This window comes from Camellia sinensis, chromosome 4, assembly GCF_055761805.1.
Source record: "Camellia sinensis isolate YWXY chromosome 4, ASM5576180v1, whole genome shotgun sequence".
Taxonomy (NCBI): Eukaryota; Viridiplantae; Streptophyta; class Magnoliopsida; order Ericales; family Theaceae; genus Camellia; species Camellia sinensis.
Genome location: NC_138964.1, coordinates 180,999,720 through 181,060,218, shown reverse-complemented (window position 1 = coordinate 181,060,218; position 60,499 = coordinate 180,999,720). Strand labels below are relative to the sequence as shown.

The window sequence follows — 60,499 nt, the reverse complement described above, 5'->3', positions numbered from 1 at the left end:
CTCCCACCCAAACCAAAGAGAGTAAAAAAGGCTCAGCCTAAGGCCAAGGCTACAGATGCCGAGGCTGAGGATACTGTGCCTATTTCAAAGCTGGCAGAAAGCAGGAAATCAGCCTCTGTCTCCACCAAGAGGTCTGCTGAGGGTCAACCCTCAGGGTCTACACAAACAAAGAGGCCAAGGTCATCGTCTGCGACGACCTCGGCTTCGAAGAAGCCCGACGTCCCCTGGGCCCCTGATCTATCCCTGGAGGACAGGCCCATTATGGCTAGTGAGAGTGCTGACGACATTAATGTTGCTGTCGCTCTTAGCACTGCTCTCCTTCTACCGAATGACTTGGAGCGAAATGCCAAGCTTAGTGAGTATGAAAATTATGCTCTTATGCTCCAACACTCTGCTCAAGTAAGTATTTCTGTTTGTATTTGTGTTTTTTCCTTCTGTTTCGTTCTGAGAAAATTTTCTGACACTTCTGTTTTCATTCAGGCTATCCAACATGCCCATTCATTTTCAATGCAATCCTTTGAAAATCGTCAAAGATTGGTTGATATGAAGAGGGAAACATCTTCAATGAAGAGAGAGATAAGGGCCCTTGAAGCAAAAATGAAAAAACTGGAGGATCAGGCCGAGGCTGCAACGAAAGTCCAAACTTTAGCTCTTGAGAAGGCCGAGGCTGCTGAGGCCGTTAAAAAAGTAGCTGAAGCCGAGAAAAGAGAGGCTGAGGCTAGGAAGGTTCAAGCGGAGAAAGAACTCCAGCAGGCTCTGGCCACCAAAGAGGCCGAAGTCAAAGAAGCCGATGAAAAGGCCTATGCTCAAGGCATGGCCGACGTCGCAGAAGACTACAAACTTCAAGTCAGGCAGGCATGCAACAGGGAATTTTCCCTTGGTTGGATGTCCTTGATAAAGAAGCTTGATCTTCCTGCTGACTCGCCATTACGTCAGGCCGACGCTATTCCTTTACCATTTCCTCCACCTCCTCCTGAAGGTGAATCAGAGTCTGAGGCCGATGCCGTAGACGAAGATGAAGAAAAAGATGAGGGTGAGGCCTTGGTGAGAAAACCCAAGGATGCTGCTGAGGCCAAGTCCCCTCTTCCAGCTGAGCAAGTCTTGGACTTAACTCAAGATGAAGTGGGTGATGAGGCTGAGGAAGTGTCCAAGGAGTCTGTTCAAGGGTATCTATCATCTGACCTCCTTCTGACTGAAAGAAGTCTTGACACAACTTTGGCAGAGATAGATGCCGAAATACAAGCGGAGAAAGTGGCTGAGGAGATTCCACCTGAATCGTCCGAGGTCCCAGTTCCTGCTGTTGCTGATGCTCAAGAGTCTTGATTTTCCTTTCGTTCTTTTCTGGATTTTGTACTTTGTTCTTTCTTTTAATTCTTGGACAATGTATATTCCTTCTTGTGGCCGATGTTCCTTTTCCAATATGTAATTGCAACTGTTCTTGCTATGGATATTTCAATCTTATGATGTTCTGTTGATTGCTTCTGCATAGTTCTATACTTGGAAATTTTTGCATGCTTTCTCATTTTGCTTTCTTTGTGCAATCTTCTCGTGGTTACATACCTCGGGAATAACTGTAAAACTTTTACTTCGGCAAGATACTGACCTGCAAACCTTGCATAATTTTTGACAAGTATAAAACATATACTACTCAATGTATACTTTTGCCATCTTCTTTTCAAGTTTTCAATAAGTATTTAAACAGTGATTTCATTCTAACCTACTTGTAAATTGCTACAAATTTCAACAAGTGTTAACATATACTGTAAACTTTTCTAAGTATTAAATAATGATCTACTTGTAAATTGCTACAAATTTCAACAAGTGTTTAAACAATATACTTAACCTTTGCTTCAACCCGTAAATTTCTATATACCTGAGCGGGCGATCGTACGTCGGCTTAACATAAACTTGTAAATTGCTACAAATTTCAACAAGTGTTAAGCATCTTCTCTAGGGTTTAACCCACATATTGCTATTAGGATTTTAAGCAATAACCTTGGCCTATCTTCGACTTGTAAATTGCTACAAATTTCAACAAGTGAAGATAAGGAATAACATCGGCTTAACTTCAACTTGTAAATTGCTACAAATTTCAACAAGTGAAGATAAGGAATCAGCTTAATTCCAACTTGTAAATTGCTACAAATTTCAACAAGTGAATTAAGGAATAACATCGGCTTAACTTCAACTTGTAAATTGCTACAAATTTCAACAAGTGAAGATAAGGAATCAGCTTAATTCCAACTTGTAAATTGCTACAAATTTCAACAAGTGAATTAAGGAATAACATCGGCTTAACTTCAACTTGTAAATTGCTACAAATTTCAACAAGTGAAGATAAGGGATCAGCTTAATTCCAACTTGTAAATTGCTACAAATTTCAACAAGTGAATTACGGAATAATCTCGGCCTAGCTTTGCCTGAGTTTGATATGTCTTCAATAAACATCCACGTATAACTTTATCAATCATACATGTTGAAAGAATTCTGAAAAGACTTTATTGATGATATCGGCCAAACAATGATGTTTATCTAATGATAGAAGAATTTCAAATTACAAGTATTCCAAGGTCTGGGCAATGCTTTGCCCTCATTGTCCTCAAGCCGATATGCTCCATTGCCTAATACTGAAGTAATTCTGTAGGGTCCTTCCCAGTTTGGGCCAAGCTTGCCCTCCCTGGGATCCTTCTTGTTCCCGACGACTTTTCTTAGGACTAGGTCGCCAACTTGAAAATCTCTTGGATTGACTCTCTTGTTGTAAGCTCTGGCAAGCTGTTGCTGGTATACTGCGAGCTGAATTGCAGCCTTCTCTCTTCGTTCTTCTAGTAAATCCAGGTCTCGAGCTAAGAGTATGTCATTGGTGCCATTTTCTACTCCCTGGGTTTTGATCCCTGGGATGCCGATCTCCAATGGGATGACTGCTTCTGTGCCATAGGCCATGGCAAAGGGGGATTCTCCTGTTGATCTTCTCGGCGTAGTCCGATATGCCCAAAGTACGTTGGGCAGCTCGTCCACCCACTTTCCTTTTGCTGCCTGGAGCCTCTTCTTTATTCCATCCAGGATTACTTTGTTGGACGCCTCTGCTTGCCCATTGCTTTGAGGAAAACTTGGAGTTGAGAAATAGTTCTTGATCTTGAATTTTGCACAAAAGTTTTTGATAAGTTTGCTGTCGAACTGTGTTCCGTTGTCGGCAACTATTGCTCTTGGAATCCCAAATCTGGTGATTATGTTTCTCCAAATAAAATTCTTGACATCCACATCTCGGATTTTGGCAAGAGGTTCTGCCTCTATCCATTTTGTGAAGTAGTCTGTTGCTACCAGTAAATATTTTCTTTGCCCAGTTGCTTGGGGAAGTTGTCCAACCAGATCCATGCCCCATTGGGCAAACGGCCAAGGGCTGGATACTAGGTTTAGGTCGGCAGCTGGCTGATGTATCAAAGGTGCAAACCTTTGACATTGCTCACACTTCTTTACATAGGCTTCGGCATCCTTTTGCATGTAGGGCCACCAATACCCTTGGGTAATGGCCCTATGGGCTAACGATCTGCCCCCAGCATGGCTTCCACAAATTCCTTCATGAATCTCATAAAGAAAATCTTCAACCTGCAAAGGGTGTACGCACCTTAAAAGTGGTCCAGTGAAGGACCTCCTGTAGAGATGGCCTTCCGCTGTTAGACTGAATCTGGCCGATTTCAGCCTAATTTTATGTGCTTCTTTATGGTCTTCTGGTAGCTTCCCCTCTTTTAGGAATGCAATGATTGCATCCATCCAGCTTGGTCCAAGGCCCACGCACATTGTTTCTTGTTCGGTGCTCTGTTTATCTATACTCGGGGCCGACATGTAGTCGATCATAATTGTCCTTGTTTTTCCAGTTTGAATTGAGCTGGCCAGGTTGGCTAACGCGTCGGCGTGGGTGTTGTCATCTCGGCTAACTTGGAGTAATCTGCAGTTCTGGAATAGGGCTGCCAGTCGGATGACTTCCTTTGCATATGCCGACATTCTTTCGTCTCTGGCTGTAAATTCTCCTGTTGACTGGTTAACAATTAATTGTGAATCACAAAAAATAATTACCTCGTCTGCCTCTGCTGCTGCTGCTAGCTTTAGTCCTGCAATTAATGCTTCATATTCTGCTTCATTATTGGAGGCTTTGAACCCCAGACGGATGGACTGTTCTATAATTTCCCCATCTGGAGATATCAGCAGTACTCCTGCTCCTGCCCCCTGGCGGTTTGAACTTCCATCGACGAATAGTCTGAATGAATCGCCGATGTAGATGCTGCACGGTCTGAGTTTTTCTTTCTCTTGTTTTTTTGTCTTTGACTGGGATTCTTTTTGCTTGTTGGGGTGATGCTCATCTTGGCTCGACGGAGCCCGAGGTGTGATGGCTTCAGGTGTGAGTTCTGCGACGAAGTTGGCCAAAACTTGGCCCTTTATTGCTGTTCTTGGTCTAAATTCCAGGTCAAACTGGCCCAGTGTCACTGCCCATTTTGCTATCCTTCCTGTTAAGTCTCCTTGATGTAATAAGGACTTCAGTGGGTGCTCTGTTAGAACCACAATCTTGTGTGCCTGAAAGTAATGGCTTAATTTCTTTGAAGCCATTACCAGGGCTAGCATTAATTTTTCCAGTGGTAGGTATCTTGTTTCTGCATTTGCCAAAGTCTTACTTACATAATAGACAGCCTTTTGTTCCCCTTTTTCCTCTCGGATTAGCACTGCACTGACTGCGTGTTCAGAGACTGCTAAGTACAAAAACAATTCCTCCCCTGGGACTGGGTTAGAAAGGACCGGGGTTGTGGTCAGGTACTTTTTTAGGTCGGCTAAGGCAGCTTCACATTCTTCTGTCCATAGGAAGTCTGTGGCTTTTTTCACCAGGTTAAAGAAGGGTCTGCACTTGTCTGAGCTTCTGCTGATGAATCGGTTTAGGGCTGCGGCCCTTCCAGTGAGCATTTGGACTTGCTTTGCCGATGTTGGACTCTGTAGCTCCAGGATGGCCTTGATTTGGTCTGGGCTGGCCTCAATGCCCTTTCTTGTTACCAGATAGCCTAGAAATTTACCTGACCCAACTCCGAAGGCACACTTTGCGGCGTTGAGTCGGAGCCGATATCTTTTGAGTATGTCAAAGACCTCTTTTAGGTCGGCAAGATGACCTTTTGATTCTTTGGTCTTTACGACCATGTCATCGATGTAAACTTCTACTGTTTTGCCGATCAGATGTTTAAACATCTTTGTTACTAACCTCTGATAGGTTGCTCCTGCGTTTTTCAGCCCAAAAGGCATTACCTTGTAACAGTACAGGCCTTTCGGGGTGATGAACGCGGTTTTCTCCTCATCTGGAGGGTACATAGCAATCTGGTGGTACCCTCTGTATGCGTCTAAAAAACTCATCCTTTCGTGTCCCGAAGTGGCGTCTACCAGTTGGTCGATTTTGGGCAGAGGGAAGCTGTCCTTGGGGCAAGCTTTGTTGAGGCTGGTAAAATCTACACAAACCCTTCACTTGCCATTCTTCTTTTTTACTACTACTGTGTTGGACAGCCACGTTGGGTACTGAACTTCTCGGATGGCCCTGGCTTCAAGGAGTCTGTCTACCTCTTCCTCCACTGCTTCGACGTGCAATAACGTCGGCCTTCTGGCTCGTTGAATCACTGGTTTTGCCGATCTGTCGACATTCAAACTGTGGCAAGTGACCTCGGGGTCAATGCCAGGCATTTCATAGGGTGTCCAGGCGAACGCCTCTATGTTTGCCCTTAAAAAATCTTCCAGTTCTTTTTCTTCTTCTTTAGCTAAGCCAGAGCCGAGAAGAAAAAATCGTTCTTCGTCGCCCTCCTGGACGAGGATTTTCTTTAGCGCTTCTTCGCTTTTCTCGGTTGGTTCTTTCCCGACGTCTTCCAGGACTTCTATGTCCTCATCTTCAACTTCTGCTTTCTTTGGCTCCCGTATACTACAGGTGGACTTTATTGCTGCCATGGAGCAATTTTTGGCTTGTAGTTGATCCCCTCTGACTTCTTCAATCCCATGCTCTGTTGGGAACCGGAGTAGTTGATGCAACGTCGAGGGAACTGCCCCCATTGCATGCAACCACGGTCTTCCCAGGATGATGTTGTATGGTGAGGGTGTGTCAATTACCAGGAATTCTGTCCTGATCTTCTTAGTGCCGGCTTGTACCTCCAAGCTTGTTGCACTTAGTGGCCATGTCGGCGTTCCATTAAAGCCGACCATCGGGCCGCTGGATTGTTCTAGGTCATCGGGGTGAAGGCCTAGCTCTTTGTAACATCTGACGTACATGATATCACAGGAGCTGCCTTGGTCTATTAGGATGCGTTTTACTTGGCACTCCCCAACCTGGAGGGATACTACTAAGGCATCATTATGCGGATGTTGGACCAGTTCTAGGTCGGCTTCAGTAAAGGCTATCATTGGCCCTTGGCATTCTTCTGGCCGATGTCTCTTGTCCCCAACTTGGTAGATATGCTGTAAATGTCTTACCCTCTGGGTTTCTCCTCTGACTTCGTTTTCATTGACCCTTGAGTGGATCACATTGACCACCCTCGGTTCTCCTGCTTGTGGTAGCTGTGCTGGGGGAGGGGGTGCTGCTGGTGCTTGAGGCAACCTTGCCTGCTCTTCCCTTGTTCTGGCCTCATCGACCAGGTCCCTCAGAAGGCCTTGTCTTACTAGGTCCTCCAAGTGTGCTTTTAAGGCTCTGCAGCCTTGAGTTGGATGCCCTTCTTCATTGTGGTAGGCACAACGTCTGCCGACGTTCCTTCCCATGAATTCCCCCGGTGCTCTTGCCGGAGCCCTGAAATAAGGCTGATTTCGAATTCGATCTAAGATTTTATGGATCGGGATCCGGAATACCGTTGTTACCGCCTGTTTATTTCTTAATTCTATTTCTTGTTTGGTCGGCCCACTGTTGACTCGGGCTCGCTTTGGCGAGCCGTTTCCCTTTTCTTGCTTCACCTCTTTGTTTCCCGACGTATCTTCCTCGGCCCTGGCGTATTTCTCAATTCTTGCCATGAGTTCTTCCATGCTTTTTGGCAATGTTTTTGCCAAAGACTTCCGTAGTGGGCAGTCATCTTTCAGGCCGTTCTTGAAAGACACGACTGCTACTTCCTGGTTACATTCAGGTATTCGGTTGAACACCTCGTAGTACCTCTTCGCATAGGCCCTAAGGCCTTCTTCCTTGGTGATTCTTAGAGCCATCAAAGCATCAACCCTCAGGGGTTGCAGCTTGTTGGTCACGAACCTGGCCACAAACATCTCGGCCAAGCCTTCCCATGTCTTTATGCTTCCTTTTGGTAACTTATGGAACCAATCAGACGCAATTTCCCCAAAGGATGAGGGGAATACTTTGCAGAGCAGCGGCTCGTTTCCGCTATATAGTGCCATTGAATTTAGGTATAGCCCAACATGAAAGTTTGGATCTGACTTACCATCATAGATTTGGAACCTCGGCATACTGAATCTTTTGGGCGGTTCGAATCTGTCCAGTTCCACCGAGAAGGCTGTCTTCGGTTTTACTGGGGAGTTTACCTCGGCTTCCGCATTCTGCTGCCTCCTTTTGAGGTAGTCCCTTAGGTCTTCTTTGCTCCTCCCTGGAGCTCGGCTGTCTTTGGATTTTAATCTTTTTGGCACACTGCTTTCGGCCTTGAGGTGGGTCCGTTTGGGTCTTTCTTCATGGGTTGTGTCAAAGTGGAGTATTTGCCCCTGAACATGTCGATGTTCTTTGGGGTCTGGATTCTTCATGTGTTGCGTCCTTCGGGACTCTTCTTGCCTCGGCTTTTCTCGCCCGACTTCCCTGGAAGGCCGGTGAGAGTGCCTTCCGCTCCTGGTATGCTGAGGGACCTCGGGGATTGTTTTTCTTCTGCCCTTTTGGGTGTTGGTCGCTGGTATCGGCGTATCTTGCAGCGGGTATGGTGGCTGCATTACATTGTTTTGCATCATGAAGTTGACGACTGACTGAAGGTCTGCCAATTTGTTCGCCAATTCTTTTACTTCCTCATCCCTCCGTAGGCACCTGTCCCTCCATACCTGGAGGTTATCTTCATTGTAGTACCTTCCTTGGTTTGTTCTTTTTGACGTGTCGCCTTCCAGGTTTACGTCGTTTTCTCTGTGGCCCTGGCCACGGGCTTCTGAATTGTGGTTGTCTCCTTCAATGTCGAGGTCAATTGGTCTGCCACTCCCAGTGGGAGCGTCATCCCCAATATTTTCCTGCTGTCCGTTACTGGCCATCTATTCTTCCTTCGTTCCCACAGACGGCGCCAAATTGTGTGGGTAAAAATCTGACCACACTGCCCGTTTAGTGATCAGTAGCAAAGCACCGGCAGAATAGATGGCTTTAGCAACCTGTAACAGAAAGAAAAAGCTCCGGCGGTGGTTCTTCCACCCGGGGGCACTCCGACGATCAAGTCAGTATGTTTCTCAAAGATAATCAAGTACTTGAACTGAATACTCAAAACATAAATTGCATACCTTAGACCCACGGGGGTGCCTCTCTTTTATAATATACTCAATCCAAGTCCCATTAGAAGTATGACTTCTATGAACTCCAATCTTAGTGCTTACTCTGGACTCTTTAGGAGATAGAGATAAACTCCCTAAGAGCTTTATCCTTATCTTAATTAAGTCCCCTCTTTACTTCAGGACTCTTGTCCCTTATCTTTGGATTCCGACATCTTCGGAGATGACCTCGGCTTCTCCGAGATTACCTCGGCTTAACTACCAGGGCACGTGGCACCTCGGCTGACACGTCGGCGTCACCATGCCACGTGTTGGTATTCAGAAAATATGTTCCCACAATATTGTTATTTTGTAAATAAAACTATTTTTATATGAATGTTTTATTATAAAATGAAATTGGAAAGCACATCGTTTTATACAAAAATAACGATTTTTTTAAAGAAAAAATTAGTGAAATATTCCTCTTTAATTTTATGTAGAGATTCAAGATTTTTTTATTTTTTTATATTTTTTATAAGATCCCTCAACATTTTCACTAAGAAAATTCGACTCAAAAAATTTGGTCCAACTTACAAAAATTTTGGCCCCGACTTAGAGAAATTTCAATTTTTACAGATAAATTTTTCTGATTTCACAGAAAAATTTTAAAATTTCTCTGAATTGAATTTTCTTCGTAAAAATGTTAAGAGATCTTAATTACTATAAAAATATTGTGAAATTTCTCTGAATTGAATTTTTTTCGTAAAAATGTTAAGAGATCTTAATTACTATGAAAATATTATGTATTCTTTATATTATAAAATTTTAATATCAGATATTTTAAAAATGTTCTCTATTTTTTTATTTATATATTATTAATGATTTAAAAATAAAAATAAAGTTAGATCACTTGCCCACGCAGCAGGCTGCTTTTAAGCAAGATTTCATTAGTTTTTCACTTCCGCCGTATCCATACCAGCACAATACCTATAATCTGAGTCAATAGCACCAATGTCCGAGTCCAGGCCTCACCGTGACTCACCTCTCTCAAACATAACCAAACCCACCTCATCTTCCTCCTCCTCCTCCAGTTTTCTACTACTATCTTTCATTGTTGTGGCACCTGTAATAGCCGGAGTGATTCTCTATCAACTCGACTCGTTCGACCCAGCTCCTATGCCGACTCACGAGTTCGCTCAGCACCCCGTGTTCGTGCCGAAGCAGAACTCTCGCATGCTTCAGGGTGCAGAGTTGATCGGAGTCGGGCAGTTGTTGGCACCCGAAGACCTTGCTTACGACCCGGACTCGGGACTCGTCTATGCGGGTTGTGTTGATGGGTGGATCAAGAGAGTCTCGGTCAACGTGTCTGCGGATGACGCGGTGGTGGAGAACTGGGTTAACACGGGTGGTCGGCCTCTCGGACTCATTCTTGGACACAACAATGATCTTCTCATTGCCGACGCAGATAAGGTTTGTATTATTGTTATTTTTTAAAATATTTTGTTTTGCTATTCAGTTTTTGAAATCAAATTTTGAATTTTTTTTTTAATTTTTAGTAGATTTTTAAATATGTTTTACATGGATCTTATTTAGATCTACCCAAAAAATAATGAATAGGTAGGGAACAACAGCCTAATATAACTTTAGGATACAAGAGAGAATACATAAAAATTAATGGATATTTATGCACAAATCTTAATTTATGAACTTATACTCTATTGAGTTTTAATTAAGATTTTTTAGACTTTCAAATTTTATTAAATTTTAATAGTTAAAATTATCTTTCAAATAATGATTGTACATCATTTATGATTTTATATAAAAAAAAATATGATGATTTGATATTTATTTTGATTTTCAAAATTTTAAAATATCAACTTTTAAATTGAAAAAAATAAAAAATAAGTATGTGTAAAAAAAAAATAATCAGTGTGATTGGTATTAGTTTTGTGAATTCAATTTTCTGAAAATTGAGTTTTTTTTTTTGTTTTTTGTATTTTTTTTAATTTTTGGTGGATATTTTTAAAATTTTAAGCATTTTTTTTTACTTTTTTAGATACACCTTATTTAGATGTATTTAAAAAGTAAAATATTTGTGAAAAAATTAATAAATACCTAAAAATACGAAAAATATACTGAATTTTCATATATTTTTGATATTTAGTGAATTTTTTAAAAAAAAATTCATGAAAATTATATTTTTAAGTGTATTTATATTAGATGTGTCTAAAAATTAAAAAAAATTACATAAAATATTAAAAAAATTCAATAAAAACAAAAAAAAAATACAAAAAATAAGAAAGTTGAATTTTTTGAAAAGTGTTTTTAAAAAAATGAAAACAAACCTGGTGAATCGTTTTTTTTTTTTTAAATTGAAAAAATGAAATTATTATTTTATGCAAAATTGAAAATTTTGTATCTATAAAGAAGCATGATAATTGAATATTGATGTACAATATTGAAAAAAAATAAAAATAAAAACTTTAAAAATGAAAAAAAAAGCTAATCAGTTTGCTTGTTTTCATTTTTCAGAAAACACTTTTCAGAAAATTCTACTTTCTTATTTTTCGTGTTTTTTTGTTTTTACTGAACTTTTTTAATAGTTTAAGCAATTTTTTACTTTTTAAACATACCTAACATAAATACACAAAAAGTAAAAAAATTATAAATTTTTTTTTTTAAAAATTCACTAAATACCAAAAATACAAAAAAAAAAAAAAAGAATTCAGTACATTTTTTGTATTTTTATGTATTTATTAATTTTTTAAAATATTTTTTCATAATTTTTTTTACTTTTTAGATACATCTAACTAAGGTACATCTAAAAAAGTAAAAAAAAATATTTAAAATTTAAAAAATATTCATTAAAAACAAAAGAATACGAAAATCGAAAAACGCAATTTTCAAAAAAGTTAATTTAGAAAACTCAAACCAAACACATTGAATAATGTTCTCAGTTTTAAAACTGAAAAAAAATTAATAATCTTTTTGATTTTATTGGATAGTTGAATCAAACCAATAAGTAAAAGGGTAAAAATATTTAATCTAATGATCTATTTTTTTTTATTAATTAGTGAAATAATTATCTGAAGCATTACTATGCAAAATCAATAATATTCTTAGTTTTGAAAATTGAGAAAAATTATAATATTCTCAGTTTTACTAAATAGGATTTATTAGTTTAAAAATTTTTAGATAAGATTTGAATTATCATAATATTTGTAAATAAGATTTTTAAATAATTAGTTATATTAGGAAAAAAAGTCATACATTTATTGATTAATTTAATGCGCGTGCCAGCTAAATTACCAAGTTTGTTTTTAAAAATTAGGTATTTTAATATTAAAAAAACAGGTACGAGAAAAATACAAATGAATCTCCCAAATCATATTATTTTATGTTATTTTATTAACGCAATCAAAATTATACTTTTGTTTCCTTTTCAATTTCATTATCCATGGAAGTTGTGTACAATACTCTATTGACTGCTTAACTTTCCAATTTTTTCCTTCTTTTAAAAACAAAAATAAAATTAATGTGTGCTTCACGTACATCTTCAATTACATCCCATTTGTGGCCTCATGTATATCCATATACAGCGCTACAAATTCATAAAATTTATTTAAAATTTTATTTAGAAAAATCAAAATATAATTCAGAAGTAATTCAAGTGTAGGAGTTACCATTTTATAATTCAACAATGCTAGGTAGTTCAAAATTTTGTAACTCAAATGACTCAAATCACTCAAAACGACGTCGTTTTAATAGATTTTGAGTGTAAAACGACGTCGTTTTGACAGATTTGAGCCATTTGAACCACAAAATTTTGAGCTACCAAACATTTTTCATTATACGACAATGCTACATAGCTCAAATTTTGTGGCTCAAAAGTGGCTCAAATGGCCAAAACGACGTCGTTTTGAGTACAGAACAACATAAAAATGGCCAAAACGACGTCGTTTTGGCCATTTGAGCCACTTTTGAGCCACAAAATTTGAGCTACGAGACATTTTCCTTCATTATAATTGGCTTTGTTTGGGGAGTGGATAGGCTTTTTAAGTTTTTACCTATTTTTAGTCTAGGCTTAAAAAGTTCGTTTGGGTTGAATATTTTGGTTTTTTTAACTTTTGTGAAAAAAAAATGATAATAATTATGGTATGAATGTGACATTTTGTCTTATTAATTTTTTAATTTTTTTTGTCATTTTATAACTAAATTAACTCCTAACCTCAAAAAAACTTCATGCCAAATGAGTTCCGAATCTAAACCAACTCCAAAGGATTAGTGGAACAATAAAGGCTTAAAAATAAAATGTAAGGTTTTCAATTAACCCATAAAAATTTGAGAATAAAATATAAAATTTCAAATTTGAATTATTCTAAGAAGTTATTAGAAGTTTTCCAGTCACCATATCAACAATGATTAAGATCTTTTTTTTTAGAGATCTTCACAATTTCTTTGAATCTTCATCATTGATGGTATGGGTTCCACATATATATGAGTGAGTTTCACACATACAGTAATAATAAAAATCTAAAAAGGGTTGTGAAATCTCAAAAAATAAAAATTTCGAACATTTTTCATCACCATATATTGATTGTTCGAGATAAAGTTCTAAATGTATATATATGTATATTTTTGGTTAAATTTGTGGCATTGTTGTTACGTATTGACTTACTCACAAGTTATGAAACCGAAGGATTCGAGGCGCCAGCAAGAGAGCGACAGGTTGATTTTTATATATATATATATATATATTTAAATTTGTGGCATCGTCGTTTATGTTTGGACTTATGCACAAGTTGCTGAAATCGAAGCGTTCGAGGCGTCTGTATGAGAGCGAAAGGTTTTTTTTTTGAACAAATAAATTACAATTGTACCTCTAAAGTTTATTTAAAATACAAATTATCTTCCGTAATTTGAAAAATTATAAATATCTTTTATTAGAATTTTTTATTTAACAGAATTAATTAAAAAAATAAAATTTATAATTATTCTCCTATACAATAATAAAATTACTTAAATTATTAATTGAAATATATTTTTAATATCATTAAAAACTGTTAATTGACTTAATGATTTATTAATAAAAAAGACGATTTGTTATGAAATTAGAAATCTCAATAGTAGAATGTAATTTTTAAAACCGTAGAAAACGATTCGTATTTTAATCAAATTTCAGATGATATATTCGTAATTTATCCTTTTTTTGAGAGTGTGGTTTCGCTTCCGTTGGGGAGATAATTTGGACTTACAAAGTTTATTATAAACTCAATTTTTATGATTTAAATGGTTTATTTTTTAATAATTATTAAAATAATATTTATGTAAAAAATTAAAATAATTAGATTTTGATAACTATATGTTTAAATCATAGTTATTTTAAAAAAATGGATGGGAAATATAATTTTAAGAATAATCATTCATAGGAGCTATATATTTGAATCGCATTTATCTTAAAAAATAGACAATCAATATAATTTTAAAAATAACCGTTTATTTTGTAAAGACAAATGTGATTCAAATATATAACCGTCTATTTTTTAAAGACAAATGTGATTCAAATATATCGATATCGAAATCCAATCATCTTAATATTCTTCTCAATGAGTAATGAACGGTGAACAATTTGGATTACCAAGATTGGGCTTACAATGAGCCCATTAAGTTTAAATGTTCTCTCAAGTTGGATTCCCAATACGAGAGAAGTCAAATCATTTTTTTTATTATTATTTATTTATAGATTTGATTTATATAAGATATTATACTCTCAAAGTGAGAGAGAATGCCCTAATTAATATAGGGGGATATTATACTCTCAAAGTGGGAGAGAATGTTTTCAATTAATATAAGAGGAATAAGACCCATACGTAAGTGGAGATATTTGAACTACAGACCTCTTAGCCTTCGTTTGGCATAAGCTAAATGGGGGACTTTTTGATTAAAATAGTCATAAAAAGACAAAATATGATTTTTAATCTAATAAAATAAAATGTCACATTCAAATTATAATTATTTTATTTTTTCTCTCATAAAAGTCAAAAAAAGTTTAAAAAACCTCTCATAACAAAAAAATTTAGATCTAAATTAAAATAATCAAAATGTCAAAAAAACTAAAAAAACTAACTTACATCTAGGGGTGGGCGCAGGTCGGTTGCGGCCACGAAACTTTCAATCCGTCATCCGTCCGCCAGATTGGCGGATTGGAGAAAATCAATCCGCATCCGTCCGCCAATCTGGCGGATGTGGATTGAGCGGATTGGCGGATTGGCGGTTTGGCGGATGGATGCGAATTGGTTTGGCGGTTTGAAATTTTATAAATTTTCAACATAGTTCAACTTGTGTACTTCCTCAAAAAAAAAAAAAAGTATTACAGTCAATAACTTAAAAAAGTATTACAATTACTGCATGTCTCATCCAAAGAAAGAAAGTTTGAAACTTTAAAATATCACAATCACTGTATGCCTCATCCACTATTACAATCACAGAATGCTTCATCTACATAAAGTATTACAATTTGTGGTTCTTAAAATATAAAAACAATTCAAACCACTAAAACCATGAACAGAGTAATAGTAGAGATTGTATGTTTCTGTATTGTTACATTTATATATGTTTTTGAAAACAAAAGTCAATCAACATATATCATATTTTCTATTTATTACTTTTAGAGTTAGATTTAAAAACCAAAAAATATAGATAAATAATACGTTTATTTTTTTCAATTCAAAAAATATATTTAAGTTGAAATTTTTTTTTCAACAGAAATTTGAACTCTTTTTCAATTAAAAACACGAACAAAATATTTAAACAAATTGAAAACACAAAGTCTTATAAATTACTAAGAGTGCTCGCGGTTTGGCGGTTCGGTTACGGCCAAATGAACTCCAAATCCGCCATCCGTCCGCCAAATTGGCGGATTAGAGAAAATCAATCCGCAACCGTCCGCTCGTCATCACGCATCCGTCCAAAATGTGACGGATCGATTCGATTCGATCGATTTTGACGGATCGATATATCCGCTGCTCACCCTTGCTTACATCCCAAATGAACCCTTACGGAGGTGCTCAGGAATTCTTGCCAATCAGACAAACCCATTGGTTGGAAGCGAAGGGTTGAATAGAAAGGTTGGAAATATCCAATTTGGAGCTCCTTAGAATAGGAATAAAATGGTCTTAAAAAATTGACAAAATACCAAATCTTATCCATGACAACAAGAAGGATCTTCAGATGTTCACAACCACTGTATAAATGTTCCATCATTTGAAGATCAAGAATGTTTCTGTGAGTAATTTTAATTAAGTTAATTACAGTTTTTAATTTTATGTTTGATTCAAATCTTATTTTTGTCTCCATAGATTAAAATTGAATAATTTGGCCTCTACTCTTTAAATCTAGTTTCAGTTTAGTCATTCCATTTAAGTTGAAGGTTAAAGTTAACGATTTTGGAACGTTGTCAGTCTCCTGAGATGTACACGTAGAAAAAAAATTAATGAAAATTTGGAGAACCAATTGAGAGTGGGTTTAAAGGGTAGAGATTAAATTGTTCAAAGTGCAAGAATTTAATTGTTCAATTTGAAATTATAAGAATTAAAGGAAAATTTAAATAAAAATACAAGAGTTAAAATTGTAATTAACCCTTTTAAATGATGTTTTCGATGTGTCACTAATAATACACTGTAACGTCAATATATTGAAGAGGAATAATGATACATCTCTCTAATTTTGAAATTTTAATCGAGCTCTAATGATGTGGCAGAGAATAAAAAAAATTAAAAAAAAATAAAACAAAGGCCAAAACATCACATCATAGTGGGATTCATTCCCATTAGAGCTTATTAAAGCTCGTTTATTAGAGCTCTCAATCATTTTTTCATTAAAGAGTCACATAAAGGGGCACAATTAAATTCATCAAATCTTTACTTACAACCGTGTAATGGAGCTGATTTTAATCCCAAAACTTTGTTACATCCCAGCATAGCATTATTTCAGCCTAGACATACTAGGTACTTTGAAAAATAATAGGAATATGAATGTATGGCGCATATTTAAAGGGAATTTACGTGTAGGTCTTAATAGATAGATTTATTATCTAATAGATCTTATGATAATTAATGATATTTTCATCAAATACTATTTAAAAATGTAACTAATTGTGGAGAATTGGTTTGAAAATACTCTTCTGATCTTGGGGAACGCTCGAGATCCTCTGCCGGTCACCTGAAAAGGAATATACACTCCGGCGGGGATGCCGAAATTAACACTCCGACAGACAAGTCAGTAACCGCACTCAAGAATACCTATATTCTAAGTTAAGCACTACAATTCTCACATACCTCTTTCTGGCTAATGTTCTTCTATTTATATCTTTTTTCCCATGGGCCTCGGGATTAGGTCCATTTCCAACTCATATTCGGCGTATCTTATAATAGACCGACCCTCATTCGGCCCCTTGCCTAATCGGCTATTTGGCCGAATAGGGTTGTATTTGAACATGCGAGCCAATTGCCGAGTGCCTCGAATCTCGACTCTCCGAGATTCGACTATCCGGGAATCTCTACGACTCCCTCTTCTCGGCCCCCACACTAATTGTTAATTTTCAGCGATAGTTTAAAAATTATCATAAAAGTGTCACTAATTATCACTACAACATATAAGAGTTTTCGAGATCAAATGTTTTGATCTCTAAAAGTGAAAATTTCGTTACAAAAGACATTTAGGAACCAATTTTCATCGTCATGGTGATAGTTGCTAAAAAGTTGTTCCGAAAAGTAAAAAACAAAGCTTTTAGTGACAAAATTTTGGAAGTGTCACTAATAAATAGACTCTTAGAGACAAAATAATTTGATCTCAAAATGGTTTATTTTTTTAGACAAAATTTTGGTCCCAAAAAGATAATAATTCATCACTAATGTCCAATTTTTGTTGCTAAGAATATAATGACGACACTTTTTGCAACAAAATTATTTAGTCCCTAAAAAAAAAAATTTGTCCCTACATTTTGATCTCTAAAACTTTAATTTTTTGTGGTGTATAAGTTTAGCGATATTTCTAAAAAAATGTTATAAAAAAAAGTCTCTAATTTTTAACTTTTAATAGCAGTTTGAAAAATTCGTCACAGAAAAATATTACTAATTATAAGTTTTAGTGATAATTTATAAAAATTGTGATAAACAAAAGTCGCTAATTATCAATTTTTTGTGAAATGCAAAAAATCGTCACAAAAAATTATTTTTAGCAATAATTTTACTTAGACTTATTTTTAATAGGACTTAATAAAAATTAAATCAAACTATTAGAATATATTAATAATTTACCCTATTTAAATTTGGTGTAATATACGTCTTATATAGAATGAATGCAAGTCACATATTTTAAATTTTAGACACTTTTTTGAAAGTATTTTTTTGAGTAAACTATCCCCAAGCTTTAGTCTAGTTTTACTCTAAAATCTTAATTTTGTGGTGTACAAATTTTAGTGATATTTTAAAAAAATTGTCATAAAAAAAGTCTCTAATTTTCAACTTTTAACAATAGTTTAAAAAATTTGTCATAGAAAAATATCACTAATTGTAAGTTTTAGTGACAATTTATAAAAATTGTAATAAAAAAAAAAATCACTAATTATCAATTTTTTGTGATATCCAAAAAATCGTCACAAAAAATTATTTTTAACGATGATTTTATTTAGACTTATTTTTAATAGGACTTAATGAAAATTAAATTAAACTATTAGAATGTATTAATAATTTATCCTATTTAAATTTGGTGTAATATACGTCATATATAAAATGAATGCAAGTCACATATTTTAAATTTTAGACACTTTTTTGAAAGTATTTTTTTAGTAAACTATCCCTCAAACTTTAGTCTAGTTTTTTTGGATATAACCGTTAAACCTTTGATTATTTCTTTTGATTATTCCATTTGAGCCCTAACTTTTTCCTTAGATTCAATGTGAGCCTTAACCTTTTAATTTTTTCTATTTATGCCTTCCAATTCTAATAATTAATTTAATGTACTCTAGTTTGTAAATAGATGTAGGAAAAACTATTGTGCACTTTCTAAAATTATATATTACTTTAATTACAATTTGAACAAAATAATATTTACTAAAATTTAAGAGGAACTCATGCTCATTTGTTGAAATTGAATGTCTATGGTCCCAAAATGCAGTCAATTGATTTACTATATTCTTGCTAGCATACAATTTGGCTAGACTTTTTACAAAACTAACAGATTACATATAAAATCTTAAATTGAACACTTATTATTTTAAAAATGTGACTGCCACATCATCCTAATACCTTTCTATATAAATTTTTATTTGCAAATCATTTTTCAATTCAAATGCCCCAAACAAGAGCGATTCCATAAAATCAAGAAGAATTTGTATAGGTTATGAATGGCATCGTTATTGATTGGGCTAGTTTAGTTAATCACTCTTGTTATTATGCACCTAGCAAAAATACTCACAATATGAACATACGAAGTATATTTAAACTTGATGCATCATAGATAATGAATTTGACTCACACATTTTATATTTTTGGAGAATTTTTTAAATAATTTTTTATGTGTGCCTAATATTGACGATTTAAGAAGAAATTGAGTTTGATTACACGATGTGCAAATTTTTATTTGCTACACATATAACGCAAGTTAATATTATAATAATATGTTGTTTCTCAAACCCATGGTAAATATATACATATAACATGTGCTTTGTTTAACAAAATTTTATGGGTGTAGGGGTTGTTGAAAGTAACTTCAGATCGCACGATTGAGCTGTTGACAGATGAGGCTGAGGATGTGAAATTCAAGTTAACAGATGGTGTTGATATTACAAAAGACGGTATGATTTATTTCACAGATGCATCATACAAATATAGTTTAAAGGAGTTCATATGGGACATTTTGGAGGGTAGACCATACGGTAGATTCATAAGCTATGATCCATCAACAAAAGAAACCAAAGTGTTGGTCCGTGACCTCTACTTTGCTAACGGAGTAGCAATCTCACCAGATCAAAGTTTTGTAATCTTCTGTGAAACCCCAATGTAAGTCTTTCCCTCACAAAGTACTGTTAGCATGTGATTTTCAGTCAAAGCTTGTTTATATTGTGAGTAGGCTACATTTAGGATATTGTTTACTCATTTGCATTTTGTAAGTAAAAATTTGCAGGAGGAGGTGCAAAAGGTACTACATACAAGGTGAAAAGAAGGGTGATGTTGATACATTTATTGATAATTTGCCTGGCATTCCTGACAACATACGGTATGATGGAGAAGGCCAATATTGGATTGGATTAGGCACGGTAATCAAATTTATACGTTTTATTAACTGAAATCATCCCCTTTGACAGTAATATATGTTTGAAATTCCTGCATTCAAATTGATATATATACTACTTTTAAAACGAGCTGAACAACACTAGATCAACATATATTTACTTTTTGATTAAAGAGAAGCAATGGGTCTTGTAATGAAGATTATGTAATGACTAGTTTGACATGTCCTTGCTCATTCACTGCTTTAAATTTTCTTCATGCATAACGTTTATGATTTTGAATAAATGCGGGTAACATTTTTACTGATGGCATGGTTCATGGAATTTTGGCAGACAACTACACTGTCTTGGGATCTAGCACTGAGATATCCTTTTATCAGAAAAGTTTTGGCAATCATGGAGAGGTACATAGGGCGACCGCATATGGAGATAAATGGTGGGTTTTTGGCTGTTGATTTGGAAGGAAAACCGATTGCCCACTATTATGATCCTAAATTATCACTAGTTACTACTGGGATAAAGATTGCAGACTATTTATATTGTGGTTCCATCACATATCCATACATCATCCGCCTCAATTTGACTCAACATCCTGCTGTAGCAGTATAGGAAGAAGTTCTAAATAACCACCAGAGTCGACTAGTTTCTTTTATTGAAATGTAGATGGAACTATGGAAGCTTCAAAACAAATGCAAATTGTTGGGCTGTGGCTTACACATGGTATCATTTGTATTTTGGAGCATGTTTCGTAGTTTATAAGGTTACTAAGGATTTAGCAATTCCTTGTACTATGTGAAATTCATGATATTAATAATCAAGTGAGTGCTTACCTGCTTGCAAATCTAACTGCTTACAAAATCCACATTCCATACCAAAATACTAGGCAAAATTATCTCCTTGTTACCTGTTAGCCTCATAATACTATTACCTTGATTTACATTATTTGATCCATTTTCTAACAACTTAAATTTTTAAAACAATTGATGATCAAACATGGTGTCAGAAATTTGGTTCCAAGAGATCTTTCATTCAAGTATTGTCACTTACACTATGCACTTTGTGTGAGTGAATTTCCGACCACACTGCCAACTCAGTATTCAGCTGGAGAGCACTGGCAGAATAGCTGGCGCCTGACTGACCTGCAACAGAAAGAAGAGATTCCGGAGGTGGTTCGTCCACCCGGGGGCACTCCGACGATCAAGTCAGTTATCTCTCAAAGATAATCAATAGTGCTTAACTCACTATTCAGAATGTAAATTGCGTACCTTAGACTCATGGGGATGCCTCTCTTTTATAGCCAACTCAATCCTAGTCCCAATAGAAGCCTAGCTTCAATGGACTTGTGTTCAGTGCTTATCTTGGACTCTCCAATAGATAAAGATAAACTCCCTAAGAGCTTTATCCTTATCCAGGCTGAAGTCCTTCCTCATTCTAGGACTCTTTCCCTTATCTGCTTATCTCGGATTCTGATATTTTTGGAGATAACCTCGGCCTAGCCGAGATTACCTCGACGTTACGACCGGGATACGTGGCACCTTGACTGACACGTCGGCGTCACCTTGGCCACGTGTTGGTACTCAGAAAATATGTCCCCACAACTACCCCCTAGGTTCCATTACCTCGGCATCCTGAGGTGATGGAACCTATATCATTATACCGTATAGCATGTCGGCTATCTTGCTCTATCATTCATTACCGTGGTAAGAACTTATTGGCTCAGTATGACCATGACCTATAGTTTGCTTTTTATCAATGCTTTTGAATCACTAACCAGGGTTGTTCAAATTTCTCATCCGAGATTATCATACAGGCCGACATGTCTTCTAAAGAACAAGAATTCCAAGAGCTCCGTCACGCGTATGAGCTATCATACATAATAACTCAACCGTTTTAGGCACGCGTCTTCCCACTACTGGATCGTACTTGATACGCGTCTGTCAGTCAAATTTTTCTTGCGTGCGCCGTCTGATGCATACGGCGTTTTAGGCACATTAATTGCCTTTTTGCCGCCGTTTCGAATTTTGACAAAACTTCCTTCCTACCCCCGTCTTTTCACTCTTTATCATTTTTGTTCAAACTCTCTCTCTCTCTCTCTTACTTTCTCATATCCTCCATTGTTCCAAGCTCTTGAGCTCTGCTACCACCACCGTTCACCTCCTCCGGTGAGGCTCTTGCTAATATTTTCTGTTGCTGCAGTTCGTCTGACTTCGGCGAACTCAACACCGGCTTCCTTTCTTCGGTGAGTTACTATTTCTTCCCGATCTTGTTTCAATTTTTTGTCTTGCTTTACTGAACTCCACTGCTCTGCTTCTGCAATCCTGCTCATATCTCTGATATTTCAACTTGTATCTTGTTTTCCACCATATGTTTGTTTCATGAATCTGTTTTTGCCCCATCTGTTTCCTGAGTTCACACTGTTCACACATTTGTTGATTTTTGCCAGTGTTCTTGGCCTGACACACCTGCGTAAACTTTTGTCTTGTGTTTCTTGATGACTCATCACTGTTCTTGACTCTGAATTACTGCTTTTGTTTGTGTTTTTTGCATTTTCTCCAAATTCTTGTGTTCAATCTCCATTTGTTTAGACTTAGGTTTGGGATTTGCCCTAGAACACACAAATCTTAGGGAAAACTGAAACGAATCCCCCTCTGATCCTCACGAATTCTTACCCCAGCGTGAATCTTAGGTTTTGCCAAGGTCTTCTGAATCTTTAGTTCCAATTCGTACACCGTCCCCCTAAGCCGACGTCATGGGTATGTGGAGGCATAGGGTAGACACTCCGACCAAGTTAGAATACTTTAGGTGAGATTTTTCCATTCCTGCCGACGTCCATCTGAGGTTGGCTGGGGAGGATGACTCTATCATGCCCACGACTGATTCTATGTCTTTCCCTGTTGTAGCATTTATCGAGTGTGGTCTTAGGCTCCCACTTGACATCTTCTTCCGTGAGATAATCCACGACTATAAGTTGAACCCAATGCAGCTTGCCATCAATTCCTACCGAGTCATAAATGGTATAATAGTCTTAGCCAAACAAAAGAATGCTAGGGTTACCTTAGCTGACATCAAATACTGCTACACCATGTGTGGCCTAAAAAAAGAGACAGACTATATTTACTACTTCAAACCGAGGTCCACAGAGTACAAAATTGTTGCCGACCTCCCAAACTCCAACAAGGGAGCTGGGGATGATTACTTCATTACCTTGGGGAACTGGGAGTTCGCTCCAGACGAGGACCTTCACCTCTACCCTCTTCCTCGAACAGTCTTTGTAGAGGGTAATGGTAAGAGCCTAGTGTTTGTACTTACTCGTTTTTAAAGTCTTCAATACTTTGTTCTCATGTCTGTGCTATTCTTTTTGCAGTTCTCCCTCAGCCACCAAAAGGCTTTCGCCAGTCTTTCTTTCCCAACAAAGACTTGAAGAAGCTTTTGGATTTGCACAAGCACAGAGCCCCCCTGCTGCTCAATTTTATTCCTACCTACAAGTCGGTTCTTCCTGACGTTCCAAAAAAGAAGAAGAAGAAGAGTCAATCTCCCCATTCTGCCACAACTCCTCAAGCTGCCTCCATATCTCGGCCAGATCAAGGATCGACCTCTGATCTAACAGAGCAGCCGTCAACCTCAGCTCCGTATCTGATCCCACAATCTCAACGCCAACGTCGGCGATGAACTGTTCTTGCTGCCGAGATGGGCCGCTAGAAAGCAGTTGCTAAAGATCTCTTGGCCAACATTCCATCTACCATAGACGCCCAACCAGCATCAACTCAGCCTCCAAACCCAAAACAAAAAAGGATGAAAAAGGCTCAGCTAAAGGCAACGGTGACTTAGGTTGATACTAAGGACACCTTGTCGATTTCCAAATTGGTTTCGAGCAAGAAAACACCTTCAGCTGCTGAAAAGAGGCTAGCCGAGGCCCAACCATCCAAATCCACTCGGTCAAAGAGGCCGAGGTCCGAATCTGCAACAACTTCGGGCTCCATGAAATCCGATGCCCCATGGGCTCCACCATTTACTTTGGAGGACAGGCTGATCAAAGTCGATGATAGTGCCATGATGTCAACGTCGGCGTTGCCCTTAGCACGGCTTTGCTCCTTCCTGGAGATCTTGACCGAAACGTCGAGATAAGCGAGTATGAGAACTTTGCACTGATGCTCTATCGTTTTGTTCAAATAAGTCTTCAAACTTGGTATCTTTCTTTCTTCTTTTTTATACTTAGTGTAGGGACATAATTTTTGAATGACAACACATGGCCGAGGTGTCACCGAAGTGCCTGTTGAGGTGCCACGTGTCCTGGTCATGACGCCGAGATTATCTCGGCTAGGGCGAGGTTATCTGCGAAGATACCGGAATCCGAGATAAGCGGATAAAGGACAAGAGTCCTAGAATGAGAGAAGACTTCAGTTTGGGTAAAGATAAAACTCTTAGAGAGTTTATCCCAATCCTACTGGGAGTCCAAGAGTAGCAGTAATCCTGAGTCCATTGAAGTTAGGCTTCTATTAAGACTAGGATTGTGTTGGCTATAAAAGAGAGGCACCCCCATGGGTCTAAGGTATGTCTTTTATGCTCTATCTAGTGAGCTAAGCACTATTGGTTATCTTTGAGAGATATTTTACTGACTTGATTGTCGGAGTGCCCCCGGGTGGATGAGCCACCGCCGAAATCTCTTCTTTTTGTGACAGGTCGTTCGGGCTTAATCTATTCTGCAAGTGTTTTCCAGCTGAGTGCTTGATTAGTGGTGTGGTCGGAAATTGACACATATAATTTGGCGCCGTCTGTGGGAACGTAAGAAGAATAAATGGCCAACGACAGACAAAAAGAGAAGGTTGGGGATGACACTCCTAATGGGAGTGGGAAACCTATATACCTTGACATCGAAGAAAACAATTACAACAAAGAGACTCGTGATAAGAATCACGTAGAAAAGGACGTCGGCCAGGAGGGCGACGTGCCAAAGAAATCAAATCGAAGCGGGTATTATAACGAGGACGACCTCCAAGTATGGAAAGAAAGATGTCTATGGAGGGACGATGAGGTAAAGGCCATGGTGAACAAATTGGCAGACCTACATACAGTGGTCAATTTCATGATGCAGAATAACGTCATGCAGCCACCGTTCCTACTTTAAGATACGCCGATTCCAGCAGCAAAGGAGGATGCCCGAAAAAAAGGGCAGAAAACAGTCCCTACAGTCCCCCAGTACACGAGGACTGAAAAACACTGTCACCGGTCTTCAAGAGAGGTCGGGCGAGGAGAGTCAAGAAGGGAAGAATCGAGGAGGACGCATCGCACCAATGAAGTCGACCCTAAAGAACATCGGCATGTTCAAGGGCAGGAGTTGTACTTCAACGCAACCAATAGAGAGAAGTCCAAAAGGACCCATAATGAAACTGGGAGTAGTGCACCGAAAAGGCTGAAGTCAGGAGATAACCGAGCTCCTGGACGGACTAAAGAATATCTGGGGGATCACCTACAGAAGAAGCAACAAGATGCCGAAGTAATCTCCCCGGTTAAGCCGAGAACGCCGTTCTCGGTAGAATTGGACAAATTTGAAGCCCCAAAGAGGTTTAGCATGCTGAGATTCCAGATCTATGACGGTAAGTCGGGCCCCAACTTTCATGTCGGCTTGTACCTGAACTCGAAGGCGTTGTACACCAGGAACGAGCTGTTGCTCTGCAAGGTGTTCCCCTTATCCTTCGGAGAAATTGCATCGGACTGGTTTCACAAGTTGCCGAAAGAAACTGTGAAAACCTGGGAAGGCCTGGCTGAGATGTTTATGGCTAGGTTCGTGACAAACAAGCTACAGCCATTGAGAGTGGACGCCTTAATGGCCCTGAAGATCGGCGAGCATAAAAGCCTTAGGGCCTATGCCAAAAGGTATTATGAGGCATTCAACCAAATACCAAGATGCAACCAAGAGGTGGCGGTCATGTCGTTTAAAAACGACTTGAAGGATGACTGCCTGCTTCGAAAATCATTGGCAAAGACATTGCCGAAAAGCATGGAGAAGCTAATGGCCAGGATAGAAAAGTATGCCAGAGCCGAGGATGACACGCCGGGGACAAAGGTGTCTAAACAAGAGAAGAGAAATGGTTCGCCGAAGCGAAGCCGAGATAACACTGGATACGAGAAGACAAGAGCTCAGCCTAAGTGAGCAGATCCCGGATTCTAGATCTCGAATCCCAGATCCCAGAAGACAAGACATCGGCCTAGATGATTAAGTCCAAGAAGAGAAGAGCTTGGCCTAAGTTAAAGAATTTTTATATAAGATCCACAAAGGAGTATGTGGAAGCCATGCAGGGGGCAGATCCCCTTGCCGATAGAGCAATATTATAAGGATTCTTTTGGCCTTACATGCAAAAGGAAGCTGAAGCCTATGTAAAAAAGTATGAAAATGCTTTGAAATCCACCTGCAACGTGCGATAGAACAACAATTCGGCTAGGGGCATACCAGCAACAACTTGTTAGGGCTTACAACAAGAAGGTTAGCCCAAGAGAGTTCAAAGTTAGGGACCTCAGCTTGAGAAAGGTTGCCGGCAATGGGGCATAATGGCTGAAGCAATAATAAAGTGCTAGTTTGATTTTTGAAATCTGTTCAATAGGACCGACCAGTCCTATGACCATGTTTCTGATTGAAACATGACGAATAACTTAGACTTATTATATGGCAGAGTAGAAACTTTACTTGCATATAATAGAGTTGAACTAAGTTGGGTTAACTTCCAAAATTTTGAACCCATGCCTATCCAATTTTATCCAGTTTAAATCTGTTGAAATTCATACACAAATTTACATAGGTTGTAACTTGCAAATCCAATTAAAATTGGGTTTAAATAGGTTGGACATTTTTTTTTTTTGAATAAATTACACTGTTGGTAACAAATTAAAATTATAAAGTTCAAATTGCTCAAAATTATAACTTACCCCAGAGTTAGTCCTTTCTAATGTGGGAAATCCTTTGTTGTGCACTCCTAAAGATATGCATACCATATATACTATGTCGCAAAAATGTGTAATTTTATTATAAAATGTCATAACATCAACACAAAATGCGTTACCTTACCCGACCACATTTTAAATAATTAAAAAAATTAAGAATCATTTAAATCCTTAACACATGAAATAATTTATCTTGTTTCTATATATATAAACAATGAGACTTTTAGGATTATTATTTATTTATATTTAAACATAACCACCACTTTAGTGTTCATTTATTATATCTAATTATATTATATATACATATATTATTTATTTGTATATATTATTAATTATATCAGATTAGGAGAAGCAATACCTGCCTCCGCCTCTGCCTCTGCCTCTGCCTCTGCCACTGCCCGGCCCTGCCCTTGTTGCAAGTGACCAAAATATAATTCGCTCCTACCCACATAAATGTCGGGTCGGGTAAAATCTGTCCTATTCGAACAGGAATGGGCAAGCTCTCTCAGATCGGATTAAAATAGTCATCCCTAGTTATCACTTATTATGTTGTTAGTTATTAATTTAATTATGACTTATTATGATGTTGATTATAATTTATTGTGATTATTATTTTAATTATGATTAAAAATAATTTAATAATGATATTTCTAATAATCAATTATAATAAATTATAATTAAAAATAATTTAATTATGATATTTATGATAATCAGTCACACACATTTGCACCGTATAAACTTTCCCTAAATAAATAAATAAACACTACTTTCTATATGTAAAAATAAAAAAATAGAGTAATTATGGGTTTATTTATTTTTGAGTGTTCTCTCTGTATATTGTATATGAATATATATATATATATATATATAGGGTAAATTACACTGACACCCCCCTGAGATTTATATTTATTATAGATTCCCTCTTCACTTTTTAAAAATTACATCTTTCTCTTGAGGTTTAAAGTTTCATTACAGATTCCCTCCTTCAGCAATTTAATTTTTTTAAATACCAATTTTGCCCTCATTGGGTAAATTACATTGGCACCCCTCACATTTTAGAAATTACAATCTCCTCCCTAAGGTTTAAAGTAGTATTACCAATTGTCCCCTTAGTTAGTATTAGTTGTAAAAAAAAAATTCATTGAAAAAAAAAAATTATTTGAAAATTTTTTTTGTTAATAAAGTTATTAAATTTCTGTTTAAAAACCAACGTAAGCTCATTTTTTGAATTTACGTTTTTTTCTCAAATTTACAAACTGAGACAACTATTTGTAAACCAAAAAAATTATCAAACAAGTTTTTATGACAGTTTTTAAAATTTTTGTAAATATAAATTGAAAACTGAAAACGAAATGATTACCAAACAGACTTGATGGTAAAAATGTCATAAAATTAACAAATAATTAAATAAGTTATCAACGTAAGAAATGACTTATCAAAAGATTCTTAGGCTATGTATGGTTTTATTTTTAGAAATTTTTTTAAAAAATTAAAAATTAATTTGGTTAAGAAATAAAAAATAAAAAATAATTATCCTTTTTATATAATTTTTATCTTACGAGTGGTTAGAAATAATTTTTTACAAATTAAATTGAAGCAGCTATACGTATCTATATAACCTGCCCAAAAGTTAAAATGATAATTATTTTTTACCCTTAAATGATATTTATTTTTTATTTTTTATTTCTTAACCAAATTAATTTTTAATTTTTTAAAACAAAAATTCTAAAAATCAAACCATACATAACTTAAGAATTTTTTGATAAGTCATTTCTTACGTTGGTAACTTATTTAATTATTTATTAATTTTACGATATTTTCACCATCAAGCCTTTTTGGTAAACATTTTGTTTTCAGTTTTCAATTTATATTTACAAAAATTTTAAAAACTATCATAAAAACTTGAGTGATAATTTTTTTGGTTTATAAATAGTTATCTCAGTTTGTAAATTTGAAGAAAAAACATAAATTAAAAAAATGAGCTTACGTTGGTTTTTAAATAGAAATTTAAAAACTTTACTAGCAAAAAAAATTTTCAATTAATTTTTTTTCCAACTAATACTAACCGATGGGGCAATTGGTAATGCTACTTTAAACCTTAGGGAGGGGATTGTAATTTCTAAAATGTGAGGGGTGTCAATGTAATTTACCCAATGAGGGCAAAATTGGTATTTAAAAAAATTAAATTGCTGAATGGGGGAATTTGTAATGAAGCTTTAAACCTCAGGGGTGAGATGTAATTTCCAAACAGTGAGGGGGAACTGTAATAAGTATAAATCTCAGGGGTGTTAGTGTAATTTACCCATAAAAAATTAGATATATATATATATATATATTTAAATCCTTAATATTAAGATTTTATAATATAAAGAATATACAATATTTTTATAGTAATTAAGATCCCTTAACATTTTTATAGAGAAAATTCAACTCAGAGAAATTTTAATTTAAATTTCTTTGTAAAATCAGAAAAATTTATCTGTAAAAATTGAAATTTTTTTAAGTCGGGTTCAAAATTTCTGTAAGTCGAATAAAATTTCTTTGAGTTGAATTTTCTTAGTGAAAATGTTGAGGGATATTAACCAATAATAATAATAAAAAAAATCTTGAATCTCTCTTAGTGCTTGTTTGGGATAGCCTATAAAAGACAAAAAGACAAAAAGTTAAAAAGTTATTAAAAAATTTATCACTATTTACCAAAAAAATACAAAAAAAAAAAGTACACAAGCTAAGTAGAATAATGAACTTGTACTATACATAAGCCAAGTACCCTCACTACGCAGTGCACTCCGGATGAGGCTTCCCTCCAATTCTTCATTGGACTAGAAGGTACTATTGGGTCGTGGGGGCCCCATCCCATGCCCCGTTTTGATAATCCGAACCGTTCAATATGTAGAACTCATTGAGTATTATATGCCTGTAAAAAATCATGTTGATCGGATATCAATAGCTATGTGATCAAATCAGATTTTTTTCAGCAGCTTATTTTTCATCGTCTATTTTTTTATACAAAACTGATTTGATCATATAGCTATCGATATTCATTCAACGTAATTTTTTACAAGCATATAATACTCGACGAGGTCTACACATTAATCGGTTCAAATTATCGAAACGGGATCCGTGGTAGGTCCCTCCAATCCTATGAAGGACTAGAGGGAAGTCTCATCTTATATATATAATCTGAAGCATGTCTGCCCCCACCACACAATTCAAAACAATCCGCATTGATTCCTTCAATAGTCACTATCGCTATGCATAGGACATAGGGGTAATACAGTAATTTTGTTATTTTATATAATATTTTAATACATATTTTTTTTGTAAAAAGTCAAAAAATTATCCTAAATAATCTTTTTTTTTCTACTTTTTTATTCAAAAAATTAAAAAATGCACTTATATAGTTTATCCAAAACAACCCCTTACTATATAAAATTAAAGAGGGATATTTCCCTACTTTTTTTAAAAAAAAATTTCGTTATTTTTGTATAAAACGATGTGCTATTCCTATTTCATTTTATAATAAAACATTCATATAAAAATAGTTGGGTAAATTACACTAATACTCCCTGAAGTTTATATTTATTACAGTTTTCTCCTCACTTTGTAGAAATTACATCTCTTCCTTGAGGTTTAAAGTTTCATTACAGATTCCCCCTTCAACAATTTAATTTTTTTAAATACCAATTTTGCCCTCATTGTGTAAATTACATTGACACCCCTCATATTTTAGAAATTACAATCCCCTCCCTAAGGTTTAAAGTAGCATTACCAATTGCCCCCTCGGTTAGTCTTAGTTGAAAAGAAAAATTCATTGAAAAAAAAATTATTTGAAAAAAAGATTAATTGAAAAAAAAATTTATTAGTAAAGTTTTTAATTTTTTTTTTTTTAAAAACCAATGTAAGTTCATTTTTTGAATTTACGTTTTTTTTTTTAAATTTACAAATTGAGACAACTATTTATAAGCCAAAAAAATTGTCAAACAAGTTTTTATGATAGTTTTTAAAATTTTTGTAAATATAAATTGAAAACTGAAAACGAAATGATTACCAAATAGGCTTGATGGTAAAAATGTCGTAAAATTAACAAATAATTAAATAGGTTACCAACGTAAGAAATAACTTATCAAACGATTCTTAAGTTATGCATGGTTTGATTTTTAGAATTTTTTTAAAAAAAAAATAAAAATTAATTTGGTTAAGAAATAAAAAATAAAAAATAATTACCATTTAAGGATAAAAAATAATTATCATTTTAACTTTTGAGCAGGTTATACATGCGTATAGCTGTTTCAATTTAATTTGTAAAAAATTATTTTTAACCACTCAAAAGATAAAAATTATATAAAAATGATAATTATTTTTTATTTTTTATTTCTTAACTAAATTAATTTTTAATTTTTAAAAAATATTTCTAAAAATCAAACCACACATAGCCTAAGAATCTTTTGATAAGTCATTTCTTACCTTGGTAACTTATTTAATTATTTGTTAATTTTACGACATTTTTACCATAAGCCTGTTTGGTAATCATTTCGTTTTCAGTTTTCAATATATATTTACGAAAATTTAAAAAACTATCATAAAAACTTGTTTGATAATTTTTTTGGTTTATAAATGGTTGTCTCAGTTGTAAATTTGACGAAAAGACGTAAATTCAAAAAATGAGCTTACGTTGGTTTTTAAACAGAAATTTAAAAACTTTACTAACAAAAAAATTTTTCTAATTAATTTTTTTTTAATGAATTTTTTTTCCAACTAATACTAACCGAGGGGGCAATTGGTAATGCTACTTTAAACCTTAGGGACGAGATTGTAATTTTCAAAATGTGAGAGGTGTCAACGTAATTTATCTAATGAGGGCAAAATTGGTATTTAAAAAAATTAAATTGCTGAAGTGAGAAATCTGTAATGAAACTTTACACCTCAGGGGAGATGTAATTTCCAAAAGGTGAGGGGAAACCGTAATAAATATAAACCTCAAGGGGTGTCAGTATAATTTACCCTTTATTTATTTATATATTATTAACAATTTAAAAATAAAAATAAAGTTACATCACTTGCCCACGTGTCCAAGTGTAGCAGACTGCTTTTAAAGAAGATTTCATTAGTTTTTTCACTTCCACCGTATGCATACCAGCACAATACCTACAATCTGAGTCAATAGCACCAATGTCCGAGTCAAGGCCTCACCGTGACTCACCTCTCTCAAACATAACCAAACCCACCTCATCTTCCTCCTCCTCCTCCAGTTTTCTACTACTATCTTTCATTGTTGTGGCACCTGTAATAGCCGGGGTGATTCTCTATCAACTCGACTCGTTCGACCCAGCTCCTATGCCGACTCACGAGTTCGCTCAGCACCCCGTGTTCGTGCCGAAGCAGAACTCTCGCATGCTTCAGGGTGCAGAGTTGATCGGAGTCGGGCAGTTGTTGGCACCCGAAGACCTTGCTTACGACCCGGACTGGGGCCTCGTCTATGCGGGTTGTGTTGATGGGTGGATCAAGAGAGTCTCGGTCAACGAGTCTGCGGATGACTCGGTGGTGGAGAACTGGGTTAACACGGGTGGTCGGCCTCTCGGACTCATTCTTGGACACAACAATGATCTCGTCATTGCCGACGCAGACAAGGTTTGTATTATTGTTATTTTTTCAAATATTTTGTTTTGTTATTCAGTTTTTGAAATCAAATTTTAATTTTTTTTTATTTTTAGTGATTTTTTTAATAATTTGATGAATTTTTTTATTTTATTTTTTACATGCATCTTATTTAAATCTACCAAAAAATAATGAATAGGTATGGAACAGTAGCCTACTGTAACTTTAGGATACAAGAGATAATATATACAAATTGAGAGACATTTACATATAAATTCTAATTTATGAATTTATACTCTATTAAATTGTAATTAAGTTTTTTTTACCATCAACTCTTATTAAATTTTAATAATCAAAATTATCCTTTAAATAATAATTGTTTATAATTTATAATTATATATAATATATAAAAAAACATGATGATTTGATATTTATTTTGATTTTCAAAATTTTAAAATATCAACTTTCAAATTGAAAAAATTAAAAAAAAAATGTGTAAAAAAAATTAATGTTTTTTAAAAAAAAATATTAAAAAAACTAAATTATTGTTTTATCCAAAATTAAAAATTTTGTATCTATAAAGGAGCATGATAATGGGACATTGATGCATACTATTGAATTTTAAAAAAATTTTTTTTAAAAAAAAATGATAATGTTCTCAATTTTAAAACTAAAAAAAAAAAATTTGATAATCTTTTGGATTTTATTGGATAGTTAAATCAAACCAATAAGTAAGAGAGTAAAAACGTTTAATCTCATACTCTATTTTTTTATTGGTTAGTGAAACAATTATCTGGAATATTATTATGCAAAATTAATCAATGTGTTTGATTTCAGTTTTCTAAATTGAGTTTTTTGAAAATTGAGTTTTTTATTTTTCGCATTTTTTTTTGTTTTTAGTGAATATTTTTTAAATTTTAAGCAATTTTTTACTTTTTTAACTGTACCTTACTTAGATGTATCTAAATAGTAAAATATTTGTAAAAAAATATTTTTAAAAATTAATAAATACACAAAATATGAAAAATGTACTGAATTTTTATTTTTATTTTTTGGTATTTAGTGTATTTTTTTTAAAAAAAATTCACAAATATTATATTTTTTAAGTGTATTTATGTTAGGTGTGTGTAAAAATTTTAAAAAAAATTGTTTAAAATATTAAAAAATAGACATTTTTTCATAAATCATTTTTCACCTATTTATATTCCATTTAGTTCACATTATTTTCTTATATTCTAATAAGTCTTATAGGTGACACAGTTATCAAAATACTCCTAATTCCGTGATGTAAATGTTCACACTATCAATATGAATGTTAACATGCCAACGTGAATATTCACATTATGAAATATGAATGTTCACATCACTAAATTGCTAATCATTCAAAAAATATTTGTAAGGGTAGAAATGTCCATAAAATACCTTAAATATAAGAATTAGGATTTGGTAAATCAAATATCCAAATAATAGGACTTATTAGAATACAAGAATATCTGATGGATTAATTGAAATACAAACACCTGAAAAAAGATTTTCTAATAAATTTCTCTAAAAAAATATTAAAAATATTAAAATACGAAAATTAAAAAGTAAAATTTTCTGAAAATTATTTTTTGAAAACCAGAACTAAACAAAGTGAATAATATTCTTAGTTTTAAAATTTGAGAAAAATTATAATATTTGTAATTTTACTAAATAGAATTTATTGGTTTAAAATTATTTAGATAAGATCTGAATTATCATAATATTTGTATTAACTATATTAGAAAAAAAAAGTCATACATTTATTGATAATTTTAACCCGCTTGCCAGCTAAATATTAAAAAAACAAATAGGAGAAACATACAAATGAATCTCTCAAATGATATTATTTTATGTTATTTTATTAATTGTTCCCTTTTCAGATCCATTAATTACGGTAGTTGTGTACAATGGCCCTGTTTGGTAGAGCTGTGGGAAAGTGCTTATAGCTTATGCGTAAACAGCTTATAGCTTATAACTTTCAGCTTAAGCTGATTTCCAGCTTATTCTTAAAGCATCTCCTGTCCCACTCAAAGAATAAGCTGATTTCTGACTTCCACAAAGCTATAAGCTATAAGCTATAAGCTAAACTAAACACATCAAAATAGCTTAAATTAAGCTGAAAGCTGAAATAAGCTGTAAATAATTTCTGCCAAACAGGCCCAATACTCCATTGACTGCTTAACTTTCCAATTTTTTCCTTCTCTCAAAAATAAAATAAAATAAAATAAATGTGTGCTTCACGTACATCTTCAATAACATCCCATTTGTGGTCTCATGTATATCCATATATAGCGCTACAAATTCATAAAATTTATTTAAAATTTTATTTAGAAAAATCAAAATATACTTCAGAATTAATTCAAGTGTAGGACTTACCATATTATAATTGGTTTGTTTGGGAAGTGAGTTGACTTTTTAATTTTTTGCTTATTTTTGTATGGATTAAAAAATTTTGGGTTGAATCTTTTAACTTATTTGACTTTTGTAAGAAAAAAAAAATGATTATAGTTTAGATATGACATTTTGTCTTATTAATTTTTTAATTTATTTTATCTTTTTATAACTAAATTAATTCCTAATCTCAAACAAACCTCTCAAACAAACCTCTTAACTAAATTAACTTATTTTATCTTTTTATCTAAACCAACTCTAAAGGATTAGCGGAACAATAAAGACTTAAAAATAAAATGTAAGGTTTAGAATTGACCGAACCATAAAAACTTAAGAATAAAATAAAAAATTTCAAATTTGAATTATTCTAAGAAATTATTAGAAGTTTTCCAGTGACCATATATTGATTTTAGATAAAGTTCTAAATATATATATATATATATGGTTAAATTTGTGGCATTGTTGTTTACGTATGGACCTACGGACAAGTGATGAAACCGAAGTGTTCGAGGCGTCGGCAAGAGGGCGAAAGGTTGATTTTTATATATCTATTTTTTTATTAAATTTGTGGCATTGTTGTTTACGTGTGGACTTATCAGGCATATTGTCGTTTACGTGTGTGCTTGCTTGTGCGCAAGTGATGAAACCGAAGTGTTGGAGGCGTCAGCAAGAGAGCCAAAGGTTTTTTTTCCCAACAATGTTTGGTGAAACGATATCGGTTTGATATATTTAAGCCACATAAATTCAAGTTATTAAATATATATATATTTTTTCTGGAGTTTGGTGTCTCTTCCGTTGGGAGATAATATGGCCTAACTAAGGCTCCATTTGGTAAGTCTCTCAAATTATAGTTTCACTTATTGATTTGAGTGTGATGTTTGTTTTGAGTTTTCAAATCATAATTCTACACTCATTTCTCAAAACTCAATTCAAAACATAATAATTACTTTTCAAAACTCATAACCAAACACATAATTCAAAACTATTTTCAAAACTCAATTCAAATCAATATTTTAATTTTGTTAAGATTTTAAATATTTTAATATTTAAATATGTTACATTTTTTTAATTTTTTAATTTTTTGAATATTTTTAAATATTTTAATTTTTTTGTTATGTATTTGGTTACGATTTGAGTGTAGAGTTGCGAAAGTAGTGTGAAATTTTGAGTTATGTGTTTAGTTATGAGCTTTAAAAATAACTTCTTAATTGAGTTTTGTTTTATGTATTTGATTACGATTTGAGTGTAGAATTGTTTTTAAATTTAAAATATTAAAATTTTAAATTATTTAAATTTTTACGATTTAAATTTTTTGAATATTCATTGTAATTTTTCACTTATTAAATTTTTTAGATTATTTAAATTATTTAAATATTTATGATTTAAATTTTTTGAATATTTATTTTGAAAAAAAAATTATTTCCTTTGTAGTATTTTCAATTAAAAAATTGATTAATGTTATTTTCTGTTAATAACAAAGTTTTTTAATTGAATTTTAAAAAGAGTTTGGTTATAAGTGTTGATCAGAATTTTCAATAGTGTGTTTTGTTATGAGTTATAACAATTTGAATTAAGTTTTGAAAACTCTTTTCAAAACTTATAACAAAACAAATTTTCTTACTTCACATGTCAAATCAAATTTTCAAAATTTAATTCCACACTGAATTCAACACTCTATTCAAAAATCATAACCAAACAAATTTTCTACACTCAAATCATAATTTCAAAACACACAAACTCAAAATACTACTCATATTATCAAATTATAATTAGAAAAATTTACCAAACGGAGACTAAGTATTTTATAAACTAAAGTTTTTGTGACTTAAATCGTTTATTTTTTAATAATTATTAAAAAAATATTTATGTCAAAAATCAAAATAATTAAATTTTGATAACTATATATTTGAATCATATTTATTTTAAAAAAATTGACGGTAAAATATAATTTCAAAAATAACTATCCATAGTAAATATATGTTTGAATCGCATTTATCTTAAAAAAATAGACGACAAATATAATTTTAAAAAGAACCATCTATTTTGTAAAGACAAATGTGATTCAAATATATTGATACCGAATTCAATCATTTTATATTTTACATAAATATTTTTCTCAACAAGTAATAAAAAGTTGGATTATCAAGATTGGGCTTATAATAGGCCCATTAAGCCCAAATGCTGTCTTAAGTTATATTCCCAATATGAGAAAGCCAAATCATTTTTTTATTGTTTATTTATGGATTTGATTTATATAATATACTCTCAAAGTGAGAGAGAATGTCCTAATTAATATAGGGGGATATTATACTCTCAAGAGAATGTCTCAATTAATATAGGAGGAATACGATCCACACGTAAATAGAGATAGTTGAACTACGGATTTCTTCATGAGGTGTAGGAATTCTTGCCAATCAGACAAACCCATTGGTTGGGTGTGAAGGGTTGAATTGAAAGGTTGGAAAAATCCAATTTGGAGCTCGTTAGAATGGGATTAAAATGGTCTTAAAAAATTGACAAAATACCAAATCTTATCCATGACAACAAGAAGGATCATCAGATGTTCACAACCACTGTATGTATGTTGCATCATTTGAAGATCAAGAATGTTTCTGTGAGTAATTTTAAATAAGTTAATTATAGTTTTTAATTTTATGTGTGATTCAAATTTTATTTTGGTCTCTGTGCGGGGAGCAGATATCCAGGCGAGCCCGCACTCCTTGTTTCCGAGCTCCGTTTCTATCTGATCACCGCGTGCACAACAGCGGTGAGCTACCCGGCGGTGTGTGGCCGGAAAACCCCTCCGACAATCAAGTTAGCACACATCTGAGGATAGAGAGAATGAGGAGTGAATGGAGTGTAAGTATTTCTCTTACCAAATGTCCGTCTCCACAGCATGGAGGGCAGAGACTTGCTTATATACCTTCTGTGCCCTAAATCTACTCCCAGTGATCTCTCGACACGTGGTTCTGCTTTCCCATCTGTCAGCACAAATCTTGCTGAACATCACCTAACCCGACTGCCAGCCCACTCTACTGGGAGCTCGGCAGCCGGGCTGAATCTTTTCGGCTGTCGACGGCCATGCTGTGTTCCATGCCTAATTGCTCCAAAAACTGAGATCCTTTCTAGCCATGCTCGGCAGCATTCCGGCGGAGCCGACCTTCAGACTGGTCGCACCGGTCAACCAAAGGTCATCCAGCCGGGCTTCTGGCACAAGCTTCTCAACCGGGCTAACGGTGCGCGCCATTGACTGAGCAACGTAAGTTGCGCGGTTATCACCTGCGCAGATCCAAGTGGCTCGGTCCATCTCTGAGCAGCCCCAACTCCAGGCAAATCCAAAGTTATCGCGGCCCAACGCACCATTGGGCCTCCAATTTGCTTGGCCTCTAACTCGGCCCATAACCGGCTCATAATTCTCCCTCTCAATTGCCCCTTAATTTCGTCCGCACAAGCGTGACCGGGATTACCAAATCTGACCGGTGTAACACTTCCTCGGTTCTCGGTTTGCAATACGGTGACCGGGCTACTTGACATGCTTGTCTTCAAAACTTGCCCGGTCGATGCCTCGATTCACCATCCTGTCTCTTCAGTACTGACGCCGCCGTCAATAGAGATGCGTGTCGTGGGTTGATTGGCCTCGAGTAGCTAAACATCACGTCCGTTCAGATTCAAATTTTTGGCGGTCTTATTCATCTCTATAAACACATTGAACTTTCTTTCATTTCAACCTTACCGACTCCCTCTCCTCCTTGTCGATCCAGAGCTTCTGCCTACGCTTGCTTGCCATTGTTGAGTTCGTCTTCGAAGAAGAAGACTTTGCCCTCTCCTGGTAAGCTCTCTGAACCCTTGTTATTACTGTTTTCGTTTAATATTTTTCTTCTTTATAGCACCAAATTCGTAGGTTTAGGGCCTCCCCCACCCAAAACCTTCAATGCCCCTTAGTTTCTTCACTGTTCTTCAATTTCCCTGATGAACAATGAAGATCTGGGGCGGACCAGGCTCCAGATCTTCATTCGATCCAAAAAATTACTCAGACCGAGCAAATCTTTAGTTTGTCCCAACCTTAGGAGAAACCGGGGTAGCAAAAAGGACTTGGCCGCTCGACCGGGCTAATCTCTGGTTCGCTCGAGCGACCGAGCTCCTTGGCTAACATTTATGACCGAGGTGGTTTGGCACAATCCACGGCCGAGCTCAACTCTAGCTCATTTTGCGCGACCGCGCTCCCACTTGCAATTACCCTCCGTTTTCCTGCAGAGTCCAAGGGGACCAAAGACCAATCCTGAGGCTCTCAAGGACCGAGCAGCCATTAATTCCCAGCCTGTGCCAAACCACCTCAGCCGAGCTAGATTAGTCAGTCAAACATGGGAAAATTCCGCTTCCTTGTGGATACACCTGCTGCCTTGGCTACCTTCAGGGAAGAATACAGTATCCCGGCAGACGTCCACATAGAGCTCGCCGAGATAGAAACAACCCTTTGGGGCAGGCTTGACCAATGCCCTTTCACCGTGCTGTCAGTAATTGAAGAAGGCCTTTGCTTCCCGGTCAACCCTCTGATGACCGAATTTCTGCGCCGCACCGGGCTAGCACCCACCCAAGTTTTGACCAACACCTATCGAATAATCAATGGTGTGCACGAGCTAAACAACCGGCTAGGAACAAACTTAGGTTTAGCCGAGATACTTCGACAATACACCCTTGGGCACACCGGCGACGGCCTGGCCTATTATTTAAAAATAAGACCGGGTAAAGAGAAGATAGTAACCGGCACCCCGAACAAGGACTTACATGATGACGACTTCTTCTGGGTGTCTGGCAATTATGAAACAGCCGACGTACCGGGCTGGTTCATCAGAAAGAACTTTGGTTCCACATGTAAGCCGCGCTAATTTGCTCGGTTAAGTCCCTGCTTTCAACATTCTGTACTTACTATTTTTCCTGTTTCTTTTGCAGCAATTCAAGCATTGCAATCCAACTACCAATATCCCAACGTTGAAGCCATCCGAACCGTGCTCCGTTACAGCCACCGGGATTGTAACGAGTTGCTCGGCTGCACTCCAACCTACAGATACTCAGCTCCACGCCGGAGCAAAGTTACAGGCTTTCTCCGTGCTCCAACACCTCCTCCGGACCCAACTCTACTGGACGTGCCACTAATTCGACTGACCGAAGAACAAGAGATGGCAAAACGAAGCCGCATCAAGAACTTCCTAACAGCCACCTCAGCCGAGATACCGAGCATCACCACACACTCTCAAGCTGCCGGACAATCCAGCGGCCCCGTGGTCGCCTTGGCATCTCCAGGTGCCGGGCAACCGAGACAAGAAGCTCGCCGGGCTGGCAAAAGGCCTCGCGTAGACCCATCCGCCAGGCTGGTTGCCGAGCTAACCACCAAACAACCCATCGTCACTGTCGACCCAACACCACCGTGGCGATCGCAGTGGAAGCACCGGGGAAAGGACATATCGGCTACCGCTTCCATCAAGGGCAACAAAGAGCACCTGCTCGCCTTTGACCTTTCCAAAGCCCTTCTCCTACCGAGCGACGTGGTCGGCAGCGACCACGTTCCTGACACCCGATTGGTGAAATTTTCTGTTAAGTCCATGGCCAGAGTAAGTCTCAATCTTCTCTAAAATTTTTACCAAGTGTTTGCACGGTTTCTTCTCTGATCAGACTTTCTTCTTGCAGGCCATCCAGAAGCAACACTTGGTCATGGAGTGAATCCATCGATTGCGGCAGAAGGCGAATGACACTGCCGGCCAAGTCTAGAGTCTGCAGACCGAGCTCGGCCGAGCAAAGTCCTCACTTCAAATTGCCAATGCTGACAACAACAGGTTGCTCGGCTAGTTTGAGGAGGCCAAGAAGAAGAGAGATGAGCTCCAAGCCGAGCTGGACGCACTCAAGGCGTCAAGGGAGAAGGAATGCGGAGATGCCAACAACGCCGGCTTCAAGGAAGCCGAGGACAGCTACAAGAAGCAGGTCTTCGCAACTTAAGACATTTTATTTCAAAGCGGGCTGGAAGTCAGCCTACGAACATCTCGATCAAGGTCCTGACACCGATGTGTTTGCCGCTCCCCCGGCTGCCTTCCTACCGGTCTACCTCGTGCCCTATGCCAACGACGTCTTCAGCGTGTTGCAAGCTGAGGCCGAGGAAGAGCTTGCCAAAGAAACTGAGGTCAATGCCGAGGAGGGAAGCGGCCAGGAGCAGCCCGGAGAAACTGAGACCGGTGTCCAAGAGCGAACAACGGTCGACTTGGAAGCAGCTGATGACGAATTCTCCAATCTTTCCCCCCTTGTGTAGTTTTCTTTCATTTTTTGCTTTGCACATGTAACCGGGCTCTTTGCCCCTCCTTTTGTACTTTTCTGTTTAATTAATGAAAAAGATCTAGTTTTACCAAGTGTTTGCACGGTCCTAGAGCTGAGTAACTTCAACTGGACAGAATATGTTGGCAAGACAAATTTCATTAATTAAGTCATATAACCGGAATAAATCATCTCGGTAGTACACCCAGAGTCGAGAAAAACATCAATTTTGCAATCGGACTGAACATCTCGGTTGAGAGTACCTAAGTTAAACAAAACATCAACTTTGTAACCGGACTAATCATCTCGGTTAAGAGTACCTAAGTTGAACAAAACATCAACTTTGCAACCGGACTAATCATCTCGGTTGAGAGTACCTAAGTTGAACAAAACATCAACTCTTTTAACTGGAGTGAACATCTCGGTTGAGAATACCTAAGTTGAACAAAACATCAATTTTGCAACCGGGCTAATCATCTCGGTTGAGAGTGCCTAAGTTGAACAAAACATCAACTTTGCAACCGGAGTAAACATCTCGGTCGAGTATACGCAAAACTCAAAGTAACAAAAAATGCCAAGGCAAAGATGAGTCACTTCTATATATTGACAAAAATGAATATTACATGAAGTGTAAGGCAAAAAATTTCTTTGCACAAAAAAGAGGGCAAAAACTAGAAATAATACAACTTGAGGTTGGCTGCATTCCATGGCCGGGGTATTCCTCTACCATCTAAGTCTTCCAAGTGATATGCCCCCTTGCCCGCTAGACCGGTTATCTTGTAAGGTCCTTCCCAATTTGCCCCTAGTTTGCCTTCGCCTGGCACTAGGGTATTGCCCATGACCTTCCGCAAGACCCAATCGCCCACTTTGAACGGTCTGGGGTGCACGGATTTGTTGTATTTCCTTGAAAGCTCTTGTTGGTAGGCGGCCATATGGATAAGAGCCTTTTCCCGGTGTTCTTCCACTAGGTCCAATTCCAAGGCCATGGCTTCAGCGTTCAGCTCGGGCTCAAAACTTTCACTTCTGAGGGTGGGCATACCAACTTCCAAAGGGATGACCGCCTCCATGCCATATGCCAAAGCAAAAGGAGTTTCTCCGGTAGATCGCCGCGGGTTGTTCGGTATGCCCAAAGGACACTGGGGATTTCCTCAGCCCACTTTCCTTTGGCTTTCTCAAGCCTCTTCTTCAGTCCATCAAGAATGGTCTTGTTCGAAGCCTCGGCTTGACCGTTGGACTGCAGGTAAGCCGGAGTAGAGTTGTAGAATTCAATTTTCAAATCTTCACAAAACCCTCTGAATACGCGACTGTCGAACTGGGTGCCGTTATCAGAGATCAGAATTTTGGAGATGCCAAACCGCGTGACCACATTCTGCCAGACAAATCGCTTCACGTCTTTCTCCTTGATTGTTTCCAAAGGCTCCGCTTCAACCCATTTGGTGAAGTAGTCTGTGGCCGCGATGAAGAACTTCCGGTTGCCTGGTGCTGTTGGGAGCGGTCCCACTATATCTAGCCCTCACATCGCGAAGGGCCAAGGGCTAGTGAGGGGAAGGAGTGCCCTGGCCGGCTGGTGGATCTGGTGGGCAAATTTCTGGCATTTCTCACTCTTGCGAACATATTTCTAGGCGTCAGCTTGTATGCACGGCCACCAGTAGCTTTGCGAAATAGCTCGGTAAGCCAAGGACCTACCCCCTATATGACTGCCACAGATGCCTTCGTGTATCTCGCAAAGGAAGGCTTCCACGCTGCTAGGGTGCACACACTTCAGGTAGAGGCCGGTGAAAGACTTCTTGTATAAAGCGCCTGATGGAGATAGCTAAAACTGCTCAGACTTCACCCGCACTTTATGCGCTTCTTTCTTGTCGGCTGGAAGGGTCCGTTCTCTGAGAAAGAGGATTATGGGGTCTATCCAAGAAGGACCTAGCTCGGCACAGAGTACTTCTGTCTGCCCAGCTTCCTCAATGCTGGGCCTCGGAAGGAATTCAATCAAAAAGAGGGTTGGGAGATGTGCTGTCAACCATAGAAGCAAGGCCGGCCAACTCATCTGCTCGGCCGTTGTCTTCTCGGCCAATCTGTTGGACCCTGATCGCCTGAAATCGCTTGATGAGGTCTCTGACCAGAGCTTGGTACTTCATCATTCTGTCATCCTTTGCCTCGTAAACCCCAGAAACTTGGTTAACCACAAGCTGGGAGTCACTGTAAACCATTAGTTCGGATGCTTGCATCTGAAGCGCGCTCTTGAGACCGGCCAATAACGCTTCGTACTCGACCTCATTGTTAGATGCTGGGAAGCCAAGGGTGATAGAATGTTCAATAGTCAGTCCGTCTGGCAAAATAAGGACTATACCCAGCCCGGCACCGTGACAGTTCGAGGCTCTATCAACAAAAAGTTTCCACATTTCGCCGACAAAGAGCTTCCAACACTCTGAGGGGTCCTGAGAAGCTTGAAGGTTGATGGGATCACGATTGCTCGGCTGTTCGGCTTCCGGTCCCAAGCTGAGCGGTTCCACTTCAGCCCCCATTGGTGATTCGGCGCCGGACTTAGCAAGTTGATCCACAATGCTTAAGTCCGTAGGCGAATCGCCAGGTTGCAGTATTATGCCGGCCGCAGGCTTTGGGCTGAGCGGTTCCATTTCTTCCCTCCGCGGTGATATGGTGTCGGATGAAGTGGGTTGGTCAGTGACAGCCAACTCCGCCATCGCATCACCGGGTTGTAGTACCGTATTAACTGAAGGGGCTTCGGCAGGGTGCGCAAGCTCCGCGTCGCCAATGCTGCCAAGCTGTGGTATTTCGGTTGAGCTTGCATTCATTTCTTCATCTGCCACGGCAATATCGACCGGGCATGCTGGATGAGTTCTAGGTGAGAATTCAGCAACGAAATCGGCCAGAGTCTGGGCTTTTATGGCTGTGCACGGCTGGAACTTTACATCAAACTGTCCCAATTCGACCGCCCACTTAAGAATCCGACCGGAGAAGTCTGCTCGTTCGAACAAAGCTTTGAGAGGGAACTCGGTCAAAACGATGATGGTATGGGCATGGAAATAGTGTGCCAACTTCCTTGAAGCCATCATTAATGCTAACGCAAGTTTTTCCAGCGGCAGGTACCTCGACTCTACCGGTAGCAAGGTTTTGCTGACGTAGAAGATGGGTAGATGTTTGATTCTTTCCGACCGGACAAGCACTGCATTGACTGTATGCTACGATACGGCCAGATAAAGGTAAAGTTCTTCTCCAGGTTTCGGTGTGACCAACAACGGCGCGGAAGACAAATACTCCTTGAGCTCGGCCAAAGCCCGATCACACTCTTTATCTCATGAGAACTTTGATTTCAAGGCTTGAAAAAAAGGGCGGCAGCGATCTGATGATCGGCTTATAAATCGGTTAACCGCGGCGGCCATTCCGGCCAGATGCTGCACATCCTTAGCCGAGCTAGGCTGTTTTAGCTCTTGCACAGCTCGGATTTGTGTAGGGTCTGCTTCGATACCTCGGTTCGTGACTAGGAAATCCAAAAATTTTCTGGATCCCACGCCGAAGGCACACTTAAACGCATTCAGGCGTAGCTTGTGCTTTTTGAGAATGACGAACACTTCGGCCAAATCGGACAAATGGTCTGCTTGATGCCGGCTCTTAACCACCATATCGTTAATATAAGCCTCCATTGTCCGGCCTAGCAGAGGAGCGAACATCTTGGTTACCATCCTTTGAAAAGTTGCCCCTGCGTTCTTCAAACCAAAAGGCATGACTCGGTAGCAGAATAGTCCCCTTGGTGTAGTAAACGAGGTAGTCTCTCGGTCGGGCCCATGCATGGCAATCTGATGGTAGCCGCGGTAGGCGTCCAAGAAACTGAGCCTGTTATGTCTAGCCGTTAAGTCCACAAGCTGGTCTATTCTAGGCAAAGGGAAGCTATCTTTCGGACAAGCTCGGTTGACGGTCTTGTAGTCAACACAAACTCGTCACTTCCCATTCTTCTTGGGCACCACGACCGTGTTTGAAATCCACTGAGGGTAGTGCACTTCCTGAATTGCTCGCGCCTCAAGCAAGTTCTTCACTTCTTCCGCAACTACCCCGGCGTGATGCAGCGCCGATCTCCTTGTGCGCTGAATGACCGGCTTTGCTCAGGGGAAGACATTGAGATGACGGCATATAAAACTTGGATCGAGATCGGGCATGTCGTAAGGTGACCATACGAAGACTTCGATATTGGCCATCAAAAATTCAACCATGTCGGTCCTTTCTTGGGCTGTAAGGCTTGAGCCGAGCAAGAAGAACCTGTCCGGATGCTCTGTATCGATGCGCACTTCCACCAATTCCTCAACAGCTTTGTTCTCGGCCTTGGTGCCCACATCTTCAAGGACTCCCCGGTCTCCCGGTTCCTCAATCATTTGAACGAAGCCTTTGGCAGCTCGGCTCCCGTTGACCGCCGCATCGACATGACTTGATCGCCCCAAATCTCCTCGATTGCCCCCATAACCGAGGGAAACCTCAACACCTGGTGATAGGTCGACGCTACGGCTTGCATAGCGTGAAGCCATCCCCTTCCAAGGATCAAATTATAAGTGGATGGCACTTGCAACACCTAGAACTCCACTTGTTTGACAACGGATCCTGCTTTGACCGGTAGGATAATCTTTCCCAAAGGCCACTCCGGTTGTCAGTTGAAACTAACCAGTGGCGAAGTTGCCGGGGCCAAATCTGTATCCCAGAGCTTGAGCTGTTTGAAAGCGTCGTAGTACATGATCTCGACCGAGCTTTCCTGATCGATCAAGATCCGTTTGACATCGAATTCTTTGACGCGGAGTGTTACCACTAGGGTATCGTTGTGCGGCGTCTGAATACGCTCTAGGTCTCTTGAGGAGAAACTGATCACGTCTTTCTCTTCGGTCTTCCCCCTTTTGATTGCAGGCTGAACCGACAAAACTTCCCTCATGTGTTCTGCCTTCTTAATCATTTCTCGGAGCTCGCATACACGCGTCGGTTCCACTATGCCGTGGATGACATTAATAACCCCTTGGGGAGGCGCATCTCGGTCATCCGGTCCCCGCGGATCAACCGGTGCTTGATTGGCCTTCACGTCGCCATCAATGTAAAAGTCCAAGTGTCCGGCTGCGACTAGCTCTTCCAAGTGTTGCCTCAAAGGCAAACAATCCTTTGTCTGATGGCCTCGCTCCCGGTGAAACGTGCAACGGTACCACAGATTGAAGCCCTTCTGTCCGTCGCCTAACTTAGCAGGAAACCGGACATACTCCTTGTCACGGATTTCACTAAGTATGCGATAGATTGGAATCTTAAAGACCGTGGTGATGCCTGTCCTTGCCTTCAACCTTCTGTTAGCATCGGCTACGTCATCCCAGGGGTAGTCATCCCGGTCATTCCGACGTCCCCTACCGCGGTTCTTGTGATTAGTGCCACGGTCTGATTCCTCAACGCGGTCGCTGGATCGGCCGGACTCCTGCCCGACCGCGTGCACTTTGCCAGCTGACTGCTTGTCTGTCGTTATCGGAGTTGCCTTCACGGTAGATGCTGACGCATCATCCTCCACTCGGATGTGCTCATTGATGCGCTACATTAGCTGGCCCATGGATGTCGGCTGGTGCATGGTAAGCGAGTCCCGCAGTCTATGTCCGATCGGGAGACCACGCTTGTATTGTGTGATTGCAAGGTTAGTCGGGCAATCCAAAATCTCGTTGAAGGTCTCCCAATATCTGGAGTTGTATGCCTTCAATGTATCGCTCGGTTCCATCTTGACACTCAGGAGGTGATCAACTTCCTTTGGTGTTTTGGTGTTGGTTTTGAAGCGCGTCACAAAGGCTTCAGCCAACTGCTGCCACCTTTTAATGCTCCCCTCCGGCAGCCTCTCGAACCATTTCAAACCCAGCTCGCCCAAACTCGACGGGAAGATCAAGCACATAAGAGGGTCATTTCGCCTATGTCCGGCCATGACCTGTCGGAAATGACTTACACGCATATACGGGTCGGTTTTTCCGTCATAGAACGTGAACTTTGGCTGGTGGAAGCCCGCAGGAAGCGGTACGGTCTCGATATCCACGAAAATGGAGTGGCACTCAGCCTTGCCAAGTCTATATCTACAAGGAGAGGCGCGGCTGGGCGGGGTAGAGGCATTCCTACCTCCTCGCTGGCGTGAACCCCATAGGATAGCCGCTGGAACGCCGGCATCCTTTGAGCCTCCCGCCGGCGAGTCCATTCCTTCAAAACTGTCCGTAAATCCTCTGAATGAGCAGAATAAGAATACCTCGACGTCGTCGCCGGACGTGAGGGTCGGTAGGTACTATCTTGCGCGTTGGATTTTTCTTCGTACGCGTCAGAATCTCCAACCTTGTAACTTCTGGTGATTGAGATAGACGGTGTACGCCGCTGGCTCTGACTGCTTGAACGGCGGGGTTAGGTGCGTTCACTATGGTCTCCCTCTCCAGCTACACCCTTTCCTTTGACATGCCGCTTCAGCTCCTCCATCTCCGCCGCCATCCGCCGGATGACGGCGTCCTGGTCCCTTAACTTGTGTTCCAGACATCGGGTATGTGATTCTCTCTGTCGCCGATGACCGTCTGGGCTCCATGAATGACCATAACTTCTTCCGCGCTTATCCCGTGCATCTCTTGAATGTCCTCTTGGAGAAATCTCCAGGTCCGCCATCGGAGGAATGATGGTGGGATGTCCTTCTCTCCGTCTGCCCGACTCCGGGGTAACTCCATCGACGGCGGACAACGGAATCTCCTCGATGTTCGCCATGGATGGCGATCAGATGAGCCTGGAAGACAAGGTTTTGTCTGTCGACTTCCCACAGACGGCGCCAATTGTGCGGGGAGCAGATATCCAGGTGAGCCCGTACTCCTTGCTTCCGAGCTCCGTTTCTATCCGATCACCTGCGTGCACAACAGCGGTGTGCTACCCGGCGGTGTGTGGCCGAAAAACCCCTTCTACGATCAAGTTAGCACACACCTGAGGATAGAGAGAATGAGGAGTGAATGGAGTGTAAGTATTTCTCTTACCAAATGTCTGTCTCCACAGCATGGGGGGCACAGACTTGCTTATATACCTTCTGTGCCCTAAATCTACTCCCAGTGATCTCTCGATATGTGGTTCTGCTATCCCATCTGTCAGCACAAATCTTGCTGAACATCACCTAACCCGACTGCCAGCCCACTCTACTGGGAGCTCGGCAGCCGGGCTGAATCTTCTTGGCTGTCGACGGCCATGCTGTGTTCCATGCCCAATTGCTCCAAAAACTGAGATCCTTTCTAGCCATGCTCGGCAGCATTCCGGCGGAGCCGACCTTCAAACTGGTCGTACCGATCAACCAAAGGCCATCCAGTCGAGCTTCTGGCACAAGCTTCTCAACCGGGCTAACGGTGCGTGCCATCGACCTAGCAACGCAAGTTGCGCGGTTATCACCTGCGCAGATCCAAGTGGCTCGGTCCATCTCTGAGCAGCCCCAACTTCGGGCAAATCCAAAGTTATCGCGGCCCAACGCACCATTGGGCCTCCCATTTGCTCGGCCTCTAACTCGGCCCATAACCGGCTCATAATTCTCCCTCACAGTCTCCATAGATTAAAATTGAATAATTTAGTCTCTATTCTTTAAATCTAGTTTCAGATTGGTCATTCTATTCAAGTTGAAGGTTAAAGTTAACGATTTTGGAACACTTATCAATCTCCTAAGACGCACACGTAGAAAAAAAATAATAATGAAAATTTGGATGAAAACAAATTGAGAGTGGATTTAAAGCATAGAGATTAAATTGTTCAAAGTGTAGGAATTTAATTGTTCAATTTGAAATTATAAGAATGGTCCAGCTTGTCTCAAGTTGAGATTAAGACTGGACCCGTTCAGTCCGGTCCATTGGCTCATTTTTTGAACTCGTTTTGATAATCCGAACCGTTCAATGTATAGAATTCGTCGAGTACTATATGCTTGTAAAAAATCACGTTGATCGGATATCGATAGCTAACCAAAACAATTTTGTATTAAAAAAAAATAGACGATGAACAAATTAGCGGTTGACAAAAAACTGTTTTGATCATATAACTATCGATATCCGATTAACGTGATTTTTTACAAACATATAGTACTCGACGAGTTGTACACATTAAACCATTCATATTATCAAAATGGGACCCGTGGTGGGCCCTCACGGGTCCAACAACACCGTCCAGTCCGATCTCGGACTGGACCAAAACCAAGGCCTTATAAGAATTAAAGTAAAATTTAAATAAAAATGCAAGAGTTAAAAGTGTAATTAACTCTTTTAAATGATGTTTTCGATGTGTCACTAATACACCGTAACGTTAATATATTGAAGAGTCAGGTAAAGGGGCACAATTAAATTCATCAAATCTTTACTTACAAATGTGTAATGGAGCTGATTTTAATCCCAAAACTTTGATACATCCTTACCATCATAGCATTATTTAAGCCTCGTTTGGGAAGTGGGTTAACTTTTTGACTTTTTTTGTTATTTTAGCCTGGTGTTAAAAAATTTCGTTTGAGAAGGACTTTTGGCTTTTTTGGTTTTTTTGACTTTTGTTTTAGAGAAAGAATATAATGATTATGAATTGGATGTGATGTTTTGTCTTATTGGACTAAAAAACCTATTTTATTTTTTGTGACTATTTTAGCCAAAAAAGCCTGGCTTTTTTCGTCCCAAAGGTTTGAAAAATAATAAGAGTATGAATGTATGATGCATATTTAAAGTGGACTTACGTGTAGGTCTTAATAAATAGATTTATTGTTTAATAAATCTTATGATAATTAATGACATTTTTCATTAAAAATTGTCATAAAAATGTCACTAATTGTTTAAAAATTGTCATAAAAATGTCACTAATTATAAGTTTTAGCGACATTTTAAAAAAATTATCATAAAAAAGTCGCTAATTTTTAACTTTCAGCAACAGTTTGAAAAATTCGTCACAAAACAATATCACTAATTGAAAGTTTTAGCGACAATTTATAAAAATTGTGATTAAAAAAAGTCACTAATTATCAATTTTTTGTGACATGTAAAAAAATCATCACAAAAAATTATTTTTAGCGATGATTTTACTGAAACTTATTTTTAATAGAATTTGATAAGAAGTAAATCAAACTATTATAATGTATTGATAGTTTATCCTATTTTAATTTGGTGAAATATAGGTCACATATAGAATGAATCCAAGTCACATATTTTAAATTTTAGATACTTTTTTGAAAGTAATTTTTTGAGTAAACTATCAATCAATCCCTCAAACTTTGTCTAGTTTTTGGATATAACCGTCAAACCTTTGATTATTTCTTTTGATTATTCTGGGCTATTTTGAGAAGTGGGTTAAAAGTCACTTTCCCGCTTTTAACTCACTTTCCTCTCTCACAAAAAAATCAAAAAAAGTTAAAAAAATAACTTTTAACTATCTTTCCAAAATACCCCTCTATCTGGGCCCCAACTTTTTTTTTGTAGATTCAATGTGACCCTTAACCTTTTCATTGTTTCTATTTATGCCCTCAAATTCTAATAATTAAGTTAATGTACTATAGTTTGTAAATAGATGTAGGAAAAACTATTGTGCACTTTCTAATTTACTAAATTTTAATATTTTAACTAAGAAAATGGTAGTTTAAATGTGTGAAGGAAAAATACATAGCAAAAATTACTAAAAAGTAAAATTATATACCTTTTATGACAGAATAATAATTCCCTCTAAATAGGTTCATTATTTAACCAAAGGCACTTTAATATTAATTCCCATCAGCTGCCCTCCCACTCGAAAAGGATTTTTACACAAAAAATATTTATTACTTTAATTACAATTTGAACAAAATATTTACTAAAATTTAAGAGGAACTCATGCTCATTTGTTGAAATTGAATGTTTATGGTCCCAAAATGCAGTCAATTGATTTACTATATTCTTGCTAGCATACCATTTGGCTATACTTTTTACAAAAGTAACAGATTGCATATAAAATCTTAAATTGAACACTCATTATTTTAAAAATGTGACTACCACATCATCCTATTAGCTTTCTATATAAATTTTTATTTGCAAATCATTTTTCAATTCAAAATGCCCCAAACAAGAGCGATTCCATAAAATCAAGAAGAATTTGTATAGGTAATGAATGGCATCGTTATTGATTGGGCTAGTTCAATTAATCACTCTTGTTATTATGCACCTAGCAAAAATACTTAGAATATGAACGTATGAAGTATATTTAAACTTGATGTGTCAGAGATAATGAATTTGACTCACACATTTTATATTTTGGAGACTTTTTTAAATAATTTTTTATGTGTGCATAATATTGATGATTTAAGAAGAAATTGAGTTTGTTTACATGATGTGCAAATTTTTATTTGCTACACATATAATGCAAGTTAATATTATAATAATATGTTGTTTCTCAAACCCATGGTAAATATATACATATAACATGTGCTTTGTTTAACAAAATTTATGGGTGTAGGGGTTGTTGAAAGTAACTTCAGATCGCACGATTGAGCTGTTGACAGATGAGGCTGAGGATGTGAAATTCAAGTTAACAGATGGTGTTGATATTACAAAAGACGGTATGATTTATTTCACAGATGCATCATACAAATATAGTTTAAAGGAGTTCATATGGGACATTTTGGAGGGTAGACCATACGGTAGATTCATAAGCTATGATCCATCAACAAAAGAAACCAAAGTGTTGGTCCGCGACCTCTACTTTGCTAACGGAGTAGCAATCTCACCAGATCAAAGTTTTGTAATCTTCTGTGAAACCCCAATGTAAGTCTTTCCCTCACAAAGTACTGTTAGCATTTTCAGTCAAAGCTTGTTTGTATTGTGAGTAGGCTACATTTAGGATATTGTTTACTCATTTGCATTTTGTAAGTAAAAATTTGCAGGAGGAGGTGCAAAAGGTACTACATACAAGGTGAAAAGAGGGGTGATGTTGATATATTTATTGATAATTTGCCTGGCATGCCTGACAACATACGGTATGATGGAGAAGGCCAATATTGGATTGCATTACCCACGGTAATCAAATTTATGCGTTTTATTAACTGAAATCATCCCCTTTGACAGTAATATATGTTTGAAATTCCTGCATTCAAATTGATATATATACTACTTTTAAAACGAGCTGAACAACACTAGATCAACATATATTTTATACTTTTTGATTAAAGAGAAGCAATGGGTCTTGTAATGGAGATCATGTAATAACTAGTTTGACATGTCCTTGCTCATTCACTGCTTTAAATTTTCTTCATGCATAACGTCTATGATTTTGAATAAATGCGGGTAACATTTTTACTGATGGCATGGTTCATGGAATTTTGGCAGACAACTACACTGTCTTGGGATCTAGCACTGAGATATCCTTTTATCAGAAAAGTTTTGGCAATCATGGAGAGGTACATAGGGCGACCGCATATGGAGATAAATGGTGGGTTTTTGGCTGTTGATTTGGAAGGAAAACCGATTGCCCACTATTATGATCCTAAATTATCACTAGTTACTACTGGGATAAAGATTGCAGACTATTTATATTGTGGTTCCATCACATATCCATACATCATCCGCCTCAATTTGACTCAACATCCTGCTGTAGCAGTATAGGAAGAAGTTCTAAATAACCACCAGAGTCAAGTAGTTTCTTTTATTGAAATGTAGATGGAACTATGGAAGCTTCAAAACAAATGCAAATTGTTGGGCTGTGGCTTATACATGGTATCATTTGTATTTTGGAGCATGTTTCATAGTTTATAAGGTTACTAAAGACTTTAGCAATTCCTTGTACTATGTGAAATTCATGATATTACAAATCAAGTGAATGCTTACCTGCTGGTAAATCTAACTGCTTACAAAATGCACATTCCATACCAAAATACTAGGCAAAATTATCTCCTTGTCACCCGTTAGCCTCAGAATACTATTACCTTGATTTACATTATTTGATCCATTTTCTAACAACTTAATTTTTAAAACAATTGATGATCAAACATGGCGTCAGAAATTTGGTTCCATGAGATCTTTCATTCAAGTATTTTCACTTACACTATGCACTTAATTCTACTTATCTTTGTTCCTTGTTCTTTTAGTTTGTTTGTCTTTTCACATGCGAAAGTTATTGCATGCATGCGAGAGGGAGTTTGAGTTGATATATATTATCAGATATTTTCTTAATAATTTAAATTTTTGAGATAATTGATGATTTAACAAAAATAAATACCCTAGCATTGGATCCAACTCTTTTCCATTCCATGCAAAAAATGGACAATCCCCTTTAAAGGATAAGGAAAATTTAACACAATGGTAACGAAACACTTCATATTTCTCTTTTCAAGATTTTGCAAGGAAGTGAGGCTTAATGTGGGATTGGAGTTTCCAGTCAACTTCATCCTAATTAATGATGGAGATTGCTAGTTGTTATTTATTTATTTTTAACATACAATAGAATGTTAATGGGTTAATAAATTAGATTACAACGAAAGAATTACAGTTGTTTCATTAGTTTGAAACTTAAACCTCTGACTTTCTCATTGTCTCAAGGGATAGGAAAGATAGCAAGCAACGACAAGCGGGTGGCGGCAGCAGGTGGTGGTTTAAGGTTTAGGATTAGAGTTATTTGTTAGAGAAGTAGGCATTTTTGATATAAAAGAATGTGTACTAAAAGGTTTAGGATTAGAGTTATTTGTTAGAGAAGAAGGCATTTTTGATATAAAAGAATGTGTACTAAGCAAAATTTCAAAATTCAAAATTAGGTGATTTTTGTGTTGACAAAAGATATTGGATTGACTGACTCTTAATATATAAATTAAAAGTTAAGAAAATTTTAAGCAGCAGCAAACTTATTTAATGTTAATCTAATTTATAATTACTTATGCATAAACATTGACATGCACCGTTATGACCTCACTACCATAGTCACATTACAACAAATTAAGGTTTTAGTGGCAAAAATATAGGGACAAAATCACTTTTTAAAAACAAAATATTTTTGTTATTAAAAATGTCATAATTATATTTTTAGTTACAAAATTGGACATTTGGTGATAAATAACTATCCTTTTAGGATCAAAATTTTTGTCTAAAAAAATAAATCTTTTTGGGACCAAATTATTTTTTTCCTAAAAGTACATTTAGGGATTGTTTGGGATGTCCTGAATAAGTGCACTTTTTGAACTAAAAAGTTGAGAGAAAAAAGATGGTTGTTTGAGATAACTTTTTGATTTTTTACGAAAAATGTATATTAAAATATTGTATAAAATAATAAAATTACCATTTTACCCCTATGCCCTATGCATAGTGACAGTGACTATTGAATGAAGCAGTATGGAATGCTTTGAATTGTGTGGTGGGACAGGCATGCTTCAGATTTATATATACTGGATGAGGCTTTCCTCTAGTTCTTCATCGGATCGGAGGGACTTACCACGGATCCCATTTCAATAATTTGAACTGTTGAATGTGTAGAACTCGTCAAGTACTATATGCCTGTAAAAAATCACGTTGATCAGATATCGATAGTTATGTGATCAAATTAGTTTTGTATAAAAAAAATGGACAACAAAAAATAAACGGCTGAAAAAAATCTAATTTGATCACATAGCTATCGATAACCGATCAACGTGATTTTTTACAGGAATATAGTACTCGACGAGTTCTACACATTGAACGGTTCTGATTATCAATATGAGACAGTGATGGGCCCCCACGGGCCGAACAACACTGTTATTCGTAAATTTTTTGTGCAGCGGATTACGTAATTTGTACCTTCTGGTTCAGATTGTACCATCACGTCAATGACTTTTGGGATTATATTTTTTTGTGTAAATTTTATATATATATATATATATATATATATATTTTGAATAGTGATAACTTTTTAATTTTTTTAATAACTTTTTGACTTTTTGTGTTTTCTAGACTATGCCAAACTAGCCTTTAGTAGCAACATTTTCAAAATTGTCCCTAAAATTTTTTACTTTTCGGGACGACATTTTAACGATTATACTCGCGACAGTAGAAATTGGTCTCCAAATATTTTTTGCAACAAATTTTTTACTTTTGGAGATAAAAAATTTGGTCTTTAAAAATCTTATTGTTGTAGTGCCATCATCACCACCGCTACAACCACTATCACCATCACCATCACCATCATTTTGCCTCTATAACCAACCACTACCATTATTATGCCAACACTGCCAGGGACAAAATCAGGATTTCATAATCGAATGGGCCGAAGATAAATAAATTTTTTTCATCATATATATAAACACACTTGTATGTACAATATGATATATAAACTATACATATACATAAAAAAAATATTCAAATATCATAGGAGTAGTCTCTTTTCGAATAAAGAAATTTTTTTGGTAAAAAAAAGGAAAAGAAAGAGAAAATGTAAGATGGTAGAAGAATGATATATATATTTATCTTTTATACTGACAAATAAATAAAAAAACACTTTTAGCGACCTTTTTTTTAGTCACCAAAAGTGTAATTTTGGTTGCTGAAAGTATCCGTGACATGAACAAAATTGGTCGCTGAAGCCCTGTCACTAAATTGCTTCGGCGACCAAATCAATTTTGGTTGCCTTTATAAATAAATTGGCAACCAAATATTTCCGTTGCCGAAAGACTAAAATTTCATCGCCATAAATTAACATTTAGTCACTAAAAGTAGCTTCAGCTGATGACATGTTAAGTTTCAGCGACATATAAATGCATCGCTAAAAATATCTTTCAGTGACTAAAAGAATTGGTTGTTGAATGTTAAAACTTTTGGCGACCAATCAAGTTTTGGGTTGCTAAAAAAATTATGGACACATACTTTCAGCAACATAAATAAAATGTCACCAAAAGTAAATTTACAACTAAAAAAACCTGTCACCAAAAATTCATTATTTATAATTTTTTTTAACAATTTCCCTATTCAATACATAATTCATAAACCTATAAACATAAGCAAAATATAATTCAAATTAACACACTTGTGCAAAGCATCCAAAATATAAACTTAATTCAAAAGTAGTACCATATTAAATATAAACAACATATCAAATCCAAAACATCCAATTTAAGTACAAATCTCTTACAATCCCAAACTTCAAACATGTAATGCCCAAAAACCTTCTAAGCTTGCAAATTCATAATAAAAACCTTTGACAAAATATATCCAAAATTTCAAAATGTAATCCTTTGATGCTCCCCGAACTATATTTCATCCATTGCCAATCTGTCAAACATGTGAAAAAAACTTCAAACATGTAATTCCAAAAAACCTTCCAAGCTTGCAATTTCATAACAAAAACCTATGACAATATATATCTAAAAATTCAAAATGTAATCCTTTGATGCTCCCCGAACTATATTCCATCCATTGCCAATATGTCAAACATATGAAAAAAAAAATTATAATGTTAAAATGTTAATAATAAAGGTCTTGGTCTAAAAACATTGGTTTCACATTATAGATGAACAAATTGAGAGCAAATTTTCCTATGGTGAATTACAAAATTTCAATATACCAAAATCAAAAAGTAACACATGATTCACAAGTTAAGCTTGGCATATATGAACTAATTACAAGCAATATCTCTATAAATTTGTAAATCAGTCACATATTGTCCAACCAAAACCTAGCTCAAATTATGTCGTCATGGAATACTGATGAAATCCAATTTCAAGGTTCCAAAACAAGAGCAAATATCAATTGAGTAGGAGCTATCACTGGAATGAGATGTAATCCAAAGTGCTAACTTTACTTTCATGACTAAATTGAAATCAGAAGGACCTAAATCTTAAACTTGAGGTTGCTTTTACTTACATTAAGGTCAAAAAGTTCCTCAAATAAAAACTAGAATGAATATGAATAGTTTGCTAGCATTGTGCCCACAAATCATACTTTACTGCCGATGATATATTGTGATAATTAGTTGTCTAATATTGCAAAAGCAAATTATGAGATGTGTGACATTTCTAGTATAGCATTATTGTGTTCTTAGGAAACATAATAAGAGTTTAACATTGGGATAATGAAATTAAAACACATCTTTGGTCCCTAGATTAAAACAAAATATAGCAGCAACCTCAAAAACGTAGGGATAATAAATCATCATTTCTTTGAAACTCTCATTCCTAGACTCTAGTTCTTTCCTAAACTCTACCAGTCTCCTTCCTAAACTCTCATTTTCTTTTCTCTAGTTCCTCTCTAAACCCACACATCCCACCATACAAACCCATTAGCATTAAACCTACAATAGCCATCACGGCCAATAGAGAGATAGTATACCTATATGGAATTAAATCATCCAAGGAGTTCTTTGCAGATTAAGAAGATGAGATCTAACAAGTCCAAGGAGTTCTTTGCAGAGCTCAAGGTCTTGTGCAAGATACATCATATTAATGTGGTAAGTAACATTTTCATATCTGCAAAATGAAATTTAATGTGATTTAACAAAGTTCAAATATTTTTTACGAATCAAGCCTATATGTATTTATAGGTGGAGTTGTTGGGGTATGCCAGTGGAGATGACCACCTCTACTTGGTTTATGAGTACATTCAAAATGGATCTGTCAGTGATCACCTTCATGATCCATTACTCAAAGGTATTTATTGAGCATAGGTCTCTCAACAGATTGAATTTAGACTGGTTTTAGCATAATCTGAATCTAAATTTGGTTTACTTGGCTTAATCTGAAATCTGACCCAATTCATTATGGTACTCTATCCATTACTCTATACTTGGCTTAAATTTTCACATTGTACCAATTAGTCCAATTGCTAAACGCCTCTGTAGAATTAAACTGAAATCGAGAAACAAATAGTCAATTCATTCTCATCAAATTATTGAAACAGGCCATCAGCCACTTTCCTCGACTGCAAGAACACAGATCGCGCTAGATGCTGTGAAGGGTATTGAATATATTCACGATCACACTAAAGCACGGTACGTACACCGTGACATAAAGACAAGTAACATCTTACTCGATGAAACGCTCAGCGCAAAGGTAATCATCACAACTCATTTTAGTATATATGTTGCTTACATCTTGGAGATTAGTTTACTTATTCTTGAATTTGTTCTACATAAACAGGAACACCTGGAACTAATGTGCATAAAAGTTTTTATTTTTTCATTGTAATTATCTCATTTAATCCTTTATCCCAATGCATCTGCTACCATAGAACAAGGAAAAGTTCTGAAGGCATCTGCTCATTATGACTGTGACTTGGTAGATCTTCCTATGGTTGGCCTCTTCAAAAGTTCTGAAGGCATCTGCTCTAAGAACCGATATGAATGTGCCTTGGTAGATCTTCCTGTGGTACTTCTTCAGCAGGTATGTCTCTATTTTTATGATTTTAGTGTGGTTATTGTATATAACTACATTTAGTTGTTGCAGCTGCATATAGGAAACTTAAACTTGGTAATGCTAAGCACAGGGACTGCTGTCCCTGCATTAATAGATATTTTAGTTTTTGGTGACCTGTGAGTGGTCTGTACCAAGTTTCAACTTGCTGCATTTTTCGTATGGTGTATTTTTTCATTTACATATCGCAAGCACTAGTTTTTTATATAAATAAAAATAAAGAAAAGCATGCACATATGTAATACTAGCATTCTTTGAATAGATACACACCAAGTGAAGTTTATATACTTGAATGATTAGGTATCATTAACCATTTATTCACATCCGACATGAAAAGTTACAGTCCAGAGACATTATGTTTCATAATGTTGTTTCTTAGAATTTGGATAATTTCTAATTATCTCACAAGTGTTATGAACTTTTGTAAGTTCCATTAAAATAAAATTTTAGAAGAGATAGAAATAAATATAATTTGTAGCTACTCTAGTACACAAAGTTTACTAGAGATAGGAAAATTGATGTTTTTCTATAACAGTACAGGATAGCGTGTGAATTTAACTATACAATAAGGATATAAAATTTAAGTCCACACTATGTACTTATCCCACTTGTGTGTGTCAATGGTGTTACATATATGTGATAGTGCATTGTATGTTCCATAATACAGTTAAATTGTGATGCATATTTATACCAAACTAAAGTAAACCTTGTGTCGCACTAAAACCAAACTAGGCTTGTCCTAGTTGGCTATATGAATTTTTTTTCCCACCATTTTGCTATTGCTCAGTTAAATAAAATAAATTCGTATCTTTTTTTTACTACTACATCTCCTATTTGTCAATTTATGCATTCCCCTCTCATTAACATTTTTATTTATGCTGATCATTCAACTTTTTCTTGTATCTCAACCAACCATTTTAGCCTATTCTTGCAACTTATTTTCAATTTATATTACTCTAACTTAATCAACCAGCAACAATCAAGAAGAAGGATCAACCAATAACAATCAAGAAGAACAATACATCAACAAACAAAGCAAACTAGCCAACTGAAGAGCATCATAGCAGCAGCTTGTTTTAACAAATATATTAAGTGAAGTGTTTTTAGTGATCTGAAAATTAAATTCTGAAAAGTATACTTACAGAGCAAGCTGTCAATAAAATTCCTCTGATGAACAATCCTCTTCATCAACCTGCATGTCTGCCTTATCCTTGTGCATCCTCATAAACTTTTCAAACTCTTCAAACCTTTTGTTTTGCATTTCAATCTTTCTAGCTTGCTCTTGTGTTACCAGGTTCTGGGCTGCAATTTGTTCTTGCTGGACCTCATCCAAATTCTTCAATGACTCGATGTGTTCTTGTAGGCTCGAAACCACCTCAACATGTGCTTGTGTACTAACAGAAGATTTGGATGAGGATGGTTTTCGACCAACTCCGAAGCCCTTTATGTATCCTGATTTGCTCATTCCAAGAACTTCAATTGACAACTGCTCCTGAGTTAAAGGTATTGCCCCAAGCTCCAAAGACTCTTCACGTCGTTTTTTCAAAGCTTCATATCAATTTTTAAACAACTTTAACAAATATAACCAATTACATAAATATGTAACTATATTAATTGGCATACTTACATGTAATTCACCACATATTGGAGCCATCCAATCTGCCTTTCTCTTGCTCCAATGGGAATCTTTGTAGAAGTCTACAATGTCAACCTTCGCAGTACCTTAATTCCATCAATTTAAAAGTAAGTATACATAATTAATTTTAACTCAATCACACTTTCAATTATATTAAATGCATCACCTCTCTATACATTGCAGCTTGAAATGACTTAGAGCCCATTGTATGATTATATGGTAACTTCGATCGACTATTCCTCCATTTTTCAGCCAATTCCTACAAAAGTAATTGATTAGTAAAATTAAATTGAAATTGAAACACGATTCTTTAAGTTATGAAATTTTACCTGATGATCACTATTAAGCCATACATGATTAATCATGTATACCCAAGCCTCATGGTCAACCCCTTTGCATGGCTTAGTGTAAGGGTCAACACCAGCTTTTACCAACTTCGAGTAATGTGTCTTCATCTTGTTACGCCAACTTTTGTAAACGGTTTTACACTTCTTGTCGATTGCTTTCCGAACCTCTTTATCCTTATCAT

General features: G+C 36.7%; 2 protein-coding genes and 1 long non-coding RNA gene across 3 annotated transcripts; all 3 read left to right on the top strand.

Moving 5' to 3' along the window:
• Positions 1-9,358: 9,358 nt before the first annotated feature.
• LOC114293257 (protein STRICTOSIDINE SYNTHASE-LIKE 5) lies at positions 9,359-20,624 on the top strand. Its single transcript, XM_082867068.1, has 4 exons — positions 9,359-9,903; positions 19,186-19,493; positions 19,618-19,750; positions 20,057-20,624. The coding sequence occupies exons 1-4, from the start codon at positions 9,445-9,447 to the stop codon at positions 20,330-20,332; spliced, it is 1,176 nt and encodes a 391-aa protein (XP_082723194.1). The 5' UTR covers positions 9,359-9,444; the 3' UTR covers positions 20,333-20,624.
• Positions 20,625-31,694: 11,070 nt separating this feature from the next.
• LOC114293251 (protein STRICTOSIDINE SYNTHASE-LIKE 5) lies at positions 31,695-52,808 on the top strand. The gene is made up of 4 exons (XM_028237293.2): positions 31,695-32,290; positions 51,431-51,738; positions 51,858-51,990; positions 52,300-52,808. The coding sequence occupies exons 1-4, from the start codon at positions 31,832-31,834 to the stop codon at positions 52,573-52,575; spliced, it is 1,176 nt and encodes a 391-aa protein (XP_028093094.2). The 5' UTR covers positions 31,695-31,831; the 3' UTR covers positions 52,576-52,808.
• On the top strand, positions 39,623-41,065 carry LOC145789739 (uncharacterized). The gene is made up of 2 exons (XR_014328022.1): positions 39,623-40,281; positions 40,358-41,065. It is a non-coding gene; the product is annotated as an uncharacterized LOC145789739 (long non-coding RNA).
• Positions 52,809-60,499: the final 7,691 nt, after the last annotated feature.

Bases quoted from the DNA above. Each gene is read 5' to 3' on its own strand.
- LOC114293257 (XM_082867068.1), top strand. From the start codon at position 9,445: ATGTCCGAGTCCAGGCCTCACCGTGACTCACCTCTCTCAAACATAACC. The intron at 9,904-19,185 runs GTTTGTATTATT...TTATGGGTGTAG, and splicing joins TCATTGCCGACGCAGATAAG to GGGTTGTTGAAAGTAACTTC. The intron at 19,494-19,617 runs GTAAGTCTTTCC...AAAAATTTGCAG, and splicing joins ATCTTCTGTGAAACCCCAAT to GAGGAGGTGCAAAAGGTACT.
- LOC114293251 (XM_028237293.2), top strand. From the start codon at position 31,832: ATGTCCGAGTCAAGGCCTCACCGTGACTCACCTCTCTCAAACATAACC. The intron at 51,739-51,857 runs GTAAGTCTTTCC...AAAAATTTGCAG, and splicing joins ATCTTCTGTGAAACCCCAAT to GAGGAGGTGCAAAAGGTACT. The intron at 51,991-52,299 runs GTAATCAAATTT...GAATTTTGGCAG, and splicing joins ATTGGATTGCATTACCCACG to ACAACTACACTGTCTTGGGA.